Raw genomic sequence first — 69,157 nt, forward strand, 5'->3', positions numbered from 1 at the left:
CTGCCTTTCCCCCTGCCTATTCTCACCCCTGCCCCACCCCTTCCCCCAAGACCCCGCCCTTGCCCCGCCTCATCCCACCCCTGCTCCGCCCCCTCCCCTAACCACCTCCCACTGGCTGCCAAACAGTTGATCAGCAGCAGGGTGGCCAAACAACTGATGGATGGGTGGCTGGTGGGTACTTAGCACCCACTGTTTTTTCCCCATGGATGCTTCAGCCCCAGAGCACCCACAGAGTCGGCACCTGTAGTAGTGAATGTATTTCTTTGGTCAGTGCTTTCCAGTGCCAGGAATGGGCCAGCACCTTGGCTGGTGCACAGCAGCTGTCATCCGTGTGATCCCGCTTGACATCAGCTGGGGATCCAGCCCAAAGATCCTGCAACAGGAACTTGGGTGACAATTCTGCTGAGGCTTGAACCAGACCAGGCCCTGGCTGGCTCTGCTGGGCGTATGAGAGAGAAAAGCAGGAATGGCTTAGGTTAGTCCCTGCACCTCTGATACCCACAGGGATGAGGGAGGTCGTCTGGGAGCAGGTTTTTTGCAGTCACTTTCAAAGTGTAACGGCCCTTTGGAAAGGGGAACTCGGACGGTGCATTCGTAACGCTCACCCTTATCTCCTGCTGCACCTGGTCTTAATAACTGGCCTGACAAATTTACCCTCACTGTGAATGCAGCTGTAAAAGTTTGTGAGTGTTCCTGAGATGGTACAATGACCGAGAGTAACCAGGGTTGATGGGAAAAGGTACCAAACGAGAGACAGATGGAGTTAGTCCAAACGAAAGAGCCTCCTGCTGTAACTCAGTGACTGGGTTCAGATCACGCCTGGCAAACAAGAAACGTGTGGAACCAGAAAGGAGTGAATCCAGTGCTGCAGATTAAACCTCCTTGGTGGTCAAAGGAATGAGGGGATGGGCTGTTCCACCCATTGCTCCCTTTTGGGGACCTGAAAGAGACTTTGGGGAGAAAATTAGGCTACTAGAACGAGCTTCACCATCATGGTTCTCCCCTCCCCCACATCTTCTGGGACCCGAGACCTTTGTCATCCTGAGCCTGAGACATCCTGACCAGATGGGACCGGAGAGGGGACCCAGTTGACGTCGCCTCTACCGGCTCCAGCTAATCCCAACCACCAGCTGAGATGAAACAGGTCGGACTGTAACAACAGCCACTCCAGCCTGTCTCAGCAGCAGGATGGTTGTTACCAGCTCTGATACCATCTAAGAGACCGTGCCTGGTTTACACTGGTGCCGGGCCCACACTTAGAAGGGGCCGTGGCACCCGGACTGTGGCCCTGCTGTCACGGACTCACAGGTTGTGCCCTCTCTTGGCCCCGTGGAGTCCCTGGGGGGAACCCCCTTCAGTGTGACAGCCCTTCTCGGGGGTCCAGTCTCTCTCAGGGATTAAGCCTCTGCACCTCCTGCCTGCCGCTGACTCCGCTCCCTCCCAATCGTGCGAGCGGTGGGTGGGGCCTTGGAGGGGAAGAGGCTGAGCAGGGGCGGGGCCTTGCTGCAAAGTGTGGGCGGAGCAGGGGGCGGGGCCACAGTCCAGGTGCCAGGGCTCACAAATGATTAATCTGGCCCTGCTAAGAGCCTGTCTCACAAGTGGGGCAGGTTCCTTCTAAAAACTCTGCAGCTCAAAGGGGACGGGCCCAAGGGAGGCTGGCGGACACTGCTATATTATTATTTGAGCATGGAATTACTATCCATAGAGATTCCATCAGACAGTTTGGTTCATTTAAGATTTTTACTTCATTTGACTTAACGCTTTCTATTGCCACTCCCTCACCAGCATTTCCTGTTCTGTGCTTCCGATATATTTTGTACACTGGTATTACTGTGTCGCATTGATTATCCTCATTCCACCAAGTTACTGTGATGCCTATTATATCCATACCCTCATGTAATACGACCTACTCTAGTTCACCTATCTTATTGTTTAGACTTCTAGCATTGGTATATGAGCGCTTTAAAAACTTGTCACTTTTTAGCTGTCTGCCATTACATGATGTAATTGAATGGGACTCTTTTTTTATTTGACTGTTTCTCATCAGAGCCTACCTGTATTTTATCATCTTCCATCCTCTCCTTAGCCACCTCCTTACTAGGACATAGAGAATCTCCATTAATAGATCCGCCCCTAAGGGATGTCTCTGTCCAAACCACATGCTCCTCCACACATGTTGGCTTTTCCTCCAGGGCCGCCCAGAGGATTTCGGGGGCCCGGGGTCTTCGGCGGCGGGGGGGAATGGAAGGGGCCCCCCGCCGCCGAAGACCGGGCTGCGCTTCGGCGGCGGGTCCCGCTTCCCCCCCCCCCCGGCCCCAGCCTCTTACCCCCGGCTCCCTCCTCACCCGGAGTCTCAGCGCCTCGCCGGAACAGCCGCAGCGTGTGGCCGGCGGGACCTGAGCTCTGTCCCACTCAGAGCCGCGTGGTGAGGGGGCGGGGTTGGAGCTCCCCGCCGAGCGGAGGGAGCTGAGCTCAGCCTGGAGCTCCCAGCCCCGCCCCCTCACCACGCGGCTCTGAGCAGGGCGGGGCTCAGGGGCCCCGGCGGAGACTCGGCGCTTGATGCACTGAGGCTCCAGGAGAGGGGCGGAGGCGGGAGCCTCCGCTGTTCTCTTGGGGGCCCCTGCGGAGCCCGGGGCAAATTGCCCCCTTTGCTCCCCCCCTCTGGGCGGCCCTGTTTTCCTCAGCCCTTAGTTTAAAAACTGCTCTATGACCTCTTTAATTTTAAGTGCCAGCAATGTGGTTCCATTTTGGTTTAGGTGGAGCCCATCCTGCCTGAATAGACTCCCCCTTTCCCAAAAGGTTCCTCAGTTCCAAATAAATCTAACCCCTTTGTCCCTAAGCCATCGTCTCATCCATGCATTGAGACCCTGCATTTCTGCCTGTCTAACTGGCCATATGTGTGGCCTGGAAGCGTTTCATGAAATGTTACCATGGAGCCTAAATTTGGCCTCTGGGATCTCTCTCCCATCCTTCCCTATGTTCTTACCCAGGGGGATTCTATGATTCTATGATAGACTCCACTAGGCAATGGCAAACAGAAGAGGAAAAAAATTCTTTAGCCACAGGGAATGTGTTGTTCTAAAGCAGACAGAGGAGGAAATAAGGCAGGTGAACCACACCACACTGCTCACCACAATCCAGACAGGACAGGGGTAACCACCAGGAAACACCTGAGAAAGGGGAAGTCACTGAGCAGAAATTGACTTTATATGGGCAAAACCCACTTGTGTGTGCAGTGTTTTTCCTCAATGGAAGGTTGATCTATTTGGAAGAAGCACATCTGTGACACTTATTGGACCAGAGCTGTTCCTCTAGGAGGGGCCACAAGAAAAGGGGACCTGGTAAGACCCACACATGAGAGTGATCCTAGGAAGAGGAGCTTGCGTGTATTTCTTTGTCTCTCTTCACCTTGAGCTCATGGACACCAGGATGGGAGGACTGGAGAGCCCCAAGTCCTGAGGAGTCCCTCCCTTGAATCACCTGCCGTATGGGACCATCAACAAGTACCATCTGTCGGGAATCAGGGCCTGCAGCAGAGCCAGTCTCCAGGCAACCTAACGAGCTCAGGTAGCCTGTACCAAGCTGCCTGATTGGTGGGAAGGGTCAGCAGAGAGGATCTTAAGCCCAGCAGTGGCAGTTCAGTAGCTGCTCAAAGCTTTTGCCCACAGCTATGGTAGCTCCGGCCTTGGTCCAGCCCTGCTCCTGCCTTGTCCCTCCCCAGGTAACCTGGTTCTGACCCTCAGCTCCGATTCCTCATCTCCAGCTTCGACTCCTACCCCGATTCTGACCCTGGGTTCCGACTCCTGGCTCTGACCCTTGGCGCTGGCATTTGGCCCCTGGCTCTGACCCACAGCTCTGGTTCTTGGCTGCAGGTCCTGCTCTGACCACTAAACCTGACCACCCACATCCCGCTCTCTGACACCGTCAAGCACGGATAGTCATTAGCCGCCTCTTCTATCTTCTTCCTGTGTTAACCCTGTTACTACAGCACCACCTGGAACGGGACTGATGTTCTGTCTGCGTCTCCAAGACGACAGCTGCAGACAAGAGCTACAATCACAGCTGAGACTTGGACATCACCAACTCACCCATAGGGAGCCACACTGTGAACTGGATGAAGATCTGTTCTTCTGTTAAGAAGAGCTACTGCTCAGAATGTGACTTCGGCATTACAGCTGCACCACCTTAGATGACTGCTTACAGCAAGACACATTAACAACCCCAGGACACTGACATCTTTGACCATTATGTTAGCAACCAGCCACTCAGTATGAGCACCTCTTCAGTTTTACTGAATGCAGGATTTAAAAGGTTAGTTGTGAACAGATACTTCACACTGGTTAATTTTAATGAGAGGGAAGGAACACTGGCCAGAATAGGGAAATAATAGATACAGAATATTTACTAAGTTAGATCTCTGCAACTCTGCAGGGCCGGATGAAATTCACCCTAGAGTACTTAAGAAACTAGCTGAAGCAATCTCTGAACCATTAGCGATAATCTTCCAGAACTCATGGAGGGTGGGTGAGGTTCATAACAAGGATAAACTTAAAAAAAAAAGGTTCTCAGGGAAGTAAAGACGGGACAGGCTAACTTCAATACCCAGAAAGATACTGGAAAAAATGATTAATCTACCAGTTTATTAAAAGCTAGAGGATAATAGGTGATAAGTAAGAACCAAGATGGATTTGTCAAGAACAAGCAGGGGTGGCTCTAGGCACAAGCAAAACAAGCACCTGCTTGGAGCAGCCCATTTGCAGGGATCGCAGGGAAGCTGAGAACCAACAGGGGGCTCTGGGAGCTGCAGTTCCTTGGTTAGCTCCCTGCCTACAGAGCCAGCCCTGGAGCAGGGAAAGAACTACATTTCCCAGCATTCCCTTGGCCACTACCAACTGGGAAGGAAGGAGGGGGACCTCATGCGGCAGCCTGCTGTGAGTGCTGTGAATGGTAGGGAGACCAGACTTTAACATTCAAAAAAACAGGACACTCCACGGGGAGGGAAGCCCCCCGCCACCATCCACTCCCTCCGACTGCCCCCCACAGAAACCCCAACCCATCCAACCCCCCTGCTCCCTGTCCCCTGATCACCCCCTGCTGGGACCCCTGCCTCTAACTGCCCCCCAGGACCCCAGCCCCCACCTAAACCTCCCTTCTCCTTGTCCCCAACTGCCCCCCTAGGACTCCACCCCCTAGCTGTCCCCTGACAAACCCCTGGGACTCCCATGCCTATCCAACCGCTGCCTGTCCCCTGACGGCCCCCCCGAACCCCTGACCCATCTAACCCCCCTTCTCCATGCTCCTGACTGCCCCCCCCGGAACCCTCCACCCCTTCTCCAACCCCCCAGCCCCCTTACCGTGCCACTCAGACCAGCTTGTCTGGTTCCGCGCAGCGCCAGACACACTGCTGCATACATGCTGCCGTGCTCCCCCGCAGAGCCCATGGAGCCCACAGCGCCCCCCCCCCTCCACCCCTACCCCAGCAGCTGCCTTCCAGATTTGAACACCTCAAAATTCAGGAGTGCTCAAGCTCAGTTTGGGCAGCTGCTACTTCATTTCTCCCAAATCAAATATATTGATCCACTGCAACTTGCTGTAGAAAAAGTAGGATAAAATTGAGCAAGAAATGCTTCCCAGTGGTTATTAGGACTGGAATTGCTATTTTCAACAGCCATTGCCTTTTGTTTGTTTGTTTGTTTGTTTGTTTAAAAGGAAGACAGTGATATTGCATTGGCAAATTCCCCATAGAAACAAAGAGTGGAACAAAAGAATAATAAAGGCACCTCAACTTTTCCTCATTTATGGAGGACAGTCTTATAATATGCATCCAGATATCCTCCAATCACACAAGGTGAAAATTGTTCCACTTTACTGCAGTTCTGTAACCATATGGGACCCAATCCTGTTTGTGTTCTGTGCACGTCCAAAATTCCTGCTGAATGACCCACCCTGGGAGCAAGTTTCCAGTGACCCAGGGCTGCGGCGGAAGGAGGGTGCTGGTGGGGGGGGAAGATCCCAGGGCTGGGGTGACAGGAGGTGTCTGTGGGGGGGCACTGGTGGGGGAGGAAGGGGGGAGCCCAGGACTGGGGCGGCAGGGGGGTGGGGGAAGGGCACTGGTGGGGGGGAAAGGGGGAAGCCCAGTGCTGGGGTGGCAGGGGGTGTGGGGCGGGGGGAGAGCCCAGGGCTGGGGCAGCAGGAGGGTGCGGGCGGGGGCCCAGGGCTGGGATTGAGGTAGCCAAATTTTTTTTTGCATGGGGCAGCAAAAAACCTAGAGCCGGCTCTGACACATACGCATCCATCAGATATTCTGCAGCTGCTGCATAGTTACCAGTCCTGGACATAGCTTGAGTTCATGGCTTGAATTTGGAGCTTGGGTTCGTAGCTTGTGGCAGCTAACTGGCCAGGAAAGCTGGGCACAAGGATGAGCTGGATCTCTGTTGGGCATGCACCTATGTCCTTCCATGTTGGCAGCAGACTGTTACCCTCCAAAGTCTCCCATCTCACCCATCCTTTTTGTAGGCTTTAGTTTGAATCCAGAGTCTATAGGTCTTGCTGTGTCACGCTGCCTCTGGGTTTGGTGATTGATCACCCGTCAATTGCAGTCGTGACTTTCAGCCTCGGACCTGGCTTTGATCTTCCTTCTATTGTACCTTTTCTTTTTAGGGTGGACTCTTCTCACTTTATCAGAGGAGTAGCCATGTTAGTCTGGATCTGTAAAAGCAGCAAAGAGTCTTGTGGCACCTTATAGACTAACAGACGTTTTGGAGCATGGGCATTCGTGGGTGAATACCCACTTCGTCGGATGCATTCTTACTATTCTTCCTATCTTCTCACTTTGTTAGGGCTCTTGTCTGCTTCTTCAGCCGGTGAGGTTTGAACTTTATTTCATCAGGACAGGCTGGGGCTGGAGGTTGATTCCATCATCTATACATACCTCAGTCACACATCTAAACTAAACTAATAAGATTACAGCAGGGTTTGCAATAATGAAGGTTGGAGGAAGCTTTTGCAAAATGGAGTGACCGTTTTAAAATACAGTTTGAATTACAATATGGCAAACAGTGAACAGAAGTTACAATGTAGGCAAGTGTAATGAATGGTGAACAGAAGTTACATTAATAAAGTGAACAATTAAAAACTTTAATTTATCAGTTCTACAAAACACATCAACTAAATTAATTTTTATTGATGACACTCTTTGCAGTAAACCATATGGAAAAAGAATTCCAATTACCTTTGTCCCTTGTTATGTATAACTTATTTTGTGCCTTACCCTTTCTGATTTTGTCCTTGCACGTATATGCTATTCTTTTGTAATCCTCCTTAATAATTCCACATTTTGTAGGATTTCTTTTTCATTTTCAGGTCATTAAAAAACTTCTGATGGAGTCATATGGGCCTCTTGCTATTCTTCCTATCTTCTCTTTGCATTTTATCTTTACTCGGAGACTTTCAGCTGGTCTGCTTCTCACCTCCTTCTGGACCTCAGAACAAGTGTACAATGCAATACTTTCTCTCTTTTTTTCCTGCCTGTCCTTCCTGAACAAGCTATAGCCCTCTATACCAATATTCCAGTCATGAGATTTAGCTCAGCAAGTATCTGTGATGCCAGTTAAGCTCAGTTATCACTTATGTATTAAAACTCCCAGTTCTTACTGTTTATTCCCCATTAGTATTACTCCTCCTAGAATCACAGAATTTCAGGGTTGGAAGGGACCTCAGGAGGTCATCTAGTCCAACCCCCTGCTCAAAGCAGGACCAAACCCAACTAAATCATCCCAGCAAGGGCTTTGTCAAGCCTGACCTTAAAAACCTCTAAGGAAGGAGATTCCACCACCTCCCTAGGTAACCCATTCCAATGCTTCACCACTCTCTGAGTGAAAAAGATTTTCCTAATATCCAACCTATAAACATCTAAGATTTTAAGCAGATGCCCCCATGGATTTCCCTCTTGTTTCTCCTATAATTCTGCTGCAATTTTCCACATCTACTTCTCCCCAAACATCTAGTCCTCTATTAAGGTCACTTGTTTTTACCTGGTGGCTTTTTTCACCTGCCCCCTCTGAACTTAATTTTAAGCTCTTCTCATAAGGTTGGTGAGTCAACGCATGAAGATGTTCTTCTCCTTCTTGGTCAGACGGACCCCAACTCTTCCCAGCAAACCTCCTTCCTGCAATAGCAGCCCGTGGTAGAGGAAGTCAAACCCTCCCATAGACCCATCTTCATAACCCTATTATGTGGATATGCTACCGTTGAGTGTGTATTGAGCAGAAAGAACACTCAGTGCAGGAGACAAGGGGACTGAGTTTAACTACAGATGTCAAGTTCACATACTTCCATTTTCAGTGACTAATCTCTTAAGCCAGTGGGGATGGCCATGGTACAAAAGTATTTCTGTAGATCAGCATGTGATTATTTGTATTGCAGCACTGCCTCATAGTCCCAGTCACAGACCAGGATCCCATTGCGCTAGGACCTGTACAGACATAGAACAAGATGGTCCTTAACTGTAATTAATTGACACATATTAACAGCACAACAAACGGACAAGAGGATAATAAAGCAAGCAAAAAAGCCCCCTTTGACCAGGTACCAGCATATAACTAATAGAATGCTACATATTTAGGGAATGTGAGGGCAGTTGACAGTCTGTGCCTCACGCTCCCAGTCTCCTGCCCAATCCCTGGCTGTGCTGCAAGGATGCTGTGGATCGGACGCTTGCTCTGGGGGTGGCCACACGCCCTCTGGCTCTAGGTGGCAGGATCCTTCTTCCCAGGGTCAGTCCCCCCATCAGGGTTATGATCCCCCTCCAAGTCTGGCCTGCAAGGCCTCTTGGCTGGGGGCATCTCCCTGTGCTGCGCCCGCTGCCCAGGGTCCCCCCTCGCTCCCCACAGTGCTCACTGCTCCAGCTTCAGCCCCAGCACTGATGCTGCTCTGCCTCCAGCTCCCTGGGCTGCTTTTCTGGCCCCTCTGGCTCTGGTTGCTGCAACTCTGCTCCCAGCACAGGTCTGCTCCCTGGGCTGCTTCTGTGGCCCTGCTCCCAGCACAGGTCTGCTCCCTGGGCTGCTTCAATTCATAAGGTAAGTTTGAGTGTTTGCTCTGAAACTGGAAGCCCCCACGGTGAGGAGAGAAACATCACCAGGTTGGAATGCAAGTTTGCCGCAGGAGCTGTCATCTTCTGGCCAACACAAGAAGGCCCCTGGACACCAGACAAACCCTTGTGAAACATCAGAAGACAAAGGACTTTTTTGATTGCTCTCCCCCCCGCCCGCCAAAGAAGGGATGTGCACATGGACTCGTCCCATCACCTTGAACTGTGGGGGAAGGGAATAAAAATCCCCGACAAGAAGAAACGGCACCTTTGTGGCTGTTTGAACTCTGAAGGGCCAGAGACTTGAAACTGAAGCCAGAGATCCCCAGGGGCTGCCTCCTGGGGTGCTCTGAAAGATGCCTTGAATAGACAGATCAGGACAATTCTGTCACTCTCAGGAGTTAGATGGTAACTCATTGGTTGTACAAGTTCACTTGCTTTGACCTGTAAATGACGCTCTTAGTCCTTTTCCCTAATTAATAAACCTTTAGCTAGTTTCTTACAGGATTGGCTACAGGCATCACTTTGATGCAGGATCGAGGGTGTCAAGTGATCTGGGGTAGGTGACTGGTCTCTTGGGTCTGGAAGCAACCTGAATGTGGTGTCATTTTTGGTGTAAGCAGGGGGGGCTCCAGGCACCAGCATGCCAAGCGCGTGCCTGGGGCAGCAAGCAATGGGGGTCGCTCTGCCAGTTGCCGCAAGGACAGCAGGCAGGTTGCCTTCGGCAGCATGCCTAAGGAGGGTCTGTTGGGCCCACGGCTGAATCCGCAGGACCGGGGACCTCCCGCAGGCAAGCCGCAGAAGGCAGCCTGCCTGCCTGCCATGCTTGGGGCGGCAAAATACCTAGAGCCTCCCCGGGTGTAAGTGACCATTTATCACTAAGTCCAGTTGTCTGGGTGGCAGGATAGACTGGAGAGTCTAAAGGGACTGCGTGTGACTCCATGGTAAGGCTCGTATAGTGATCCAGGCGTTCACAGTTACTGGCTTGGTGAAATCTGATTGTAGAACACACCACCAGCTTGGGGTGTCTGCCCTGATATTGGCAGTCTGCTCTGAGTTAGGCACTCATGGTCGTGAGCCACTCCAGACATGCACTGCACTCTGAATTGACACAAGCGCTCCTGGTGAGGATGCGCAGAGGTGACCGGGAGCATGTGTTCAACTTCCCATAATGCAGTGTTCTGCATCCCATAATATTTCACACCTCTTTTCAAAATCCCCAAAAACCTGTGTGTCCCTTCTCACTGTCTACCATCTCTGACAGAAGCATGGAGCATGCACAGCTCTGCACTACTCTCGTGAGTATTGTGAGCACGGGGCACCTGAGCCTGCAGAATTTGCAGAGTGTGACTCATTTCAGCCACATGAGGCACTTCAAAAACGTCCCTAATCACTCTGGGCTGGAATGACAGTGAGTGGCACAGTGGGATAGCTGCTCATGGTGCACTCTGCCTTGATACACGCACTCCTGGTGAGGCCACGCACCGCTGACTCAAGGAGTGCAGTGTGCACACGCACAAGCAATGTAATAACTGCGATGGCTGTATGCGTGGGCGGCAAGATATATACCCACATTGTGCCCAGGCACCAGCAATATTCAGAGCCCAGGGGCCCAGCTCCACCAATGTTTGGGGCCGGGTCTCCCCCCAGCCCCACCTACTGCCCCCCCCCGCACCTCCTGAGTGTCCTCCGCTGCCGCCCCCCCCCCTTGCTGACCCAGGAGCAGGGCATCCCTGCTTCTTCTGTGCAGCTCCATGCTGCCCTGCTGCAGGGTCCTAGTGCCCTCCAAATCGACTGCCAGGGCAGACTCTGAGCCTGCCCTTCTACCTCAGACCCTTCCCTTTTCCGGTGGGACCTCTATCAGCACATGCTCCCTCCACCCACAGTCATCACTCCTGCCCCATGCTGGGCAAGGAGGCAGCCCCATCCCCCGCCCCCAGTGTGGCTACAGTCAGGGAAAACAGCAGGGGAGGGGCAGCACGGAGCACCCCCTGGCACCCACCATGGGGGAGGCGAGGGAGATTCCTGGACCTGAGAGGGGCTCTAGGAGCACATGCAGTGACAGTGCTGGGGGTGAGTGTACTGCTGGGGGGGTGGGAAAGGGGGGCTCGTTCCCCAGAGCTCGCTGCTGCCGGCAGGGAAAGGGCTGGGGGGAGTCCTCCTCTCTGGCCCCTGTCCTGGAGCAGCCTGCCTGCACCCCAAACTCATCCCCAGCCCTGCCCCACCCCAGAGCCCATACCCCCAGCCAGAGCTTTCATCCCCCCACCACATCCTCAACCCTAGCCCTGAGCCCCTCCAGCACCCCAAGCCCCTCATCCCCAGTCCCAGCCAGAGCCCTCATCCCCCCACACCCGAACCTTCTGCCCCAGCCCTGAGCCCCCTCCTGCATCATGAACCCCTCATCCCCAGCCCCACCCCACAGCCCTCACCCCAGACCCCTCCCCTCTGCCATAGCCCTGAGCTCCCTCCCACATCCCAAACCCAGCCCCACCCCTGCATCCCCTCCCTTCTCCAAATTCCCTCCCAGCGCCTGCACCCTGCACCCCTCCTGCACCCGAGACCTCCTCCCCCACTCAAAATCCCTCCCAGAGCCTTGGGTAGGTGGGGGGGCAGAGATTTGGGGGGGGCAGAGTTTGGGCAGGGGCGGGTTCTGGGCAACACCAAAATGTCTACAAACCTGCCGCCCATGCTCCTGTATGCACAGAATAGATATGGCAGCATAACCTCCCAGTCATTCTGGCGTCTATCCACATACATTTTCAACATAGACTTCAGGGTTCCATTGAACCGTTCTACTAGACCGTTAGTCTGGGGGTGGTAGGGAGCAGCTTTCAGGTGCTTCACCCCAAATAACTCCCACAACTGCTTGAAAACATCCGACATAAAGTTAGACCCACGGTCAGACAATATTTCCTTGGGAAAACCCACTCTGCTAAAAATAGAGAACAAGGCCACTGCCACTGTCTCTGCCTCAATATTAGCCAAGGCTACAGCCTCAGGATATCTGGTAGCAAAATCTACCAACACCAGGATGTATTTCTTCCCATTTTTGGAAGGTTTGGGGAGTGGCCCTACAATATCCACAGCCACTCTGGCAAACGCCTCCCCAGTAACGGGCAGAGGCTGGAGGGGCACCTTGCTAGGCCCCCTTTAACCCCTTACGCTTCTGGCACAGTTCACAGCTCCTGCAGTAATCTCTCACCGACCCAAAAAGGTGAGGCCAGTAGAAATTTTGCTCTAGCCTGTCACATGTTTTGCCTAGACCCAGATGTCCTGCAAATGGACCATCATGAGCCAACTTCAACAAATCATTGCGGTAACTCTCAGGTACCACAAGATGTTTGCGAACTGCTGCTTGGAAATTCTTCCTTCCCCTAGGCGGCTCCCTATACAACAGCCCATCCTGCATAAAAAACCTGCCTCTCTCTTCACTGGCTGGGACCTGACTCTCTCTAGAGATACATCACTTTGCTGAGCCACAATGAATTCACTTTGGGTTTTGTTTGAATTCAGAACCATCTCTGATATTTCAGACAAACCCTCACCTGATTCATCTTGAGAGACACTCTCTGTCTGTTTGCCGTTCCCTCACTGCCATCAGTCAGGGTATTTGCCACAGACCCAAACTCCCTCTGTGACCTGGTCACCACATTAACTTGGCCAGGCACCCCCAGTATGTTATTTCCTACCAAAACATCCGCCGGAATTAAATCCCGGACAGCAGCCTTCACATCCCGTTTAAAGCCATCCCACTCAAGGTGGATTCTAGCCATCGGCAGGTCCACAGAGTACTCAGATAGTGCTACTATCGTCACATATTCCCCAGGGAACATGTCCTCTGGCTTCACCAGATGTCCCTTGACTTTAGTTACATCCGAGCCAGTGTCTTGCCATCCCATGCATTCAACACCATTGACCTTTGCCTCCATAATAAACCTCTCACTCCCTTGCCATGCCTTAGTTCTGACATAACTGGTGAGCTCATCACCTCCTCCCATACCACTGGAGACGATGGGGTTGGCATTAGCCACTGCTTTGCTTGCACCTGAACTTAAGGTGGTGCTGTTGAGGCTTGGTTCAGCCTGAGTGCTCAGGGTAATGGAGTTGGCATTTACTGCTGGCTTTGGGCTGCCCTTCAGTGTCGGGCAATCTGGTCTCATGTGGCCGAGCATGCCACAGTGATAGCAGGTAACCTGTTCCGTCCTGGGATGCGAGTTCCTACCCTCCAGGCCCCCTAGGGCTCCTTTAGAAGAGTCAGGGCCGGTTTACTTTTAAATCCTTCCTTCCTCTTGAACTGGGGAGAATGGTGATTATTTTTCCCCAGGGGTTTACATCCTTCCCGAGCCCTGTTTTGGGTATGGGCATCCGCAATCTCTGCCGCCCGTAGGACTGACTCAGGGTCCCTATCACACACAGCTGCTCTAACATGGTCAGGCACAATGTCTAGGAACTGTTCCAAAGTTATCAAATCCAGCAGTTTTTCAAAACTCCCATGTGCCATTGCTCCCATAACCCACTTTTTAACAAAACCCATCAGCTTATGAGCACATTCTACAAAAGTCCAATCCTTAGACATTTTAAACTCTCTAAATTTAACTCTGTAAGATTCAGGAGTAACCTTGAACCACCTTAACACAGAATCTTTAAACCGCTCATAATCTAAGGCTTCTTGTTCCCCCAATTCATTAAATACCTCCCTGGTTTTTCCAGTCAGTCTGGTCAGCAGGGCAGGCATTTGCTGACCTTCTGGGATCTGGTACAGATTGCAGAGGCATTTAAAGGTAGGCAAAAACTCCTCTATATCCTCAGTATCACTGTAAATGGGACACATCCTTTCCCAGTTTTTCTCATGGTGGTGGGGAAGGGGGCGATGATTTTCTCTCTTCTTCCATTACTTGGAGCTGAAGTTTGTCCATCTCCTGTTCCATCTTGTGAGTCTCCTGTTCAGCAGCCAGCAGCTCCAGACGCCCCTTACAAGCTCTCTCTTATCAGCCTCCTTCTTTCTCTCATCAGCCTCCTTCTTTCTTTTATCAGCTTCTTTCTCTCTCTCATGGCCTCCTTTCTTTTATCAGCTTCTTTCTCTAGTTCAGCTATTTTTTGCTTCTCCAGCAATCGAAGATCTGCTAGATTCCGTTCATGCTCAAGTTGCAGTTTACTTGTCGTCTTTTGCCCTCTAATTCTTTCTGCATCTTCTGTATCCTCAGGTAAGGGCTGCGCTCTTGCCCCCTGATCACTGGCCATTAACAGATTTCTGAGTTCTTGATTTGTTGATTTCTTTCTAAAGCTTATCCCCTTTTCTGAACACAAATTTTCCAGGGCTTTTTTGTCAAGTCCCCCATATGCTCTTTGCTCAGCCATTGCAGCAGCTCTTTAACCAGTCAAACTCTCAAAACCAAAATTCAGATTTATATAGCAGGGGTTATGACCCAAAGCTTAATTGACATGATTCTGTGGATCCAAGCATGACTACGCCACTGTGACAGTGCTGGTTCTGGCAGGACCCCACTGAGAGTGCCAATTCAGGACCAAATGCTTAAACAGGGTAGTTACAGCCCAAGGCTGGGGTTCTTCTACCTCTAAGGCAAACCAAACCAGCCAAACAAAGAGGACTTTGGTTGCAACCATGTTCTATATGGTCCCAGATTATATCAATAACGTCACACCAGGATTTCACTCCAGTTGCCTGGGAGGAATTCTGCATTCTGTGTCCTATAGAGGTTACTCCCTATTCTCTCTTTGCAGCTCACTGTGGTTGTTCTGCGAATTAGCTGCTGGTTGTGTTGTTCTTGTGTGGAAGCAGGGAAAGAAAGAGAGTGTTTAAGTGCAGGCATTTAAGTGTCAGAGACAGAACAACTATTGAGCTAAGTCTTAGCCTAATATCGTGAGACCTGTAGAAGCAGGGCTCACGTCAGAAGCAAGTGGAAAACAGCAGAATAGTCAGTGTGACCTAGCCTTGAGATAACAATGTTTTGAGAAGAGCAAGTGAGAAAATACTGGAATAGATAGCAAATAATCTAAATAAAATTTAAATGTTTTTAATTAATGCACATCACAAAGTATAAATGCTTGTGAGATTTTGCTTGTACTTTGGAGAAACTGAGGCAGAGATGCTCTCTGCCAGCTGTATTCTTCCCCTCCAATTGCCTGAATAAAGCTGTCTCTGATTTGTTGCCTCCAGCCTGAGAGTGGAGTTTTGTTTCTTCCACATGGGATATATGTATTCAAAACCAGTAGAGGGAATTTACGATATTGTACTTACACACAATAAACACAAACTGAGAATATTCTTAATTTGTTAAAACTTAAGCTCTCTTTCCGTGCAGCAGGAAAGTGAACATTTACTTCTCCCTAGATGATGCCGGACAGTAGTGCAACTTGTGCATTTTACAGTTGCACCTCTTACTGTAATATAAAATTCACCTGTTATCACTATAGGTCTCCTGCACATCTACCAACGTGATATATGCCATCATGTGCCAGCAATGCCCCTCTGCCATGTACATTGGCCAAACCGGACAGTCTCTACGCAAAAGAATAAATGGACACAAATCTGACATCAGGAATCATAACATTCAAAAACCAGTGGGAGAACACTTCAACCTCTCTAACCACTCAGTGACAGACTTGAAGGTGGCAATTTTGCAACAAAAAAACTTCAAAAACAGACTCCAAAGAGAAACTACTGAACTTGAATTAATATGCAAACTAGATACTATTAACTGTGGCCTAAACAAAGACTGGGAATGGTTGGGTCATTACACCAATTGAATCTATTTCCCTATGTTAAGTTCTCCTCACACCTTCTATGGGCCATCTTAATTATCACTTCAAAAAGTTTCTTTTCCTCCTGCTGATGATAGCTCATCTCAATTGATTAGACTCTGCCTGTTGGTATGCATACTTCCACCTTTTCATGTTCTCTGTATGTATAAATATCCCCTGTCTGTGTGTTCCATTCTATGCATCCGAAGAAGTGAGCTGCAGCTCACGAAAGCTCATGCTAAAATAAATTTGTTAGTCTTTAAGGTGCCACAAGTACTCCTGTTCTTTTAACTGGTAAGCTGTGACTCTTACTGATGCATGCTGTCTCCGTGTTTAGCACTTCAACATGCAAGTTTTACACTAACAGAGCACACTTTTGCTGGAAAAAATACGAGACATGCTTTGCTGCCAACTTCCACCTAGGACATGCAACATCTGTACTGGTGCATACCTGTTTAACTGGAATATGCATGCTAATGCAAGCTGATTACTGTAGCATTTAATATTTGCACTAGTACAGATCCTGCTCAGAAATATGCAAAATTTTTCTTGGTCAAATGAGTCCTGTACTAGTTACAAGGTTTATAGGCTTCCAACTGGATTTCTTAGTTCCACAAATCTTTTAACTAATATAAAAACCTAAATTCAATATTGTCTACTCTTAATCAAAAAGGCAATATCTTCTACTTTATTTAAAAACAAACGCTTGAATGATGTTAATGTTATAAAAGTATCAGAGGGGTAGCCGTGTTAGTCTGGTTCTGTAGAAGCAGCAAAGAGTCCTGTGGCACCTTATAGACTAACAGACGTTTTGCAGCATGAGCTTTCGTGGGTAAATACCCACTTCTTCGGATGCAATGTTATAAAAGGTGTCTGTCAGGATCTGCTGCATGCTTAAAGTGTTTGAGGAGATGAATATCTAATGAATGAATTACTGACTGTGACTATTTAATCACTGTAGGTGATTGACATCATGAGGGTGAATGTGGACAAGGTTTTGGAACGAGATCCAATGCTGTCAGAGTTGGATGATGCACTGCGGGCGGAATTTGAGACCAATGCTACCAAGCTGAAAAAAAAGTATTGGTGGAAGAACTGTAAGGTAACCATGACTTGAGTATTTCCAATGCAAATTAATGTGACTAAGAACTATAAATTGTTGAATACTCCATAAAGGGGAAGAAATCCAAATAACTTTGGCCAATTTCTGCAGCGTTTACTCATGGTGAATAGTATTTAAGATTACAACATCTGGTCCTTAATGAGCATCTGGATAAGTGAAGTAGATGAACTTTCCAAAAGTTGGGTGTCCTGGCCAAGTTCCTTTACACAAAACATTCTCCAAGACACAAATGTGGCTAAGGAGAAACGAATGTACTAGTTTAAGGTGTTGGAGATCTAGAAGGAAGAAATTCAGTGATATGGATTGAATGATGACAAAACACACAACAGCACGGAGAACCTTTAGTCTCTGACAGTCACGTGTGCTAATTACAGGAAGGCCTGGAAGCCTACTCTTTCTTTGCTGAGAAGCCAAGACAGAGTGGAAAACATTAATTTGTAAGGCAGGGGAGCAGTAGTTGAGTCTAGAGAAGAAGCTTTTGCCCTCTTTTAAAAATATCTAAGTGAGCTGTTTGTACTAAATTATGTGCTTTTTTTTAACAGATATGGGCAGTGTTGATAGCATTTGTTCGCATCATCATCATCATCACCATCACTGGTATGTATTTAGCTAAAGTACTATTTTGTCAGTAGGACTAGAGTACATGAGGCATAATCTGTAAATTGAATGCAAAAAGTTGTTTATGTAACACACTCTGGTTGTGACTGCTAGTACGTAGGTCATAATATTCAAAAGTTAAGGTTCACACAGTAACGCTAACTTAGCCATATTGCATGCTTGACATATGCAGTAGTTCAAAGTAGTACTTACACTGCTTAATTGATGTTTGAACATAATCTGTGTGATGTGGTGAAGTTATGGCTTCTGTGGGAACCTTAACTGTTGAATCTCAGGCTTTTTTGCATTGAGCAGAAATGGGATCATGCAGGAGACTGGGACCCCTGAGTCCCAGTCCCAGCTCTGCTAGTGACTCTGAGCGTGACCAGGTCACGTGACCACTTCTTTGCCTCAGTTTTTCCAATCTTTAAAATGGGGATAATGACGCATACCTCACAGGGGTTTCCAAAGAGTAACATGAAATGTTTTGAGAACTTAGATAACAGAAGCTGTGGACATACACCTTTCTCAAATTCATCTTTCATGGTATTTCTACATTTATTAATCCTTTAGACTCCAGGTTCAACACCCTTATGTCACTTTTTGTTCTTGCAAAGCAGTCTGGCCCTCTTCTATCGGGTCACATCCTTTTCTTAATCCCCATATGGGTACTCCAGCCAATCAGAATCCCCTTGCTGTCTTCCAGCCCAGAAGCCAGGCAAAACAAAGAACAAAAAAAGTAGGGAAGCTTCATATGAGACTCCTTCTCCAATCCTCAATAGTGCCAAGATAGCAAGGTAGTTAGGCCAGGTCTACACTTTAAACTTACCCCTGCATGCCATTGATAGAACTATGTGTGAAAAATCCACACCTGTGAGCGACGCAGTTACACCTACTTAACCCCTGTTGTAGACAGCGCTACGTGGCCAGGAGAGCTTTTCCCCTCGACATAGCTACTGTCCCTCATGGAGGTGGATAAACTATGCCAATGGGAGAAGCTGTCCCATCAGGGTAGTATTATCTTCACTGAAGCGCTACAGCAGTCCAGCTGCACTGGTGCCACTGCAGGTCTACACTTAAAACCCTGCCCTTAGACTCAGTTCAGGCAAGAGCCTTGATCTGACAAGCCTCACTTGAGTGCAGGAAACACCACTGACTTCATGCACTAGCTTTCCTGCTGGAGCAGAAGCCTGGGAGAGGAGGAGGACAGGCAGTTCTCAAGGATTCATCACCGGTGAACAAGCTGTTTAAACAGAAGTATATTGCAGTAGAAGCTGTAAGAGAAAAGACATTTATGCTCCCTTGTTTGATATCCAGATTTCACTTGTCCCAAATTCTGAATGTTGGCGGATGTACCCATATGTATACAACAGCCACAAGCCCATCATTATAACTGGTAACAAACCTGTAAATACAAATGCAAGTGGAGATGTTTCTGGTGAGTGCAAGCAGGGCCGGCTCCAGGTTTCTGCTGACCCAAGTGGTGGGGGAAAAAAAAAAGCCAATCGGCGGCACTTCGGTGGCAGCTCAGTAGTGCCGCTCCATTCTTCGGCAGCACTTTGGGAACGGGTCCTTCACTCCCTCTCTTCCTCTTTGGCGGCACTTCGGTGGCAGCTCTAAGAAGAAGAGAGGGACTGAGGGACCCGCCGCCAAATTCCTGCCAAAGACCTGGACTTGCGGCCCCAATAGTGGATGGAGTGCCGCCCCTTTGTATTAGCCGTCCCAAGCACCTGCTTCCTTAGCTGGTGCCTGGAGCCGGCCTTGGGTGCAAGGAAGACTGTGGATTCATATTCTGGTCATAGCAGAGCCAGGGAGCTTATGACTAGTTACACTGCTTGGTGTTCAGCTGTTTGAATTTGTGATGTAGCTGTTAACAAGCTTTCCAGCAGGATTAATTTACTCTCCAACTCTGACAGCATATTCATTTCTCATCTTTGGGCCTGTTTGTAACACAATCTACAGCAACTAATTGTGATGCTACAAACAGAATTGTGACCATAGGTGAGAAATACCCAGGACATGAATTCTAAAAGCCAAGCCTGTGCATGCAGGGGCGGCTCTAGGAATTTGGCCGCCCCAAGCAGTCATGCCTGCGGGAGGTGCTGGTCCCGCGGCTCGGGGAAACCTCCCGCAGGCATGACTGCGGAGGGTGCGCTGGTCCCATGGCTCCAGTGGACCTCCCGCAGCTGCGGAGGGTTCGCTGGTCCCACGGCTCCGGTGGAGCATCCGCAGGCATGCCTGCGGGAGGTCCACCCGAGCCGCGGGACCAGCGAACCGTCCGCAGTCATGCCTGCGGGAGGTCTACCCGAGCCGCGGGACCAGCGCACCCTCTGCAGTCATGCCTGCGGGAGGTCCGCTGTCCCGCGGCTCCATTGGACCTCCTGCAGGCATGACGGCGGAAGGTCCGCCGGACCCGCCTGCCGCCCTGCCGGCAAAATGCCACCCCATGCGCGCGCTTGGCACGCTGGGGTCTGGAGCTGGCCCTGTGTGCATGAATGAAACTATGGTAAAACAAACACAGGAAATTATTTAGAATTTCCTTTTGTTGAATATTTTGAGTGTTCCGTTGCTCAAGTCTTTAAGTTGCAGAATTGTTTTATGCCTCTTTGATGTGGGGCAAGAGGACTGTCGCTTTTCCAATCCTTATTTTTCTGTTATAGTCTGGAGTGTATCCTCATGAGTTACAAGAAGAAATGCAAACCAGTGGAAGCCATCTCTCTCCTTCAAACCTGCTGTATTCTCAAGCTCTCACCTACTGATATATAAAGCAAAATTATTTCGATTAGTCATGTGATAACTTTCTCTCATTTATAGGAAATGTGCCTTTATTTAAAAGTTACACTCCTAATTTTAAAATACTAATAAGCACAGGCCACACCTTGCACAGTGCCTTGGTAATCTTGAGTATGAGCTGGTGAAGAGGATTTCATGTTTGCATTTCAGAATCTAGAAGCAATGTATTGTTGCCAGTGACGACAGCATTCTAGATCAATGTGAAGAGTATGTTTGGGTATCTGTCCTCTTCGCTGTCTCCTTCATGCCTCAATTTAAAGATGTCTCTTCTGACACACTACTAAAGGAATGGGAACCAAATCTTAAATTTGTGCCTTCTTGGAAGAAACTCTGAATACGTCTGCCATTTGAACAGACTTTGCCTGCCTTGCCTTACTCCATTAATGCCTTCTGACTAGTTGTGGAAGAACCTGCCACCCTTGTAAACACTACTTGTCATTCACTGCTGTTTTATCAATATGCAGTTAAATTCTATTATTGAAGTTCTAAATATTGGAGCACTGAACCGTTAGTGCTGCCTTGTGGTATTTCTGATTAAACACATCTCTATAAGGTGTTTACATTTTCTTCAAAAGACAGTCTGTCACTTTTTGGTGTCAGTTTAATCTGAAAGAGTATCTTTAAAAATGTTTAGTGTTTGTAATGTAGACACTTACCAAAGTTGGTTTTGTTTGGGGGTTTTGTCTTTTGCCAAAAAGTAGTTCAGTGAAAACTTTTCTCTGCAAGCCAGCAAGATGTTTCCAGTGTAGAATCAGTGCCAAATGTAGTTTAAAAATGTATATATATTTATATGTAATCTGTTTGCATTACTTCACAAATTGTCTTCCCTCTAAACTAGTCCTCTGAGTGAATGTTCCCTTAGGACTTCAGGAAAGGTTGGTAACAAACGCCGTTGCCTCTTCCCTCTTCTCGACAAACTTTTTCGGTATGGCTGACTGTTCTCCATGAGGAGGGAAAGAAATAACTTGGTGCTTCACCCAGAGTCACCACTATGTGTACCCTCTAGTCTGTCTGTTTCTAATTTCTTTCCAGTCCTTGTTTCTACTTCCTCTGTATAGTTTTTCCTTTCTCTTGTCTCTTTTTTCCTCCCTTACTTTGCTCTGTTGGCTTATAATTAACTATCTGAGGCCTTGCCTGTGTCTTTGAGGATGAAGAGGGAGAGAAAGGCAAGGATTTCTTTGCCTGCTGAAGTAATTTCTGTTCTATCTTCATCACTGCAGTGACTTCTTTGAATGTACAAAGTCTCTTAGAAAAATAACTCGACTGTATAAATGCACCATGGACCAGTAACAAAGCTAACAGTACAAAAATGTAATCTTATTTACTCACAATTAAGAAACTTTTTATTATTATGTTTATGCTGCAGCTTTTAAAGAAATATCAACTCTCTGTACTAGTTCCTACACTGTCAGAGGTTTCTAAGTGTATGTCACCAGGGAGGCGTGTGTCCCTGCACTGTGTTGGCCTTTGTAACTTTTAATAAAGCAGCTGTTGAAACTACCATGTGTTCCTCAGCGTGTGTGTGTGTGTGTGGGGGCTGTTAGGAAGAAAGGTCTCTGCTGCCTTGTGCTGCTGGGGAGGCGGCTGCACCTCCTGGGCGGGCATTGAGGGCAGAGTGGCCCATGGATGGTTGCCGTGCTGGGCCAAGCTGTAGCCCCAGATCCCCACCCTGGGTGATGGGCGGGGGGAGGGCAGAGGGAGCTGGGTGCTGAGGCGGCGGCTCGAGCCCCAGCCAGTAGGTGGTTCCGTCTCTAGATTTAGCCCCTCAGGGGGTTGGGGGTGGCTGCGTGCGTGTGTTCCCTCTGTGTGCTGTCCCAGCTCTGTGCACACAGCTGACACAGCAGATCTCGAGAGAACCCCCAATGACCACAGACTCTAGAAAGAAACAAAGGCACGTCGGCCAGGTTTATTGTCGAAGAAAAACACAGTCTCCAGCTCCCTGGCATAGAATTCCAAGGTGCTGCTGAGGTGTGGCCAGCTAGTACTTATGTGCTCCCTGACAATGGACTCAGCTCAGTCACTGGTGGGACTTTCCACTGCCCCCGAGGCTGGCCAAAGACACTGCCCCAGGGATGCATTCTTATACACCGGTACAAACACGTTACACATCACTCCTGACGTATTGAGGTGCAATCCTTCTACCTAGCAAGGTACAACCCTTCTACGTAGTAAGGTGCCGCCTCTCACCTTGTACATGTTGGTTCGAACAAAACAACTCTCCATCATATTACCCTTTTGGCCCTGTCATTGGGATGGGTCAACCTGTTCCTTGTTATCTGTGAGTATACAAGTATGCAAATGTTCTGATATCTGATGTCTCTTTTCGCAGCATCAGCCCTTTTCTTGCCAGCTTCTGAGAGCAGGGTCTGCCTCTGGCTCACAGCTTAACTTTGCTTTATGTTAGTAAAGTCTTGACCATTACTTTGGTCCAAGCCTTAGTCCTCATACTGGGCCTCTGATAAGGGTTTATCTTTCAGGGCCTCCTCTTACTACAGGGGCTCCCTGACAGCCGCTCTGCCCCACCACACTCGTATTGCCCTATGGGAATGCAGGGGTGGGGGCGGCCCAGGGCCCAATGGGAGGCAGCTGTGTGGTGAGTCGGAGGCCGAGCCTGCTCACTGTGGGGCTGTGTGAGGCTCTCAGGAAGGGGGAGAGAGACCCCGCTAGCGGCTTGACCCTGGAGAGTGATGGGGGAGCCCGAGCTCTAGGGGTTCTACCTAAAGAACCACCGGGCTGAGGGCAAGGGCTGTAACTCTCTGGCCTTCGGGGGGCTCAATAAGCCCTCCTACAAGCTGGAGTGCAGGTGAGGGGTTGCAGGGGCTCTATAACAACCACACCCGGGCAAAATGAGACATGGATTTATATTCACCCTGTACTGAATTGCAGCCACTTCTGGGGTGAAGGGCAGTAGCTGCATAACAACACACAGCAACACTGCACAGGGATTGCCTGCCCAGCACTGAAATGCAGACATCTCTGGATGGAGCACAGCTGATGTGCAACAGCACTCAACAACACTACACAGGGATCACTCACCCAGCACTGAAATGATGCCACCTCTGGGGTAGGAATGCAGCAGCTGCTGAACAGCCAAAGAGAGAACACTACTCACAGTTTACAACAGGGTGCAAAGAAGACTCTCACTTCCATTTGAAACTTCTGGGGGAGTTTAACAGCATGTTCTGTTTCTGTAACCTGAGCTGAACAGCAGCCAGGGCACAATAGTTGGGTCTGCACTGTGGGTAACCAGACAACAGCTCTGGCATGAGGGATTTGCTCTGACTGATGGAGAGAGGAATGAGGTAGGGAGCCAGTCAAGCCTGGGGAAACAAATTCCTTCTCCAGGAGGCTTTGCTCCAGGATCTTGGAGCCCAGGCTCTACAGCCATTAATTACTGCACCACCCAGCCAGAAGGGAAGGGCTGGGGCAGGTCTCTGCACTCCACATGTCACACACAGACAAGGCAGAACGAACCATGTCACAGAATGAATCAATTGCAGAGCCTGGACTAAAACCCAGGAATCCTAACTGCCAGCTCTCTGCTCTGACCATTAGACCCCACTCCGCTTGCAGTCAGGATTGAACCCAGGAGTCCTGACTCCTAGACCCCGCCCCCCTCCACCATTCCTCTAATCCAGTGGTTCTCAACCAGGGTTACATGGGCCCTGGGGGTATGCAGAGGGTCTTCCGGGGGTACATCAACAGGCTACATAAAAGCAACAAAGAATCCTGTGGCACCTTATAGACTAACAGACGTTTTGCAGCATGAGCTTTCGTGGGTGAACCCACGAAAGCTCATGCTGCAAAACGTCTGTTAGTCTATAAGGTGCCACAGGATTCTTTGTTGCTTTTACAGATCCAGACTAACACGGCTACCCCTCTGATACTAGGCTACATAAAAAGCATTAGTGAAGTCAGTGCAAACTAACATTTCCTACAGACAATGACTTGTTTATACTGCTGGGTGTGTTTTGTTATAGGATTATAGTCTGTTAAAATATGTGTCTATTAAATTCAATGTGTAGTTTGTAAAGCTAAAGCAGCAATCCAAGATGGAGTCTGAACTGCCACCTTGTGACCGCCATCTTGTTGTTTACTGTTATCATGGCCCAGTCCTAACTGGATCCAACCAGTTTTTCCCCCCATTGGCCACTCCAAGGACAATGTCACCCTTGCTGGGACTGTACCATATTTTCCCGCCACTAAAGGGGACTGAGCTCCCTGCCGAGTGGCGCAGTCCATCCCAGTGACTGTGTGCGCGGCTCAGGCCTGCCCAGCACGTTCTGCCCGAAGTGACGAGTGAGGGAAGGAGATTCCATCGAACCCGCTCCTGCTCCTGGTACAGCCCGGGGCCTGGCTGGGGGCTGGGTGGAGGTGGGGGGTGAGGGGCCTGGCTGGGGGGCTGGGTGGAGGTGGGGGGCGAGGGGCCTGGCTGGGGGGCTGGGTGGAGGTGGGGGGCGAGGGGCCTGGCTGGGGGCTGGGTGGAGGTGGGGGGCGAGGGGCCTGGCTGGGGGGCGCTGGGTGGAGGTGGGGGGCGAGGGGCCTGGCTGGGGGCTGGGTGGAGGTGGGGGGCGAGGGGCCTGGCTGGGGGGCTGGGTGGAGATGGGGGGTGAGGGGCCTGGCTGGGGGGCTGGGTGGAGGTGGGGGGCGAGGGGCCTGGCTGGGGGGGGCTGGGTGGAGGTGGGGGGCGAGGGGCCTGGCTGGGGGGGGCTGGGTGGAGATGGGGGGCGAGGGGCCTGGCTGGGGGGCTGGGTGGAGGTGGGGGGCGAGGGGCCTGGCTGGGGGGGGCTGGGTGGAGGTGGGGGGGCGAGGGGCCTGGCTGGGGGGGGGGCTGGGTGGAGATGGGGGGTGAGGGGCCTGGCTGGGGGGCTGGGTGGAGGTGGGGGGTGAGGGGCCTGGCTGGGGGGGGGGGCTGGGTGGAGATGGGGGGTGAGGGGCCTGGCTGGGGGGCTGGGTGGAGGTGGGGGGCGAGGGGCCTGGCTGGGGGGGGCTGGGTGGAGGTGAGGGGCGAGGGGCCTGGCTGGGGGGCTGGGTGGAGGTGGGGGGCGAGGGGCCTGGCTGGGGGGCTGGGTGGAGGTGGGGGGCGAGGGGCCTGGCTGGGGGGGGGGCTGGGTGGAGATGGGGGGCGAGGGGCCTGGCTGGGGGGCTGGGTGGAGGTGGGGGGCGAGGGGCCTGGCTGGGGGGGGGCTGGGTGGAGATGGGGGGTGAGGGGCCTGGCTGGGGGGCTGGGTGCAGGTGGGGGGCGAGGGGCCTGGCTGGGGGGGGCTGGGTGGAGGTGCGGGGACACAGCTGAGGGGGGCACTGGTTGGAGGGGGGACTTGCAGCTCGGGGTGGGGCTCTGACCGGAGTGGGCTGAGGCCCCACTACCCGAACCCCGTCCTCGCTCTAAGCCTGCCCGAGGCCCCTGCCTCCCTCTGCGCCCCACATGACCAGGTGGGGGTTCAGTGGGGACCTGCGTGGCCCTGTCACCAGGCGCCTGCCCATGGGTGCCCAGGCCTGGCCCCCGCAGCGCCAGAAGTGGGGGGCTGCAGTGTTCGGCCGTCATCAGCCTTGCAGACATCGACCCACCAGCACCTCAGTTGCTTTATACTGAAATCAGTCACTGGGGGGGCTGGGCCCATCCGACAGTGACACTAGGGGGGGCTGGGCCCATCCATCTGTGAGGGGTCACAGACACTCCCCAGAGCACGGCAGGGAGAGGCCAGGGCGCGCACAAGGGCAGGAACAGAGCAGGGGCGGAACCCAGGAGTCCTGACTCCAGCCCTGCCCCATGCACAGCTGAATCCCACTTCCCCCCACAGGACTCGAGTGGACGTGACAGGAGGCGAAGATGGCTCCATCCGGGTTGAAGGCAGTGGTGCGTGAGAGTAAGTGCGGAGCCGGGGGCAGGGCCCAGTTGGGGAGGATTAGGTGTCAGTCGGAGCAGAAAGCTTCCCCCATCACCTGCTTGTCACACAGCAGAAGGGGAAGGAGGGTGTCTGCCCCACCCCCAAGGGCTGCCCCCTGCCATAAGAGCTGCACCTTGGGGGAGCATCTCTTTCCATTGGGGTGACTCCCACCAGGGCCAGTGGAAGGATATTTTGTGCCCTAGGCGAAACTTCCATCTTGCGCCCCTCCCTCTCCCCATTGACCACCTCTGAAAACTAGTAATCTTAGTGTTATAAACAGCCTGTCAGAACGGGTAATGGCTGCGTGCGAGGAGAAAAATGACATCATAGCCACTTTGTACCATAGTGAAGCAGTACGCTTCAGCCCAGCCCCATCGCAGAGCTGGCCTAGGCTATAGCTGTAATGTAGGAGAGAACAAGTTAAAGCCTGACACTCGATCAGCATGGCCTCTGCTGCCTTGTGCATGCTGGACTCTGAGGTGTTTGTTAGTCCTTGTCTTCTCACAACACCCTGACCTGCTGTGAGGGCTGCGTTACTTCAGAAGCCCAGGCCACTGCTGAATCTCCAGCCCAGGCTGCAGTGGACGGGGCCTGTGGCTAAATCCAAACCACACACCTGGGGTTTAAAAGGCCGGGGCTGGGCCAGGGCACCGTGAGGCTGAAGAGCAGCAGGTCTGGGGGGCTCTCCAGGTCCTCGGCCACCAGCATGTCAGAGGTGAGGGCGGTGAGCACGAACTGATCCACCTCGGCCACCAGCAGCGCCGCGAAGCCCAGGGAGGAGGCCACGTTTTCCGCGCCACCCCACAGCTGCATCACCACCTGGAAGTACTCCCGCTCCACGCCGCCCAGAAGCTCCACCCGCATGGGGACAGAGTCGCAGCTAGGCCAGGGCTCGGCTGCCGTGTGCTGTTAGCGGATCCCACGTTTGGGGGGGAGCCCAGTGCTGGGATGGCAGGGGGTGTGGGTGGGTGAGCGGAAGAGAGAGCCCAGTGCTGGGGCTGCAGGTAGTGCGGGTGGGGGGGCACTGGTGAGCGGGGGGGAGCTCAGGGATCTGGGGGCGGGGGGGGAGCCAAAATTCTTTTGCTTGGGACGGCAAAAAACCTAGAGCCGGCCCTGTCTCTTGCTGCATGGGGTCAGATCCTTAGTTCAGCTGCGCTCGTATCTGGCCTGGCAGAAAGGAAAGGTGATCAGAGCCACGGCCCATCTAGCCTGCCAGCCCACCACGGTCGGTGACTGGGGGCTCTGCTAGGAGCACATCATTAGCTGGCCTGAAAGCAGCCTCTGAGCCACTTCCCCGAGGGGTCTTTCTACTAGCCAGTGGGTCCTGGCTCAGGGCACAGCCATCTTGTCCGAGCCCCACCACTAATCCCCGTCTCTTTCCCTCACAGAGATCTTCAGCGTTGTCTTTCGCAGCGTGAAGAAGGAAGGAGAATGGAAGGTAAGCCGGCCGGGCCTGCTGCCCTGGTGTCCCCCTGGGGATATGCTGTATCCATATATTGTGCTCCTCCCCCTCCAGCCTCTTGGGATTCATTAGGAACCTGAGGTTTTCCAGGCTGGATCAGATCCCTGCTCTGTCTAGCCCATCATCCATCCCCAGCTAGGCTTGGGTATGTCTGTCTTCCCACTGTGCTGGATCAGACCCAGCTTGTCCAGCTAGCCCCATATCCGCCCCCCCCCCACCGGATCAGACCACTGGGCCCAGTGAGCCAGCCTGGGTGGGAGGAGGAACAGGAGAGTGCCAAGCATGGGGGCAGTATGCACCATTGGGCAGGCAGGTTATTGAGCCCCTGGCATGGACTGGGCTGGGGTGTGTGGAGCAGTGGGCTAGGCCGGTGCGGCAGAGGGAGCACAGGGGACTAGCTTTCCCAGTGGCTGGATCTGGTACAGAGGGATGCTGGGCTGCACAGAGCAATGAGTTCATTCGGCACGGAAGGAAGGTGGTGGAGATGTTGGGCCGATGGCCTACAGGGCTTTCCTAGGGGAACATGGAGACTCCTCTCATTCCATTTCTCCATGCCTGATCCTGGTTCTGTCCGAGGGCTGGGGACCGGGTATGTGGTGGATCAGAGCAGGGCACTGGGAGCTAGGACTCCTGGGTTCTGTCCCTGCCTCTTGCACTCACCCTGTCACCTGGGCGAAGAGGCTGATCTCCTCCAGTCTAGGAGGGTAGAGCCATTCCGAATGGCCGGGGGTCCCAGGTTTGTCTCCGTCTCCTACATCTCATACCAGCCACTCTGCTCAGAGCCGCTTTCCTTGTCGCTCCTCACGCAGTCCTTAGCACGGTCAGCTCAGCCAAGTGCAGGCTTGGTAACGGCCCTGCTGCTCTGCTGTGGAAGGGCTGGGCCGGGAGCCATCGGCTCTGCCGTTAGCAGTCGCTCTGCTCCCTTGGCTGTGCCATGGATGATGATGGTGGGCAGCTGGGCTCAGGGCAGTGACTAGCTCCCCTCTCGCTACCTCAGGTGCTAATCATGGACCACCCGAGCACGCGCATCCTCTCGTCATGCTGCAAGATGTCCGACATCATGAACGAAGGCATCACACGTGAGTGGGCCCTCCCTCCCGTCTGATCCCCCCGCCAGGGCTCCCCTCCCCCTTGGACACACCTCACAGTTGGGGAGTTGACTTGTCTACATTCACGTTTGCATCTAGTTTCCTCCCTTTGCAGCCCCCTAGATGCCCTCCTTGCTATTGGTACCTTCCCAGCCAGCTCTAGTTCCCTTAGCCCGGCGCTTTCAGCCCCTGGAACCTCTTCAGCGCATTTCTCAGCTCCCGTTAACTCCTCGCTGCTCCTCCCCCACGCTGCAGGCAGGGTCCTGGCTGGGGAGGGGGAATGCTGGCTCCCTGCTCCAGGGTGGAGGAGCCCTGGGGTTGAGGGGCACAGAGCTGAGCCAGGGCTCTAGCGGGGTGCCCCCAGCACAGTACACAGGGATGTTCCCTCCCTGCTCCGTACTGTGGCAGCATCGCAGCCCATGGCCCCACATCAAAGCAGCTGCTGCATTGTAGCCTGCAGAAACCCCCAGCCTGCTGCCAGCGAACATCCCTGTTCCCCTTGGCTTTCCCTCCCCCCATCCCGGTGGAGAGCAGCTGGGGTGGGTGGCTAGGATGCACTGACCCACACCCAGTGTCTGCTCTCCCCAAGTTGTGGAAGATATTGACAAGTGCCGGGAGCCAATCCCCAGCCTGGAGGCCATCTACCTGCTTAGCCCTGTGGAGAAGGTAGGAGCTCGGGCCTGGGGCAGGTGGATGGGGAGCAGGGGAGACCCCGGGGCAGCTCCTCGTGCTGCCTGGAGGTGGCGCTGTCCGGGGGGATGCGCAGCACGACCTCAGGATGGGAATGGGGCTAGTAGGGGCCCCCCAAGAGGCTGCTTCCCCAGAGCTGGGCTTCGTGTTCTTTGCCACGGGAAGCACAGATTGTCCCACGGACCTCTCCGCAGTGCAGTCCCATGGGGGTTGGATGGGATGATGCAGCAGGTGGAGAGAGGCAACCTCAGCTAAGCTGACCAGATAGCAGGTGTGAAAAATCGGGACAGGTGTTGGAGGGGTAATAGGATTCTATAGAAGAAAAATCCCAGATATTAGGACTGTCCCTATACAATCAGGACATCTGGTCAGTCTAACCTCAGCTGAGACTCAAAGGGAAGGAGAATCGCTGAGGCAGAGGCTCACGTAGCAGGGGCTGTGGGGGAGGAGGCTCCTGCGTCTGCTGCAGGGAGGTGAGTGGAGGGAGACCAGGGGCAGGGGGCACTGGCGGAGCATGGTGCAGCCCAGAACCCACAGGTGCTGCCCACGGATGGAGCGCTGTAGTAGAGGCCTGCGAGCTGGGGCCTGGGGCTCGGGACTGGTGTAACGATGCTGGTTCTGGCGGGACCCAACTGAGAGTGCCAATTCAGGACAAATTGCTTAAAACAGGGCAGTTACAGCCCAAGGCTGGGGGTTTTCCACCTCTAAGGCAAACCAAACCAGCCAGCCAGAGGACTTTGGTCTTACCCCAGTAGCTAAGCACAAGTCACACAAGGAATTCCCTTAGACACTCCCGTCTCCCAGTATCACCACAAGTGCTACTCGTTATGGGGACAAATGGTTATGAAAACCAATGCCCTAATAAAAGAAAAAGGGTTCTCCTGATCCCTAAGGACCAAGCCCCAGACCCAGATCAATATATAAATCAGATCTTATCCACAAATCACGCTGTTGCCAGTCCTTTAGAATCTAAAATCTAAAGGTTTTTTCATAAAAGGAAAAAGATATAGATGAGAGCTAGAATTGGTCAAATGGAATCAGTTACATACAGTAACGGCAAAGGTCTTAGTTCAGGCTTGTAGCAGTGATAGAATAAACTGCAGGTTCAAATCAAGTCTCTGGAGTACTGTACATCCACAGCTGGGATGAGTCATTCGGTCCTTTGTGTAGAGCTTCCTTGTAACAAAGTCCCTCCAGAAGTATGAAGCAGGACTGAAGACAAGATGGAGATGAGGCATCAGCCTTTTATAGTCTTTTCCAGGTGTAAGAACACCTCTTTGTTCTTACTGTGGAAAATGACAGCAAAATGGAGTCTGGAGTCACATAGGCAAGTCCCTGCATACTTTGCTGAGTCTCAAAGCATATCTGCCTTCTCTCAATAGGTCAGTTGTTTAGCTGATGATCCTTAATGAGCCATCAAGCAGGCTAGGCAGAGCTAACACCAACTTGTGTGAGGTGGCACCCAGAAGCATGGCAGAAGTTTGAAATACACACAGTCTAGAGCCAATATTTGTAACTTCAACTACAAAAATGATACACATATACAGCTAGCATAACCATAACCAGCAAACCACAACCTTGTCTTAGATATTTGACCGCATTTATACAAGATTTGGTTCCACTAAAACCATGTTCTATATGGTCCCTGTTCACGTCAATAACGTGACAACCGGGCAGCCAGGTTCTCACCTGTCACAATGCCGGTCACGGAGTCTGAACAGCTTCCGAACACCCTGCCTGGCTAGCTGGTGTGGCAAAGCTGCAGGTGCCCAGTGTGGCACCAGGGGAGGGAGCGGGCCCTGATGGCGGCTGCCTGGGATTGCTGCTCGGCCGGCTGTTCCCTGGGCACTGCTCAGAGCCCACTTAGTTCAGCAGCAAGGCCAATGCCAGGTCCCGTCTGTGGCCGAGCACGGACACTTGTGTGCCAGCGAGAGACGGGGCTGGGCCCTGAGGCTGTCCCGGGCACATGGGCACATGTCCTGTTCCAGGTGGGGAGGGAGCCAAGAGCCAGGGGGGGTGAAAACCAGCCCACCTCCTGACGGCATCATGCTGGACCCTGAGTCCCCAGGGGCTGGGCATGGGCTGGGCCCTTCGGGAAGCAGGGAGGGGCCTCGGCTGGTGCTGACAACCCCCTTCCCCCTTTGCAGTCAGTGCAGGCTCTGATCAGTGACTTCCAGGGCACCCCCACCTTCAACTACAAGGCGGCTCACGTCTTCTTCATCAGCCGTGAGTATCAGGAGGCAGCGGATTCCCCAGCTGGGAGCCTGGCCAGCGGCACAGTGGGGGTGGGGGGGGGTCTCTCTCTGCCAGCAGGCCAGTGCCCCAGCAGACCAGACCGAACGACCCCACCTACCCCTTCCCCCCTCCTTCTCCCCCACGGGCCTGCCTCCAGCCAACACGGCTAACAGCGTGCGCCCAGAAAGGCGGCCTCTGGCTACCATTCCCATCAGTCCCAACTGGGGTGGGGGGATGGGACACCACCAGAATACCCAGTGTGTCAGGGTCACATCTGCTTCTCCCCATTACCAGGGGCGGCTCTAGGCACCAGCAAAACAAGCTGGTGCCTAGGGCGGCCAAATCTAGGGGGCGTCCCCTGCTGCCGGGGGGGGCGGCAGGCTGGGTCGGCGGAGCTGCCGCAGTCATGCCTGCGGGAGGTCCACCGGAGCCCCGGGACGAGCTCGTCCCGCGGCTCGGCTGGACCTCCCGCAGGCATGACTGCGGCAGCTCAAGCGGAGCTGCCGGACCCGCGAGCCGTCCGCAGCTGCGGGAGGTCCAGCCGAGCCACGCGGGAACGGCGGTCCCTCTGCAGTCATGTCCGCGGGAGGTCCGCTGCTCCCGCGGCTCCGGGGCGCCTCCCGCGCATGACTGCTTGGGGCGGCCAAAAAGCTAGAGCCGCCCCTGCCCATTACAGCGGCAGGGGGAGCCCAAGTCCCCGTTCCTCCTTGTGCATCATCCTGAGCTGTACACTCCAGTCACTTCCCCCTGTGGAGGGGCTGAGGGAGGGTGTGAGACGGGGCTGCACAGGAGAGATTGTGGCCCCCCCTCGCTGCTGATGCTGCAGAAGGCGAGAACCCGGCGTGACTCTGGTTTGGTGGGGCTGGATTCATCATTGACTCCTGTGTGTCCCTGCTGGCTTGCCCAGGTTCCCCACAGGTGTGCAGCACTACTGCCCCTGCTGTGCCCATCCTGGCCTTGTCTGGGGGGGCGGCACTGTGCTGGGGGTCCTGAGCCCTGTGCCTGTCACCCCCACCCACTGCCTTTGCCTTGCAGCCTGTCCTGAGCCTCTGGTCAAGGAGCTGAGGGAGTCACGGGTCACCAAGGCCATCAAAACCCTCAAGGACATCAACGTGGTCTTCCTGCCCTACGAGAGCCAGGTGAGGGGTGGCCGGGCTTTGGAGGAGCTGGGCTGCGGGGCAGACGGTGACGTACGACACCCCACCCTTAGTGTTCAACGTGGCTGGGGGGTGGGGGGGAACCTTTCCCTTCTAGGGCCCTGGGTTTATCGCCAGCACAGGGCAGCAGGGACTAGCCGGCTGCTCACACCCTGTGAGACGGGGAATCGCTGGCTTAGATGTCTGGGGGAGGAGGGCCCTGCCTCCCCGGCTTTACCAGCTCTTACTGATGGTTTATACCAGGCCTGCAAGACAGCCCGATACTCCACACGCCTGCCCTTTGCCCAACCGCCCCATCCCCTCCTTGTGTCGTCAGTGGATTTCCCCCCTCATGCCCCTGAGGGGAGGGCTGTGTTGTCAGTCCCATTGCATTGATGGGGAAACTGAGGCACAGAGCGACATGAGCCTGGTCTACACACACAAGCTTTGTTGGTCTGGGTTTGTCACGGAGACGAGAGAAAAAATCCCCCCTGTAACTGATGCAGCTGTGGTGGCAGAGCCCCTGGGTAGATGCCGATATGCTGGCCAAGCAGTCCTTTCGCCACTGTAGCTTATTTCATCTGGGGTACCGGTGCCAGCTGTGCCAAGAGAAGCTCTGGCTGGTATAAGCTGAGTGTCCGTCAGGAGGCTTTGCTGGTTCACCCGTCCCGTTGCGCCAGCAAACCCTTCATGGCCGATACTGTTTTATTGGTGTCCAAGCACGTTTGCCCCAATGGCTCGTTCTGTTTGGCCAGTGAAATAAGCGACAACAGCAGGTGCGCATTGATGCCAGGTTTGCCCGTGGCTACACTGGGGCTTTCACCAGACTAGAAGCATGGCCAAGCCCCCTCCCCCAACATTGACTTCTCCAGGGCAGAGACACACCCCGAGGGCACCTGGGAGTCTGCAGCTCAGTAAGGACCTGAAGCCGGGGAGTCTTCATCCCAGGCTGGTGCATGAATCTCTGGGCCGCTGTCCCTCTGCCACAACAGGAGTGGCTCTGGCAAAGGGCTCTCCCTCACTAGGGGCTCGCTATGGCTCTGCCAGGCTGGTCTGGTCCAACAGCGCATCTTAGGGTCGTGGTATGGGGCACAGCTGGCCTGGCTGCCAGCAGTTGGCACCAGGGTCTGATCTCTGCTCCCCTCGCCCCCTAGGTGTACTCCCTGGACAGGCCACAGACCTTCCACATCTGGTTCAGCCCCTACCGCTCCTTGGAAAAGAAGAAGGAGCAGGAGATGCTGGCAGAGCAGATTGCCGCGTTGTGTGAAACCCTGGAGGAGTATCCAGCCATCCGCTACTGGAAGTGAGTGTGCCGGGGGAAGGGGTGTGACGAAGTGGGAATGTTCTTAATGTTTTCTCTGAATACTGCGTGGGTGCCTGTGACGCAGCAGGGAGAGGGGAGTATTGACCTGGGCAGGTTGCAGGGGAGTTTTGCTGGGACTGTCTGCATTGGGGATGGGAGACTTTCCTTGAGGCCAGATACCTGAGCATGTAACCTGAGAACAAGGAGGGGGGTTGGAGCCAGGAGCTTTACCCAGGAAATGGACAAAGGCTGGAGGAGGAGTCGGGGGGAGGCTGGGTGAGACTGGCTGGAGGGAGTTTCAGTTTGGAGCTGGCTGGGAAAATGGCCTCCCTGGCGCCCCCAAGATGGACCTGACTGAGGGGGTCCTGTTGTCTGTACTGAAAGACCTGTCTTGGACTGTGTTGCTGTCAACTAAACAAACCTGTTTTACTGGCTGGCTGAGAGTCATGGTGAGTCGCAGGAAGCTGGGGGTGCAGGGCCTTGTCTCTCCCACACTGTGACAAGGGGTACCCAGCTATCTGCTTCAGGAAGTGAGTGTGCCCGGGGAAAGGGGTACCTAGCTATCCCCTATAGGAAGTGAGTGTGCCCGGGAGGTACCCGGCCATCCGCTACAGGAAGTGAGTGTGCCCAGCGGGAGAAGGGTACCTGGTCATCTCCTACAGGAAGTGTGTGTGCCCCTGCGGGAGGAGAGGTTTCTGACCCATAGGGTTTGTCTTTGCTGCAGGGACCATGAAGAGAACTTCGACCTTGCTCGTGCTGTGCTGGCCAAACTCAAGGTGTTCAAGGAATACGAGCCCAGCATGGGAGAGGTGAGTGAGCTGTGCCGGCCGTGCCCTCGCCCTGGGACAGAGCTGCGGGGGGAGCACATGAGAAGTAGAAGGAAGGAGGAGCGATTTCAAACCTGCTCGGAGATCCTGGCTGGGGGAGGGGTGGGGTCTAGACCTGCTTGGAGATCCTGAGGGGTTGGCAGAACAATAGCATTCCCTGTGTGGGGACTAATGGCCCCAGCCCTTCTCTAACACTGGCCCTGGGCAGATCTCAAAGTGCTCTACAAAGGCCAGTGTCCTTATCTCCTCTGTACAGATGGGGAAACCGAGGCACCGCCTGGGAAGTGTGTGCCCAGCACAATCTCTCTGTTTATAAACAGGGCTGTTTGATCACAGAACTAAGCTTTGCACACGGAGCCTCTTCCACACCTGGACACTCCTGTCTGTGTGTGCGCCTACACCCATCCCCACGGTATCGGAACCTCACTAGTGAATTCAGCCTCCCAGGGGAGGTGGGGTAGCCTGTGTTACAGATGGGAAACTGAGGCATGCAGGGAGTCTGCCAGAGCAGGATTAGAACCCAGCTCTCCTGAGCCTTAGCCACAAGTCAGCCCTGGCCTGTGGGCTTCCCCCAGCTTCTGCCGTCCCCGTCCCACCCCCAGCAGAGGGGAGCTGCAAACCCACCCCGCCCTGGATTCTCGCACAAGAAACTCAGAGGTTCCTGTCCCCCTAGGAGAAGCAAAGTGATGTAAAATCCAAAGCCTGCCCAGATCTCTCCCTCCTGTTGTTTCTGCTCTTGCTTCCAGCCTTTGCCGAGCTGCTGGGAGACTGTGCACCTGTGGCCAACTGGGAATGTTTGTAATATCTTTTATGAAGCCAGTGCATGCCTCAGTTTCCCCTATATGTTACATGGCTTCTCTGGCGGGGCATGGGGGGGAAGGACTCTCAGGGAAGGTAAGAATCATGGTGTGTGAGGGGCTGTCACCTCCCTGTCTTGGTGAAATGAAGAGAATCCAACCCAGATCAGCTTAGGAGCCAGAAAGACCGTGCCAGCTCCAAGGGCTCCTGGATGGACACTCCCAGCAGGGAATCGGAGCAGGGCCCCCAGCTCGAGAACACAGAGTTGGGAAGGTTTGAGCTGGGGGATAAGTGAGGGAAGCTGGGAGCTCTCGTCTGAGAACTGACCAAGGTCAGACTGAGGCCTGGTCTACACTAGGCAATTGGGTCGGTGTAACTGCGTCGCTCGGGGGCATGAGAAAGGCGGCGTCACTGAAGCGGCGCAGCTGCAGCGGTTTACATGTAGACACAGTGGTGAGCTGGAGGCGGTTCGCGGGAACCAGTTGTTAAATTTAGAAGCCCTTTTAGAACCGGTTGTCCTGTGCGGGAAAACCAGTTCTAAAAGGGCTTCTAAATTTAACAACTGGTAAGTTTAAGTGACCCAAGAGCTTAGTTTGGGGGGAGCAGCCGCTCCCCCTCAGTATATTACCTAAAAGTGGCACCTTAGGCGCCGACCCCGTGGGTGCTCCAGCTCCCCACCCCAGCCCCAGCTCACCTGTGCTCCGCCCCGTTTCTCGCCCCCCCCCTGCCCGCTTCCCGCAAATCAGCTGTTCACGCGGGAAGCCTGGGAGGGCTGAGAAGCAAGCAACGGCTTCGCGCACACCTGGCTGCCCAAACCGTCTACACAGGGAAGGGATTGACAGCATGCTTGTTAACCACCGGAGCTACTTGCTGCAGCAGAGCTGGCTCCAGCCTGCAGCCCCTGTCTGATCTGTGCTATTCTCAGGAGCTGGGCGGTGCTGGGGAGGACAAAGTCCTGCTCCGTGCACACCCTGCTGTTCTTACTCCTGTGAATCCCCCCAGGGATATTCCTGAGGCTCTTGCCAAGCCTCCCTGTCACAGGTGTAAGCACTATCCCCATGTTACCCGGGGGAAACTGAGGCATGGACCAGCGTGCCAGGAGTAGGTGGCAGAGGCAGGAATAGGAGCCAGGAGTCCTGACTGCCCAGCCCCCATCAATAGAATCCAGACAGCTCGCCCACCGCAGGGCCGGGAGTGCTGACTCAAACCCTTCTGCTCTGGGCAAGGTGGGGTGACCCGATGGTTAAGCCAGGCCCCATCTGCAGTCGGGTATCCCTCCAGCAGAGCCTAACTGGCAAAGGTGTGAGCAGAGTCCAGAGGTGGGGGGCATAGCAACCCACCCAGGCTGGGTAGGTCTGGAGAGCAATGATGGCTTCAGCTCTGGGGTCATGTCCCTGCTCTGCCACAGACTCCCTGTGTGACCTTGGGTGAGTCACCCAGCCTCTCTGGGCCTCCATCCCCCTCTGCAATGGGGTGACAGCCCTGCCCAGCCCCACGTGCATGGTTTGGGGGGAGGCAGGATGAAGCAATGATAGTGCTACAGTGGTGGGGGCCAGATACTCCTCCAAGAGAGGCGCTTCCCCATCAGCCTCAACTAGGGTGACCAGAGAGCAAGTGTGAAAAATCAGGGCGGGGATGGGGGGTAGTAATAGGAGCCTACATATGAAAAAGACCCCAAAATCAGGACTGTCCCTATAAAATCGGGACATCTGGTCACCCTAACCTCAACCCATTTACCCAGAGACTGTGGAGACCTGCCAGCGAGTGGGTGGTGACTGGTCCAAGGTTCTGCTTCCAAGTGTGGCTGAAAATCGGGCCATGTACTGAGGTGGGACAGTTGGGGAAGCGTCAGGGGCTGTACGTCTCCGCTCCCCGCTCCCCAGACTGTCTGTGCTACCCAGCGAAGAGCAGACGCAGCCCCTTGCTGAGGTGCTCCTGGGTGGGCTTGGGTTCCACTGGGGCTGCTGGAGCTGGTTTCAGAGCCGTCCGCCGTGGGAGCGCAGGGCTGGTCTCCTATCGCCACCTGCTGCGCCAAGAGGGCAGTGCATGCTGATCAGGCAGGGAGCAGGGGCTGGGCCAGCCCGCCCATGATGTGGGTCTGAGATGCTGACCATTTGAGTGGTCTCTGTCCAACTGGATGCTGGGGGCCACCCAGGCTGGGAGCGGGGAGCTAGAGGCTCACATGGGGTCCCAGCTCAGATGCAAGGTGGGGCATCGGGATAACATCCCATTGTCCCCCTCTGGGACCTTGTATCAAAGAGTCTCTGGGCCTGATGTTGGTTAACGATAGACTAGCCAGGGCCTTCTGGTGTAGTTCCCCCCGCCCCACACAGCATATGGGGCAGGGGGTAGTTGGGGGGCTGCCTTGAAAGGGGCATGCTCCCGTTGGTGGAGAGGCACGAGCAGAGAGCATGCTTGGGGGAGGGGGGCATTGCTATTTGCACGAGGGGCAGGTGGCCCATCCCTGCAGGGGGCGTTGCAGCACAGCTGGGTGGGGAGCTCTCCCTGCCGGTCAGGTCAGGACCCCAGGGTATGTCCCAGCTAGCTTGGGGGGTGTCTCTTGGCTTTCCCCTGGGGTTGGGAGCTGGGCCGCAGAGAGGGCGAGTGGTGAAGTTTCAGGCCACCAGGGCCCATTGGATTGTGCCATGTAAGCCAAGCCAGGACCCCTCCGCCAGAGCAGGGGGTGACGGGTCTCTCTCCTTTGCCCCAGGGCCCCGACAAAGCCCGCTCTCAGCTGCTCATTGTGGACCGGAGCTTCGACCTGGTGTCCCCACTGCTGCACGAGCTCACCTACCAGGCCATGGCCTACGACCTGCTCAGCATCGAGAACGACACCTACAAGTAGGGCCTGGCTGCCAGCAGGGGGCACCCCGCACTCCTCCTCAGGCGGGCTGGGGGGGATGTGTCCCAGGCACCTGCACTGCTCTGCAGCCCCCAGGCTTGGGGGAGGGGTGCCGCAGCCTGACCCCGTCTCCCCTCCCCCGCAGGTACGAGACAACGGGGACCAGCGACTCACGGGAGAAGGAGGCGCTGCTGGACGAAGACGACGAATTCTGGGTGCAGCTACGCCACATGCACATCGCTGACGTCTCCAAGTGAGCGCGCTCAGCCCTGCCCCTGACACGCCCCTCAGTGCCCGACCCATCCCTTGGACACTCCCCACCGTGCCCCACCCAGGGCCAGAACCCATCTCCCCCTCCCCCCAGGATACACCGCTCTGTGCCCCAACCAATGCCTAGTGCTGGGATCTGCTACCCACCCCCATGCTTCAGCACACCCCTCCCCTCCACACCCACTGCAAGAACCTCTCCCCTCGAACACACCTCTCCCACCCAGTGCCAGGACAGCCCACCCCCTTGACACACTCCTCCCCCTATTTTCCAGTGCTGGGACTTCCCCCATCTGCCCCTTCAGACACACACCTCCCCACCCTGGGGCCCCCTCAGACACACCCCTCCCCTTCCCTTCCCACCCAGTGTTGGAACCCCGCTCCCCGTTGGATACACTCCTCTCCCATCCAGTGCAGGGACACCCCCCCGCAACACACCCCTCTCCTGCTCACTGCCAGGACTCCCCCTCCCCCTCCCACCCAGTGCTGGGGCCCGTCCCTCAGACATGCTCCTTTTTGAGTGCTGAGACCCCCTGGCCCCAGCCCCTCTCCCCAAAGGACCCCTGAGCGCTCCCTTCCAGAGCCACTGTCTGCAGCTCCTCTCGGGGATCCCCCTGGACACTGTCTTCCCCCGATCCTAGGATCTCCCCATGCGCCTCACAGCCCCCTTGAGGGAGTCCTTCACCGACCTCCTACTGGGCCTGCTGCTGCCCCCAGACCCACCCAGCAAGGCGCCAGGAGCCCCCAGAGGTGCACTGAACTCTCTGCCTTGGAGTAACTTGGGAAGAGCCCCCCACACTCCCCCGGCCCCATATGAGGCTCTCGAGGCAAAAAACCCTGGTGCCCGTGGGATGGGGACTCTATCCCCTGTAGCATAGGACAGGGCGCCCCTACCTTGAAGGCAGTGCCTGGCTCCGGCCTGACCCCTCTCCCTGCTGCAGGAAGGTGACGGAGCTGCTGCACACCTTCTCTGAGAGCAAGAGGCTGACCATGGACAAGGTGCGGTGGGGGAGTCCGGGACTGGGGGACCCATCCCACTGCCACTGATGGGGAGGAGGGGCTGCTCTGCTGCCCCAGGAGGCCTTGGCGGGGGGGGGGGCTGTCCCATTGCTCCCAGGGTTTACCTGTAACGGGCTAAGAAGTATATGTGGAGCCCCCTGCCCCCCAGCCAGAGCTCTGGAGCTCCCCACAGTGGGGGAGGGCAGGGGCCCATGGGGCGGGGTCAGACAGCAGGATCGGGGCCGCGCAGGGAGAGCTGCAGGGAGCCAGACCTGGCATCTCCGCGGCCTGCTGCCGCTTTACACCTCAGGGGCGCTCGGGTTGTGGGGCTCCCATCTCATTCCAGCTCGCCTGGGAAAAGCAGGTCTAACCCAAGCCGCAGCCATGTGTGGCCTGAGTGACCCGCCCTGGCCCAGGCGAGGCCTCTGCCCTGCAGGGGTAGGGGGTTCCATGTGCTGGGAGGGGCCGGGATCTCACCACTGCTTCCCTCCAGGCCAACATCGAGGACCTGTCCCAGATGGTGAAAAATTTGCCCCAGTACCAGAAAGAGCTGAACAAGGTAACGGCGCTGGAGCTGTTAGTGGGCAGGGGGCAGGGCATTCAGTGGGGTAATGGGGGGCAGGGTGCTCTGTGGGGCTGGTGAGGCACAGTAGGGACTCTCTGGGGAGCAGGGCACTCGGGGGCACTCTACTTTACTGCCTGATGAGAGCTGCTGACCTGTCCCATCAGGCAGAGCCATTTCCCCCCCAGGTGCTGTGTGGCACCATGGGCAGCAGCAATGCCCCAGCAATGGCAGCCCTTGGGTAATGCCCACGCCTTGCTGCTGCAGCTCTCGGGAGAGGGCCTTGGTGGGCTTCCAAACTAGCCCGTTGGAGCCACTCCTGGTGCCACTGGGCCATGTGCCAACGGAAAGCTCCTGGCCACTGGCACAGGTACCCCGACACCTGCTGGTCTCCAAGCCCCCAGCCTCGTGGTGACTAACAGAGAAACCGTGGGCTGCTTTGGAAGCTGCTTCCTCCTCCTGATCCTCCCCTCCAGCTGCCCCGCTCCACCCCAGAGGTGGCTGCACATCAGTGCTGGGCAAAACAATCCCTATATACTGGCCTTATACAGCCGGTTGGGGCTGCCCCTCTGGCTGAGGGGCCCTCCTTGGGGGTTGGGGGGTGCAGGTGCTCTGGACCAGCCGGTGATGCGGTAAACTCCCCCGTGCCCCGGTCTCTCCCCGCAGTACTCCACACACCTGAACCTGGCTGAGCACTGCATGCGGCACTTCAAAGGATCGGTGGAGAAGCTGTGCGGCGTGGAGCAGGTGGGTCTGTGGTCAGAGCCTGGCTGGGAGGCAGAGTCTGGCTCATGACTCAGCCCGGAGAAAGGGGTCTCAGACCCACAGGCTCGCTGGAGCCAGGGCCAGCCCCACCATGCAGCACCGGGGGTGCAGAAAGGGGACATGGGGCTCAGGTTACTCTCTGGAGGCACATTGCGCACCCCAGGGGGAGCCGACCCCAGGGAGGAGGGGGCCCTGGCACAGGGGGTAGACGAGCTGTGGGTCATGGGGCCATCGCGTCTCCCATCCTGTTGCGGGGGTGGGAGGAAGCGGAGCGGCCTGACCTGGGCCTTGTGTGTGCACCTCCCTCGCCCCCCAGGACCTGGCCATGGGGATGGATGTGGATGGGGAGAAGATCAAGAACCCCGTGAAGATCATCGTGCCCGTCCTGCTGGACCCCAGCGTGCCGGCCTACGACAAGCTCCGTATCATCCTGCTCTACATCTTGAACAACGGTAACGCCACAGGCCTGCAGGGGGCAGCACTGGGGGGATGTCGACACACACCCTGAGCGGCCCCCGGCCCGTTCTCTGCAGGGAGGGGGAACATCCCTCCCTTCCTGCCAGGGCTCCCGCCTCCGCCCCTCTCCTGGAGCCTCGGCGCATCAAGCGCCGAGACTCCGGCCGAGCCCCTGAGCCCCGCCCCGATCCGCGTGGTGAGGGGGCGGGGCTGGGAGCTCCAACGGGGCCTGAGCCCCGCCCCGCTCAGAACGCCGTGGGGAGGGGGCGGGGCAGCTGCCTCCGGTCGGCGTGGAGCTCACATCCCCGCTCCCTCACCACGCGGCTCTGAGCGGGACGGAGCTCAGGCCCTGCCGGCGACGTGCTCGGTAAGAGGCCGAGGCCGGGGGGAGAAGCGGAGGCCGGGGCCGGGGCCGGGGGGGGGGGGGAAGAAGCGACGGCCGGGGCCAAGCGGGGGGGGCGGAGAAGCGGGACCCGGGGCCGGGCGGGGGGGGAGAAGCGGGACCCGCCGCTGTCGAAGTGCAGCCCGGTCTTCGGCGGCGGGGGGCCCCTTCTGTTCCGCGACCCGCCGCCGAAGTGCCCAGAAGGCCCGCGGCGGGAACCCCCCCCCGCCACCGAATTACCGCCGAAGGCCGGGCGGCGGGTCCCGCTTCGGCGGTAATTCGGCGGCGGGGGGGCTCCCGCCGCAGGTCTTCGGGGCACTTTGGCGGCGGGTCCCGGAACGGAAGGGCCCCCCGCTGCCGAAGACCCCGGGCCCCCGGAATCCTCTGGGCGGCCCTACTTCCTGCAGGCTGTTCAGACACCATGTTCTGCCTCTGAGCCCCCTGCGACCAGTTCCCTGCCCACCCCTTGTGTCCTCCCTGGACCAGCTCCCTGCTTCTTGCTGCATCCAGCCCCTTCCCCCAGCTCACCAGGGCCTGGGGAACCTCCCTGACCCTGACATTGGCACAGTCCCTCGTCCCCCATCGGTTCCTGCCCCATGCTGGCTCGGTGGGGCAGGGCCCTGCTCCGGGGCCCTTCCTGTAACCCTGCTCAGGCACTGCCCCTGCGCCCATTGCCCAGGCCAGGTGCCCTCATGTGGCTCCTCTGGCTGCCCAGTTTCCTGGCCAGGGGGTGCTGTGGAGTTGCCAGGCCTCCCCCTCTGCACTAAGCAGCAGTAAATGGTTTGGGGGGGTTGCCCTCCCTCCAGCTCAAGGCCTCACAGCCTTAAAGAGCCAGACCATGGCTCTGACACTGCACCTGACTGGCCGCAGAAGGGGGAGCCCAGATCAGGGGGAGGGGGGCTCCCACTGCACTGCCGGGGGGAGCTAGAGAGACCCCTGCCCCCAGCGCTGAGAGAACCTGTGGAGGCAGGAGCAGCAAGAACCTGAATTCAATCATTAACTGTGTGGGATCCAGTGGGTTAGAGCGGATGGTGCTGGGAGCCAGGACTCCTGGGTTCTACCCCCAGCTCTGAGAGGGGAGTGGGGTCTAGTGGTTAGAAGGGGGCTGGGAGCCAGGACTCCTGGGTTTATCCCCAGCTCTGAGAGGGGTGGGAAGAGCAGGATCTCAGGATTTGATCAGGGAACTAGGACTCCTGGGCCACAGACTGAATGTGCCTGGGCTGTGGGTGCGTCCCAGGGGTGCTAGCGCTGACCTGTCTCTCCCCATGCAGGTGTGAGCGCGGAGGCCATCAGCAGGCTGATCCAGCATGCCAGCATCCAGCAGCAGGGTGACATCATCCGCAACATGGAGCTCCTGGGCACCTCCTTCATGCCTGGGGTAAGGGACTGGGGCCAGGGGCCGGTAGCTGTACCCATGCCAAGGGGCAGATCTGTGCTGCACAGGGGAGCCCAGGACATCCTGGGGGTGTCCCCCTATGGCAGTGACCTACTCCCACCACAGAGGTGGCCTCTGCCCCTGTACAGTGGGGTGACGCCCTCCCCATATGAGGGTGACCCCTGAGTTACTCCCCATCTGGGGTGACCCCTTCTGCCCCTGCAGAGGACCCTGGGGGTCAGGACCTCAGATCGCCAGGGAGCTGGAGCTGGTGACCACTGCATGGGGTGAAGCGGCTCTGTCCTCCCACCAGTCTCTCTCCCCTCCTCTCTCTCTCGCTCAGTGATCCATTCTGTTCTTTTCTCTGCCTCTCCCCTGCCAGCCCGGCTGGAGCGACTCAGATAGGCCGCGCTCTCCCTGTCTGCCCCCATTCCCATCCCACACCCCCTCCCTGCTGCCTCTCACCCCCTCTCCCTTCCTCCCCCAGAGTGGGCAGCTGCAACCCAAGAGGAAGGTGCGGCTGGAGTCCACCTACCACCTCTCCCGCTGGACCCCCAGGCTCAAGGACGTCATGGAGGTACCTGGCCATCTGCTTCCTGGCCTTGGGGGTGGGGGGTCACACCTGGCAGGCTGGGCCCAAGGGGGTGGGGCTGGTTTGGGGTCAGCCATGTGTAGAGCCCTGCATATCCGCGCACCATTTCTGCAGATAGTGGATCGGCTGCAGAGACAACCAGGTCAGTCTCTACTCCCCAGCAGCGCCTGGCCCACAGCATCCGGCTCATGCAGCCCGGGGGGCGCAGCGCGCTCGGGGCCGCCAGCCAGCAGCCAGTGGCTGTCCGGCACCCATTTGCCCCACTGCGCTGCTTCCTGTCCTGCAGGTCGAGCAGCACCAGCCTCCCCACCAGCTCCTGGGCAGCAGGATTTGGGATTGGAGCGGGTGGGGCCCCTGCACCAAGGGTGACCAGATGTCCCAATTTTATAGGGACAGTCCCGATATTCAGGACTTTTTCTTATATGGGAACCTATTACTCCCCACACTCTGTCCCGATTTTTCATACTTGCTGTCTGGTCACCATACCAGCGCCCCACCCCTCCACCCCCTGTGATGCAATATGCTCTGCTGCTGTCATGTACCATCGCTCGTGACCCCCCAGAAACATCACTTGATAAGACACCCCTTCCCCCCAGCCCCCACCCCCTCCATGCTGCCCCCACCCCCTCCACGCTGCCCATTCTCGAGAGCCCGCCCCCGCGCTGCCCCTTCTTGAGACCCCACCCCCACACTGCCCCTTCTCCTCGAGACCCCGCCCCCACATTGCCCCTTCTTGACACCCACCCCCATGCTACCCCTTCTCCTCAAGACCCTGCCTCCTCCACGCTGCCCCTTAACCTCAGTCCCCACCCTCGCGCTGCGTCTTCCCTGCAAGACCTCCTTCCCCTCCCCCCACCCCCCCGCTATCCCTTGTGAGCGCATCCTGCTGCTGGTGAGGATGTGGATACAGGTAAAAGACGGCTAGTGCAGTGGTCTCCAAAGTGGGGTGCGCAAGAGGATCCTTGGGGGTGCGCGGCAGGAGAGGCGCTTCGGCTGGGAGTCCACATGGCTTTTTTTTTTTTTTTTTTTGCTTTGGCACAAATGGTGGAGCCAGCGCGGCAGGGGGTGTGCGATCAGAAAAGTTTGGAGACCACTGGGCTCGTGGATCGCGGGCTGATGCAAATCCACATTTTTGTATCTGTGCAAGGCTCTAGCCATGTGAGGGGCTCACCAGAGAGCCCTCTCCTGCTGCCATCCTTCGGGGTCTTAAATCATAGAGACGAGTGTTGGGGAGTTGTCTTACCCGGTGCTGAGATGCTGCCACCTCTGGTGGGGGGCACGGGCGTTTTATACAGGGGTCCCTCACCGGGGCTGAATTCTTCCTGAGGAGTGGCAGGCAGCTGTTAACAGCCGCACAGCAGCACTGCCTGAGTCTAGGGCAGCAGGTGATCAGTGTGTAGGGCTGGAAGTGCAGGGGATCCAGGCAGCACACTGTCATGGCTGGCACTGGAATCTGAATGGCCGGCAGGGTCCTTGGCCTAACCTCCAGTGAGGAGCAGCTGTTTGTCGTTCATCTGAAAAACGAACTCCTGCAGCACAGTACTGGTCACTGACTGACCGGGGAGCGCGCCTCCTGCAGAGCCTCCCCACTCCCTGCAGTACAGAGCCCCCTAGCGCCGCACTGGGACCAGCACTGACTGCCAGGGAGAGCGCCCCCTGCTGAGCCCTCCCCCCCACTCCCTGAAGTACAGCGCCCCCTAGTGCCGCACTGGGGTCACAGAGCACCCTCTGCTGACTCACTAGCACCCCCCAGCACCCAGTGGCTTTTCCTTAGAGGTCTCCTATCCAAGCGCTGCCTGAGTCCAAACCTGCTTAGTTTGTGAGAGGTGACATGGTCGCTCCTTCCCCCCACGCTTGCTGGGGCCTGAGCCCCTCGTCGCCCTGCCCTGTGGGGCACTCCTCAAGAGGGTGAGGGGAGCACATTTAGTTGCCTTCAGCCTACTGGCTTGGGGATCCTCCAGGCCAAGGATTAACCCCCTAGCCCGAGCTCCTGTCCCTGGTAGATCACAGGCGGGAGGCTCCCAGGCCCCTGTTCCAGCGCTGTGATGGTTCCTCCTGTGGGATTTTGGAGCAGGCAGTTGCGGTAGCCTCAATCCCATGGCTAATCCAATCAGGGGCGCTGCCCCCACCCAAGCGCCAGCTGCAGCTCGTCAGGCCTTAAGCTTCCCTGTCCAAGTCAACGCAGCGGATTCATGTAAAAGCCCCTATTATGTGGCATTCGGATGTATCACAGCCTGGGCCCCCGCGTGGCTGGGACACACCTCATGGGGCAAGAGGCAGGGCCTGGATCTGCCTGCAGCAGGGAAAGGGCACTGAGGGCAGCCTCCCCCCCCAAGTGAGGGGCCCTGGATCCAGCTGCAGGAGGTCTCTGCCCTCCCCATAATGATGGAGGGGTGGGGAGTTCACAGCAGGGCACTGAGCAGCTGAGGGGGATGTGGGGAGATGGGGGGGCATCACTGGAGGAGTCTGTGTGCTCTTTGCTGGCTCCCCATGCGCCACCCCAGAAAGGGGGCCCCAGGCTGCTCCCCCCAGGGACTGTCAATCATTCAGTGAGGAGCTGTCCCAGCCCTTCCCCCCAGTGGGGCCTGGCTTGGCCACCAGGTCCAAGGTTCCTGCTGCTTGGCCCCTGCTGACCTGCCCTCCCCCTGCCCTCCCCACCAGGACATCACTGAGGACAGACTGGACAGGGAGCTGTGGCCCTTCCTCTCAGACCCGGTCCCTTCCACCAGCTCCCAGGCTGCTGTCAGGTAAGGCTGAGCCTGGCTGGGCTGTGGGGGGCAGAGCCCTGACATCCTCCCCCCTCCCCCCCAGGGTGTAGGAGCCTCTGTGCCTGGGAGTGCGTGGCCAGGACCCGGCCCTCTACAGGGGAGGGGGTGCCCAAGAGCCTGGAGCCCTGGACCCCTCTCAGCATGTCTCCCGCCCCCCAGCAGTCCCTCAGCACACCAGGGCCCAGGATGGAGGAAAGGGACTGGCCCAGCTTTAGACAGCACCCCCAGCCCAGGGCAGGTGCCACCCTCCCCTACTCCCTCTTGCCTGCTTTGGGTCTCCTGTCCCACGGCCTTGGGCAGGGCCTGCCCCCCAGCCTCCTCGGGGCCCTGCCCTTCCATCTGGCATCCCTCAGCGAGCCCCTGGTATCCACACTGCCCCTCTCTCCCTCCAGCCCCCACTCCAGGCACTGGCACAAGAACAAGCCAGCGGCCGAGAACCCGACGGGCCAGCGCCTCATCATCTACGTGCTGGGTGGGGTGTCCATGTCTGAGATGCGCTGCGCCTACGAAGTGACCCAGGCCAGCGAGGGCAAGTGGGACGTGGTGATCGGTGAGTGGGGCAAGTCCTGGGGGGAGGGTGGCTGGAATGCCCAGGTCAGGGACAGTCAGGACCCTCTGGGAGGCGGACACCCTAGAACCACCTGCCCAGCACCCACAGGGCCCCCGTGCCACCCTCTGTCCTCCTGCATCCGGTGGGCCTGGGAACAGATGTGCTGGCCCCACCTGCCCGCAGCCCCACATGGCCTGTATCTAGCCACCTGATCTCCTGGCCTCTGGCTCCCCAGGGCTCTCCTTGCCCAGGGACCATGTGTGGGGGCCCAGTCAGACACCCCCAGGAACACCCATGGGGATATGGCTCACCCCCTGCACACACCCCTCTAAGACCCAAGGGTGAGGAACACTGTCAGCGGGTGGATTCTTGCCTGGCCATGCAGGGTACAGCGGCACGAGGGGTGCGGTGCCAGGCCGCGGTGGGTAGGAGGGGCTGTCTCCTCCCCCGCTGCACTAGAGCAGGATCCAACTGCAAGGATGGGGAAGATGGTGATGCCAGCCTCATGCCTCCCCCACTGTGCCCACCGCTGCCAACCACCTGTCTCCCCCGCAGGTTCCAGTCACATCCTGACCCCCAGGCGCTTCCTGGATGACGTCCAAACCCTCGACCAGCTGGCCCCCGAGGAGGCCTAGAAGCAGCCCCTTCCTCCCAGAGACTCTGCCCCCCACAGCTCGCTGCCCCCAGCTCCACCTGCTTTTCTCAACAAGGCACCTTCCCCCCTACTCCTGGCTGTGGTGTCGGTTCTTGGGGGTGGGATGGGAGAGGGGCTGGGGGGACCCCCGGGCTGCTTGGCTGTTAGGGCAGGGGGCAGGCCAGCCCATTTGGATAATTGCTGTGCGGCTGCCAGGTGGGTGGGCGGCGGATTGGGGACACACAATTAAAACGCTCCAGAAGAGACATCTGCCCCACTGGCTGGTTAATGGGGGTGGGGAAAGGGACACAGCCCCAATCTGGCCAGGGCAGGGCCACCAGTCTAGATGGAAGTGGGGTGGGAGGTGGGCAGAGCCTGCCCACAGGAGGAGGAGGGGAAGGGGGACACCAGTCCGACTTGGAGATCTTGAGGAAGGTGCAGTCACGGTTGGCCTTGATGGTGAAGATGAGGGGCTCCCCGGTCAGCCCAGTCAGCTGGCCCACCATCCCGCCGGGTGCGTCAGGACGCGGCACACGTCCTCCGCCTTGTCGGGCAGGCGCTGGTAGACGTGCAGGCAGCCCCACAGCATGAAGTAAAGGCTGACGTCCTGTTGGGGGGTGGGGTGGAGGATAGAGAGGAACGTCAGCCCCAGCACCAGGGTGAGGGGCAGGCCTGCCCCCAAGGTGCGCACCCACAGACAGGCTGCCAGGAGACCTGGGGGACAGCCTACAGCTCCGGCCGAGCCTGAACTCTCTGGAGCACCCCACTAACCTCAGCAGAGCCACAGCCCAGCATGAATACCCCCAGCTCCATGGCAACCAACCCCTTCCCCATTCCAGCTGTGCAGGGTTTAATGTTTCCTAGGCCTGAGTCCCAGCACCCGGGGGGAGGAAAGGGGGGGCTGCCATCCCACCTGCCCAATAGGCCTGCAGCCCCCGGGGGGGGGGCACGCACAGGGAACCCCTGGCGAGGGCGCTGTAATGGGCTAACAAGGTGCAGAGGGAAGGGATGGGGTGCTCGGGGCAGGGCACTTGGCGGCAGCAGCCTCTGGATCCATTTGGTAGGAGCTGCAGGGAAGGCCCTCACGCCGCATGGGGAGAGGACAAAGGGGGACTGGAGGAATGGGACTCCAGTCCACCACAGTCATAGGCGCTGACTCTGTGGGTGCTCCGGGGCTGGAGCACCCAGGGGAAAAATTAGTGGGTGCTCTGCACCCACTGGCAGCCAAGCTTCCCCCCGACCTACCTCACCTCCACCTCTGCCTCTTCCCCGAGCGGGCCGCGTCCCCACTCCTCTGCCTGCCTCCCAGTGCTTGCCAGCGTAACAAGCTCCAGCAGGGAAGGGGAGGAGCGGGAACGCAGCGCGCTCAGGGGAGGAGGTGGAGGTTGGCAGGGATTTGGGGAAGGGGTTGGAATAGGGGCAGGGAGGGGGCAGAGTTAAGGTGGGGACTTTGGGGAAGGGGTTCGAATGGGGGCAGGGCATGAGTGGGAGGGGGTAGGGCTGGGGTGTAGTGAGGGCAGGGCCAGGCGCGGGGGGGTCAGCACCCACCGGCACCAGCAGACGTCAGCACCTATGGCCTCAGTGCCATTGACCTCCGCAAAGAGGGACTCGGCGTGAGAGGCTGAGGAAGCAGCAAGGCCCTGTGCTGCTGGCAGACCAGGAGCCAGCTCATGCCAAGGCCCCCAGGCCTCACTGAACACTGACAAATGCAGAGCCAGGAACCAGGCTGGCTCACCAGTGTGTTCCCACTGTTAGAACAGATGTGAAGTTGATGCGAATGTGTTTGGTGTTTAGAAATGCTGGTCAGATGCTGATCTCACTTATCACATCACCGGAGCCCCATGGTGTAGTTACATCAAGTATTTGCATTGTAAACCGTTATGGAGTCCCCGGGCGATGCTCTGGAACTGCTCCCCACAAAACCAGTCAGGACTTTGGGGAGCCTCCTCTCCCTTGGAGCAGACTGTCTCCAGGGCAAGAAGCTCACACGGCTTCACCTCCTGGGTCTCTCCTTGGAGCATTCAGCGTATGCCCCTCCGTGCACTTCCCACAGCGAGTCCCCCCCAGGCGGGGTCCTGGGGAAGCCACAGGGTCCTGCACCCCCACTTCTCTTTGCAGTTAGACGGGACTCTTAGCCAGCCAGTAAAACAGGTTTATTTAGATGACAGGAACACAGGTCAAAACAGGTCTTGCCGCTATAGACAACAGGACCCCCTTTAGTTAGGTCCATCTGGGGCCCCCAGAGAGGCCACAGCCCTGTTGGGAAGCCCAAGCCCCGTCGGGGAGCCCCTCTCCATTTCCCAGCCAGCTTCAAACTGAAACTCCCTCCAGCCTCTCACTCAGTCTCCCCCCAGCTCCTCCTCCAGCCTTTGTCCAGTTTTCCAGGGCAGAGGTGTCACCTGGCCTCCAACCCCCCTCCTGGTTCTCAGGTTACGTGCTCAGATATGCTCCCTTCCCCAAGGCACGTCCCAGCCCCACTCCCCTGCAACCTTCCCAGGTCAATACTCCCCCACTCAGCATTCACATAACACAGCAAGAACATTCCCACTTCATCACATCTCTCCCCCCTTCGAGACCAAATTGAGCAGGGTCACTTCAGCCAGTGACCTGGGGAAGTTCAAACCTACCTACATTCCCATGGATGCCCCATCATCCCTCCCCCTTCCTGGGGGAGAATTACACCAGGCCCTTCCAGTTTCACGCCCCCCTTTAAGTTGGGTGTGCTCAAGGGCACTCGTAGTCTGCAGGTGGGAAGGCTTATGCAGCCTGTGTCATTTCCCCCCTCCCCCCAATACTTCTGGGGGTTCAAACTGGGATGGGATCTTTTCCCAGTGGTCCAGTCTGGAGGGCTGAGATTCAGGTTCTCTTGGTTAAGAGCCCCCCTTTTGACTTGGCCACTCTCTGGAAAGGTTCCTCTGTGCTGGGCAAGGGTCCTAAAGCCATTTTCCCCTTGTCTCAGGCCTTCCTCACCCTCTGGCAGGGGTCACAGGATCGGCAGTACTGTCGGACAGTAGTAAAGACCCCAGGCCAGTAAAAGTTCCGTAGCAGCCTCTGCTGGGTACGTCAGACTCCCTGGTGCCCTGAGAGGGGAATGTCATGGGCCCAGCACAGCAGCTGGCAGCGATACTGCCGGGGTACCACCAGCTGCCTCCTGATTCCCCATGACTCCATTTCCCCTGGGGAAACCCATTCTCGGTACAGGAACCCCTGCTCCCACAGGAACCTTTTCCAGCAACCTCCCCACATGGTCTGTACCACACTGAGGTCAGCCAGGTCCCTTATCTTCCACAAGGAGGGATTTTTCTGCAACTCGGCCTGGAACTCAGCCACTGGGACAGGGATGGAGACCTGCTCTCTCTCACCGTCTGGCTCTGAAGTCACAGCCTCCTTGAGCTGTGTCTCTGGGCATTCCCTCCCCATCAGAGTAGGGTCCTGCTCCCCGAGGTCAGGGCACAGTGTCCCTTGCAGGCTCGGGCTATGGCTCACGACCGGGGCACCCTGGGGTTGCTTGGCCAGTTCTCCATGTTCCCCCCATTAACACCTCAGTGGGTAAATGGTGGTGCACCCCCACTTCTTTGGGGCCCTCCTTGTCCCCCCATTTCAAGTGTACCTTTGCCACGGGCACCTTGAATGGGGTCCCACCCACCCCTGTCAGGGTCAGATAGGTGTTGGGCATCATCTGATCTGGAGCTACCACCTCGGACTGGGCCAGCGTCACCTCAGCGCCCGTGTCCCGGTATCCATAGACTTTCCTCCCATCCAGGGTCACCCAGATGATTCAGAGGGCCTGGGGCAAAGCAATTTCAGGGGCCTGTTCCATAAAAAAAAGTTGCAATACTGTAGAATACTATATTCTCATGGGGCCTCCTTCAGGGCCCGGGGCAAATTGCCCCACTTGCCCCCCCCCCACCCCCCCGGGCGGCCCTGGAAATGGGTGACATGGGATAGATCACTTGACGATTACCTGCTCTGTTCATTCCCTCTGAAGCACCTGGTATTGGCCCCTGTCAGAAGACAGGATACTGGGCTAGATGGACCATTGTTCTGACCCAGTATGGCCATTCTTATGTTCCGATTGCTCATAATCATAATCAGTTACTACTGTGGCGTCTCAGAGAGATGATGGACATGGGCCCCCGTGATCGAATTTAGATAGAGTCTCTTTTCAGAGTCAAAAGCACTTTGAATACAATAGTTCTGGCAGTTTGGTTCATTTGATGCAAATTAGTTGCTTTCTGCTGGCTCTGCTCCTGTAGCTTTGTTTAAAGTTGCTATGGAAAATGTAAAGTTCCCAGACTGCTGTTTGCTGGCTTATTACAACCCCTTCCATGCAGGCTGTGCATGGAGCATCTTCCCCATGTCTCCCTCAGATGAATTGTGACAAAATTCCTCCTCTACCTTGCGCTTATTGGCGGATTTGCTCGCCTTACAGATTTACCCTGTGGATCAGGAAACAGCCCAGCCCAGTCCAGGTCAATTCCTCCTCTGTTTGATCAGGAGTTGGGAGGTTTGGGGGGAACCCGGGCCCGCCCTCTACTCCGGGTTCCAACCCAGGGCCCTGTGGACTGCAGCTGTCTAGAGTGTCTCGTGGGACAGTTGTACAACAGCTACAACTCCCTGGGCTACTTCCCCATGGCCTCCTCCCAACACCTTCTTTAACCTCACCACAGGACCTTCCTCCTGATGTCTGATAACGCTTGTACTTCTCAGTCCTCCCGCAGTGTGCCTGCTCCCTCTCGGCTTCCTGTACACCTCTTGCTCCCAGTTCCTCGCACACACTTCCTCTCCTCTGGTTCCCTAGCTCCCCTGGCCTGACTGGAGTGAGCCCTTTTATAGCACCAGAGGGGCCTTAATTAAAGTCAAGTGCTTAACAGCCTCACCTGACTCTTAGCAGGTTAATTGGAGCCAGGTGTTCTCATAAGCCTGGAGCAGCCCCTGCTCTGGTCACTCAGGGAACAGAAAACTGCTTATCCAGGGGCCAGTATATCTCCCTTCGACTACTCTGCTGTTCCCAACTGGCCTGGGTCTATCACAGCATCTAAATACCGACATTCCATCTTCAGTCTTGTCAAGGTTCCTTCCCCACTCTGGACTTTAGAGTACAGATATGAGACCTGCATGTGAACCCCTAAACTGAATTACCAGCTTAGATCTGGTTTTTGCTGCCACCACTCCCAAGTACTAACTCCCTTCCCTGGATAGTCTTGAGAGACTTCTTCACCAAGTTCCTGGTGAACACCGATCCAACCCCTTGGATCTTAACACAAGGAGAATTTAAAGTTTTTCATTGTTTCGTTTTTGAGTGCAGTTATGCAAGAAAAAAAAACCCCACTACATTTGTAAGTTGCACTTTCATGATAAAGAGATTGCAGTACAGTACCTGGAAGAGGTGAATTGAAAAATACTATTTTTTCCAATCGTTTTTACAGTGCAAATATTTGTAATAAAAAATAGAGCGCTGTTTGCTTTGTATTATGTTGTAATTGATATATTTGAAAGTGTAGGAAAACATCCAAAATATTTAATACATTTCAATTGGCATTCTATTGTTTAACAGTGCACTTAATTGCAATTAATTGTTTTGAGTTAATTGTGGGAGTTAACTGCAATTAACCAAGAGCCCTAATTTAAAGAAGTGTTGAAAAATTAAGGAGGGTGCAGAAAAGGGCTACAGAAATGGTTCGAGGGGTGGAGGATGCCTCCAGTGAGACCCAGGGGGCTCAGGCTGTTCAGCTTCTAAACACGACTGAGAGGTCTCGGAGAACCTCCCTTGGGAGAAACAGTGGGATCTAAAAGGCTCTTCAGTCTAGATGAGAAAGTTAGAGCAAGAAGCTGTAGCTGAAGGTGAAAGCGGACAGAAACATTCAAATTAGAAACCGGGCACATTTTTCCATGGTGGTGATGGTAAACCCTTGGAATAAACTCCTAGGGGAAGGGGATGGATTCTCCTTCCCTTGGGCTGGCTCTTCAAATCCAGGCTGGAGGCCTTTTGGAAGATGCTTTAGTCAAACAGGTTACTAGGCTTGATATGGGGGTAACGGTGAAATTCCTGACCTGTGATAACTAGGTCAGGCTATAAGGGGCCACTAGATCTTAAGAGGCGTAAGAACGACCATACTGGGTCAGACCAATGTTCCATCTGTCCCAGTATCCTGTCTTCTGTCAGTGGCCAATGTCAAGTGTCCCAGAGGGAATGAATAGAACCGGTAATCATCAAGCAATCAATCCCTTGTCGCTCATTCCCAGCTTCTGGCAATGAAAGGCTAGGGATGCCATCCCTGCCCATCCTGGCTAATAGTTGTTGGAGGATCTATCCTCCATGAACTTATCTAGTTCTTTTGAACCCCATTATAGTCTTGGTCTTCACAACATCCTCTGGCAAGGAGTTCCACAGGTTGACTGTTGTGTGAAGAAAGACTTCCTTTTGTTTGTTTTAAAACTGCTACCTAGTAATTTCACTTGGTGACCCTTAGTTCTTGTGTTATGAAAACGAGTAAATAACACTTCCTTATTCCCTGTCTCCTCACCAGTCATGATTTGATAGAGGTCTAGCATATCCCCCCTGCGTTGTCTCTTTTCCAAGCTGAAGCGTCCCAGTCTTATTAAAATCACTCCTCAAAGGCAATGAAGGGTTCATTCCATCCAAGCCATCTCTGCTGGGAAGGAAGAGTAGATGGGAAATGCACTTTTCAGAAGTGCACTGGGGCACTTGTCAGGCCATCGACATGGTCTCTTCCGGAAGCAGAGAACACAACACCACACTGTTTACACAAAGGGAGATTTTATTTCTCAATCTGGACAGTAAGAACATGTCTAAAACAGCCACTGGGGAATCTACAAGTTTAAAAATATTGACAAAGTTTAAAAGCTTTGACTCTTTTCCAGGCTGCTCCTTCCCATAGCAAGAGCCTCACAGAGAGCCTGGAGAGAGAGAGAGAGAGTGAGTCAGGAATGATGACAATGCAGGCGGGGGAAGGTACTACATTTATAAACAGCAGGTCCTGCGGTAATGTCACATGCCATCATTGAGGCCTGGTCTACACTGAGGGGAGGGAATAGCGTAGCTGAAGTCGACGTATCTTATTTTGACTTCCCTCCCGTCCTCATGGCACAGGATCAACAGCTGTTGAACCTGGAGTCTAAAGGGTTAATAAATGTAGAAATACCATGAAAGATGAATTTGAGAAAGGTGTATGTCCACAGGTATGTTTATGTCGTTCCAGCGCCCGTCAATCGCCATGGTGCCACAGTCCTCGTTGCTGGAGTCATTGGGCTCCCTGGTGCTCCAGAAGCTGTGAAGAAGAGCAAAACCCCATGGAGACCACAACGGGGAGCAAGGGGTGGGTCAGGGGGGCATGGAGCCTTTCACCCCACACACCTGAGTTTCAGAGGGGAGCCATCCACCCAGAGCCATTGATTTTCCACTTTCTGGTCACTCAGCCCCAGCCAGTATACCCGGGACATTGTGCAGTTCTTCACCAAGAACGCCTGCAATAGACAAGAACAGACTAAGGGGGTGAATGGGTGGGGGACAGGCCACGCACTCTGCCAGTGCCAGGAAGGATGGCCTGGTGGGCAGGGCACTGGCTTGGGACTCAGAAGACTCAGGTTTAAGTCCCAGCTCTGCTACTGACTCCCTGTGTGGCCCTGGCCAAGTCCCTGCATCTTTCTCTATGCAGTTCCCCCAACTGAACAATAACCCTAGCCCTGAGGGTGCTAGCAGAATAACAACACTGAAGAGTGTGAAATGCTGGGGGAGGAGTTTAAATGCCATAGATGTGTCACCATCTCAAATCCAGCAGGAACTGAAGGCTGTTCCTGGCTGATGAGTGGGGGTGGTCTCAGTCCAGCTCTCACCCCTGAGCAATGAGAGGTCTGAAGGGGGTGTGTGGGGCCTGAGCCCCTGTGAGGGATTAAGGGGGATTGTTGCCTGGAGGAAACATGACCTAGTGGTGGGGGAAGATACAGGGGCTGAGGGTGGAGCCACGCTAGGTTTGTCCGGCTGATCGCTTGAAAACATCCCAGCAATTCCCCTCCCAACAGAAATGGCAAAAACTCCACAGGGAGTCCTAGAAATATGGGGCTGGAAGGGACCCCGACAGGTCACCTAGCCCCTCCTCCAGTGCCAGGACCAAAGAAACTGAACCCTGCCCTGATGGGTGTTTGTCCAGCCTGTTCTTACAAACCCTCCCAGGTCTCATGTAGACATATGGAGAGCGATCCACAGGGGATGGTTGTAGCCAACAGCCTTGGTGGGCCTGAGGTTGGCTTAAAGAATCCCCTGCCCTGTAGCTCCCACTGAGAACAACAGAGAATCCCGCAATGGGAGTTGCCGTGTGCTGAGCTCCCTTGAGCATCTGGCCCTGTGGGCCCGTGTCTGCTGCCACCTCCCTCTAATTGCAGCCCTCGCATGGGCACGGCAGCTGGCACTGTGCTCCTCACCTACTCTTTTCTGTAACGCCGTGATCTCCTCTTGCATTTTACTGTGAGACTCCTTCATAGCGGCCAGCTCCCCAGACACCGAAAGATGGACAGCGTCTGGATTGGTGGAGGAAAGCAGGTTAGCAGCCAAAGTGCAGCATTGTCGTCTCAGAGCTTCCTGCACAGCCCCCAACTTTGGGCTGCTTACAGGCGCCACGGGCCCTGCTCGAAGTCTCCTCTGGGATGCCTGGAACCTGGGCTCCTGGCAACAGTCAGAGCAGCCTTCGGGCTGCTCTAACTTCCTCTGTGCCGACTCTGGAAAGCAGGGAATAACCATGGTGCAGCATGCTCCAGCCAAGCCCCTGATCCATCCCTTACACCAGGGGCTGGAAGTCAGGCGGGTGCAGGGCTCTGACGCCAGCTCCACACCAATCTGTGATTCCCCCTACCCAGGGCAGGGGCAATTTCCATCCCCTGCACACCACCAGTGTGGCCCAGTGTGACACAGGATTGGTCCCTTTAGGGGACTGCAGGGGGTTACGTCCTACTTAGAGACCCCAAATAGGCCTTTGACAGCCTGGGCAGACAAACCAGCTACCTGAGAATTGGTAACAAAACGGTTTTCTGTTCGTGTTTCTTTAAAAATGGATCACTAGGAAGGATTTTTAATTGCTTCAGCGCTAATTAAACCATCGAAGCTCGCCCCTAAGAGTTCATCTGAAATGCTTCAGGGCAACCACTGCTCAGCAGAACCCCCCAGAGGGGAGTGGGCACCAAACCTACAGAACTGAGCAATGTGTGAAGGAGGCAGGGTCGGCCAGTGGACCAAGTACTGGCTTGAGGCTCGGGACATCTGAGTTTGATCCCCAGCTCTGTTACTAACCTGCTGCGGGACCTGGGGCAAGTCATTTCCACTTCCCAGTGCCTCAGTTTCCCCATCTGTCAAATGGGGATGATGATACTGCCCTCCTTGCAAAGTGTTTTGAGATCGACGGATGAACAGCACTATAGAAGCGCTAGGGATTCTTATATCTTCCTTGCCCTCTACTGTTTAGCTTTGTGTTGTTGTGACGTTGCACTCCAGCCTGAGGGATGCTGTTAGGGTTGCCACCTTTCTAATTGCTGATAACTGAACCCCTATGGCACCGCCCCCTGCCCTGCCTCTTCCCCAAGGCCCCATCCCTGTCACTTGCTCCTCTCCCTCCCTTCCCCCGCCCCCCATCGCGCGCTGGATCCTCTCAAGGAGCCCGTCTGCAGATAGGAGGCTGCCCAGCTGAGCAGGAGCTGGTGCTGGCTGAGCAGGGCCTGGTCACAGTTAATGACCTGGAGCCTCCCCCCGCCCTGCGGAAACCAGGCATTTGGTTTGGGTGCCATTTAGGGTTGCCAGGTCCCAAAAACCAGTCACCTGACAACCCTTAATAGCCCCCTGACAGAGAAGCCAAAAACCAGATTGTCCAGGTAAAAACCAGACAGGTGGTAACCCTAAACTAGATGCCATGGGATTCAGCATAAGGACTGATTTCGCAGCTCCCAGCTACAAATGACCAGCAAATCTACTGCAAATGGGAGCAGCTCAAGGTTGGTGGGTGGCCCTTTAAGAGAGGCTTCAGGTCCAGCTCTGCCCCATTCCTGCTTGCTGCCTGGAGTAGAGGGATTCTGGGAGTTCTAGTCTAGAGAGATTCATGGGAGTTAGAGGCTGACAAGGCATGCTGGGTAAAGTGCCGTGGGGATTGTGATACACGCCAAGAAAGGGTTAAACATCCTGCAAAATAAATAACCCTCCAAAGACATGTGGGGAGATAATGTTTGTGTTTTGATGTATTTACAGATGTAAGCAGAGTCTGAATGAGCTCTCCCCTGACATCTAGTGGTGAGCTATGGAAAAAGACTTCAGAAGCTGATCTTGTTTGCATGGACATACCCACCCTGCCTAGGTGCTCGGTTTGATGGGATTGCTTGCCCAAATGATCACTTCTAGCTGGTGTTGGATCCCCAGTCTCCTTGTTATTGGGGCAGGAGTAATAAAGGGCTGTTACCCTTGTTGTGTGAACCAAGGGCAGCAGAACTGTACCTGGAATCTCCCAATGGAGGGACTCACCCTCAAATGAATGACACTCACTAGGCAGGGGACATGGGTTCCAAAGACCAATGGGAGTAGGGTGAATGGGCTTATTGTGCTTATGGGTTCTAGATGTCATTTGATCCATGTGCTAATTTAGACTCAATTGTGGGTTTTGTTATATGCTACAGAGCTGAAGTCATTGATACATTGGTCAAAGCATTAGACATACTTTAGAACAGCATCTCTATTGTAAGAGACTGCCTAGTGTGTACTAGCAGTGAGGCTCTCACACTAACAGCTGAAGTCACTGAGAGCTGTGGGAGAGGGGCTTGAAGACCTCTTGGTGAGTGGGCAGCTGGCGGAGAAGCATGGCAAGGAGCTACCAGGGCAGCTGGCGGAGAGGTGTGGCAAGAGGCCAGGATAATTGGTGGTGGAGAGGGTCAGGGCAGAGCCCTGCCGATACATGGCAATCAATCATTGGGGCAATGAGCAAGTGCTGGAGCAGTGTGGCATTTCAGGTGCCTCCTTACCCACCCCTGCCTTCCACACAGGGTGGGAGGTTAACTCTGCAGATGAACCTCTGAACTGTGGGGCTACACTGGCCAAGGACAGCAACTATGAATGGGGTATGGAGAAGGGATGGGCACATTAAAGGGACTTTTGGGTTGCTGGACTTAAGACCCTGAGGGGAAAAGGCCACTGCCCAACTTACTTGAGGGTGGGTCTTTTGCTCATGGCTTGTGTTTATGAACCCTAGTTGTGGTGTTTTCCCAAATTAATGCTGAGTTAATTCCCTTCTTTTATTAAAAGCTTTTTGTTACCCTCAGACTCTGTGCTTGTGAGAGGGGAAGTATTGCCTCTTAGAGGCACCCAGGGGGTGGTGTGTAATTGCCCCAGGTCACTGGGTGGGGGCTCGAGCCGGTTTTGTGCTGTATTGTTGAAAAGGAACTCCTAGATACCGACCTGGCCCTTGTTGCTGCTGGGTCCACCTGGCAAAACTACTTGCAGTGAGAAACCAGCAGCTAGAACTTGAACAAAAGCAAAAAAAAAAAAAGCTGATATGGAAGGAGAAGCTTCTGAAATACAACACCTGTGTTTTGAACATGAACAAAGAATGGCAGATATTCGATTGCAGGAACTAGAAGCTAAGGCAAAAGTGGACAGACTGAAGCTCCAACTCATGAGAATAAAGGAACAACAGGAACTGTATCATCCTGGACAGCCAGCTCCTCTCAACAGCAAAGATGGGGATAAAATCTATCCAGTTTGTAACAATGTTGGTATTTTGTTTGACTCTAAGCAGTTCTCTGTGTGTATCCAAATTTACCCCAACATTTCCGCCCTTTATGTAAATACTTTTACTGTGAGCTCAGGTGAAGGTAAACCCATAACTTGTGCAGAGAGTGTAAAAGTCAATGGTAAAAGCTATTTAGGGTAAATTACAGCTTCTAACATCACTCTTGTTAAAGCAGGTCAAAGAGGAAGATTACTTACAAAATAAGAGTGTGAATATTGTGATCCTCTATGTGTTTACTGTATGTATGTCTTTAGCCAGAATCATTCTTGAATGGAATGGTGTTAAACATGAAGTTATAGCTGATGTAAGGAAGTTATTGCCTAAGGATCTTTTGATTGGGGATGATATTAAAACGTTGTTCAGTCAAGTTGATGACATAAACCAGTCAAAGGAAAGACATAATCCTGAACCTGTGTCTACTAGGGGCAAGGATTTGCCTATGGAGAGTTTCTCCAAATGTTTGTCTGAGGAAGATGGCTGCTTGTCTGTGCAAAGAAGCAGTGCATATGTGGAAAAAATTTCGGAGTGTCTGTCTGGTATCTCAGAAGTGGATCTAATTTACTTTGATTTCAGTAAGGCATTTGATACGGTTCCACATGGGGAATTATTAATTAAATTGGAAAAGATGGGGATCAATATGAAAATTGAAAGATGGATAAGGAACTGGTTAAAGGGGAGACTACAACGGGTCTACTGAAGGGTGAACTGTCAGGCTGGAAGGAGGTTACTAGTGGAGTTCCTCAGGGATCAGTTTTGGGACCAGTCTTATTTAATCTCTTTATTACTGACCTTGGCACAAAAAGTGGGAATGTGCTAATAAAGTTTGCGGATGACACAAAGCTGGGAGGTATTGCTAACACAGAAAAGGACCGGGCTATCATACAGGAAGAAGTGGATGACCTTGTAAACTGGAGTAATAGTAATAGGATGAAATTTAATAGTGAAAAGTGCAAGGCTATGCATTTAGGGACTAACAACAAGAATTTTAGTTATAAATTGGGGGCACATCAGTTGGAAGTAACAGAGGAGGAGAAGGACCTCGGAGTATTGGTTGATCATAGGATGACTATGAGCCGCCAATGTGATATGGCCATTAAAAATGCTAATGCAGTTTTAGGATGCATCAGGCGAGGTATTTCCAGCAAGATAAGGAGGTGTTAGTACCATTATACAAGGCACTGTGAGGCCTTATCTGGAATATTGTGTCCAGTTCTGGTCTCCCATGTTAAAGAAGGATGAATTCAAACTGGAACAGGTACAGAGAAGGACTCCTAGGATGATCCGAGGAATGGAAAACCTGACTTATGGAAGGAGACTCAAAGAGCTTGGCTTGTTTAGCCTAACCAAAAGGAGGCTGAGGGGGGATATGATTGCTCTTTATAAATATATCAGAGGGATAAATATTAGGGAGGGAGAGGAATTATTTAAGCTTAGTAACAATGTGAACACAAGAAGAAATGGATATAAACTGAACACTAGGAAGTTTAGACTTGAAATTAGACAAAGGTTTCTAACCATTAGAGGAGTGAAGTTCTGGAACAGCCTTCCAAGGGGAGTAGTGGGGGCAAAAGACATATCTGGCTTTAAGACTAAGCTTGATAAGTTTATGGAGGGGATGGTATGATGGGATAGCCTAATTTTGATAATTCATTTGGTGACTGATCTTTGATTATCAGCAGGTAAATATGCCCAGTGGTCTGTGATGGGATGTTAGATGGGGTGAGATCTGAGTTACTACAGAGAATTCTTTCCTGGATGCTGGCTGGTGAGTCTTGCCCACATGCTCAGGGTTTAGCTGATCGCCAGATTTGGGGTTGGGAAGGAATTTTCCTCCAGGGCAGATTGGCAGATGCCCTGGAGGTTTTTCGCCTTCCTCTGCAGCATGGGGCACGGGTCACTTGCTGGAGGATTCTCTGCAGCTTGAGGTCTTCAAACTATAATTTGAGGACTTCAGTAACTCAGACATAGGTTAGGGGTTTGCTACAGGAGTGGATGAGTGAGACTGCGTGGCCTGCATTGTGCAGGCGGTCAGACTAGATGATCATAATGGTCCCTTCTGATCTTAAAGTCTATGAGAAGTGAATCTGGCATTAGATAAGGCTCAGGAAGATGTTTCTCTAGGGTAAATTCAAATTGGTGGTCAGGTAAAAGCCCTAACTGAGGAAGGAAGGGGACATTCTTGGTGAGTGATAAATTGTTGGCTAGTAAAGCTTGGGGAAGTAAGTGTGACCCAGGTAAAAGTGATGTGCTTAAAGTAACTCAGTGTAGTAAGACACTATTTGTGGAAAACAGCAGTTTATCTGTTAAGGGAAGGAAAGGCTAAGTTAGATGAGCCTAGGCTGCCTTCTGAGCTGATGGCTTTGTCTAATCAGCAGTTTGGGAAGGTAAGGTTAGTGGAACATGAGTATCCCTACACCTTACCTGTTATCAGAGTGGAAAACTGTGATAGTGAAGGAAATGTGCCTGTGTCTGTTAAGGGTAATGACTTGCCTATGGAGGGAGCTACTCCAATCTCCAAGCAATTGTCCTTGAACAGCCATGTGTGCTGGGACAAGAGATATGATATCCCAAGCTGTGGTGTCTGGTAAAGGGGTATGTTTCTCTGGCACTTTTCAGACAGAAGAAGCCTATCAGCCTATGATGGTTAAAAATGTATCAGTTGACCCAGACTCTGGATACAACTAAAGCCCAAGAAGGAAGTGGTCCTGAATTTGTGTCTGCTAGGGATGATGACATTGTAACTATGTTGTATCCAGTTAATGTCATAAATAACTCCCAGAGACCAAGCGATTCTGGTGCTTCTATTTTGCCTGTTGCTAGTGCGTTGCTGGGTAAACAACAACCTTGACTGATCAGGGCACAAGGAAAGCATGAAGGTAATTTAACTATGAATCCTGTGGCACCTTATAGACTAACAGACGTTAGTCTACAGAACCAGACTAACACGGCTACCCCTCTGATAATTTAACTATGTTACCTACTGAGAGTGTGAAAACTTGTAACAAGGAAAAGAATGCTTCTAATCTTGTGACTAGGAAGTCTAGCAGTTTACCTGAAAGGAAGGGGTTGTGAAAATCCTCCTAATGGGACAGAGGTGATTCTGGATTTAAATGACAGGTTTCAGAGTAGTAGCTGTGTTAGTCTGTATCCGCAAAAAGAACAGTAGTACTTGTGGCACCTTAGAGACTAACAAATTTATTTCAGCATGAGCTTTCGTGGGCTACAGCCCACTTCTTCGGATGCATAGAATGGAACACACAGACAGGAGATATTTATACATGCAGAGAACATGAAAAGGTGGAAATATGCACACCAACTGGAAGAGTCCAATCAATTGAGATGAGCTATCATCAGCTGACGATAGCTCATCTCAATTGATTGGATTTAAATGAAACCCAGAAAGAGTCTGTTGTTGCTCAGGAAAGTGTTCCTTTAGAGCAAGTCCTAGGTGAAAAGGGTAAGGGCAGAAATTCTGTGAAAAATGGGTTGTTGCTTAGAAAGATTCCTGAAGAGAAAAATCTTCAGGGTAGTTTTTGCAAGGAGTTTGCTGCAACTGATGGGTGCGGAAGTGATTTGATTGAGTTAACTCAGGGTGAATCACTGTGTAGAGACAGCAACAGTTTGTTTGGGAGACTTGTTCCAGTTCCTAACTGCCAGGGTCATTCTGAGGTGTATAGAGCCACTGACTTTGCTTTAGAAAGACCCCAGAGTCCGCATCCTCAGCCTGAACCTTCACCCCTTCCTGCACCCTTGCCCCAGTCCTGATCCTCTGAACCCCTCTGTCCCAGCCCAGAGCATCCTCCTACACCCCGAACTCTTCATCACCAGCCCCACCCGAGAGCCTGCAGCCCCAACCAGAGCCCTCACCCCCTCCCACACCCCAACCCCAATTTTCTGAGCAGTCATGGCCCGCCATACAATTTCTATTCCCTGATGTGGCCCAGGCCAAAAAGTTTGCCCACCCCTGCTTTAGTTTAGGAGCCTCGAATGGCGCTCACCATGTTCTGTGTGTCCGAAGCTGCCAGAAGCTAGCCAGAGCTGCAGATGTGTGCAGCTCAGCCTGGCGTGTCTGTGTACGGACCGTAAACACCAGGATTTGGGTGACACTGAAACGGGGACCCTTTCTCAGCAGCGGGAGGCACCGAGCTTGTTACAGTCAGTCCGATACAGTCGTTAGGGACTGGAGCCTGGCTGAACACTCCAGCAGGAACCCAACCTTTCACCAGGGTCAAATTTATTCAGCTCAACACAGCCCAGCCCAGCCTCACTGGAACAAAGTACACTGGCCTAGGCAACCTCAAAGAATCTGTTGGACTCTTGAGTGGGTCACCCCCCTTCCTTTGATCAGTTTGGGACTGTGATGAGGTAATGCTCACCTGACTCGGAGGGTGGGTGGGAGGGAGGCAAAGCCAAGAGGAAAGAAAGAACATGATACAAGGGAGATACTTTGTCATGCTCTTCCCCTCTCTTCCACCTCCACCTACAGACATTGCCACCGAGTGACTGAAGCGCTGATCGAAGGGGAGAGCCTGGCCGAAGGGCAACCAGCCAGCCTGTGGTGAGAAGCATCTGAGTTTGTAAGGGCACCGGAAGTGTTAAGAGCAGCTTAGAATGTGTTTTGCTTTTGTTTCAGTTGACCAAATCTGACTTGTTCTGCTTTGACTTATAATCAGTTAAAAATCTATCGGTGTAGTTAATAAATTTGTTCGTTTATTCTACCTGAAGCAGTGTGTTTGGTTTGAAGCCTGTCAGAGACTCCACTTGGGATAACAAGCCTGGTACATATCAATTTCTTTATTAAATTGACACACTCGTATAAGCTTGCAGCATTCAGCGGGCATAACTGGACGCTGCAAGAGGGAGGATCCTAGGGCTGTGTCTGGGACTGGAGATATTGGCTAGTGTCATTTGGTTGCGAAATCCAAACAGCTTACATGCCAGAGGCAGTGCGTGAACAGCCCAGGAGTGGGGGTTCTCACAGCAGAGCAAGGTAAGGCTGGCTCCCAGAGTCAAGGATTGGAGTGACCTACCAGATCACCAGTCCAGATAACACCAGGGGAACGTCAGAGGGGGCCCGACCCAGGCACCGGGAAATGCGGGGGGAAGGTGTTTTCACTGGGAGCAGCAAATGGGGAGAGGAGCCAGGATACCTCAGGCAGAACTAGGATGTGTGTGAGATTCAGCCCTGGGCAACGGGTCAGCACAAGAGCACAACGGGCTGATGCACAGGCCATGAGCTGTGCCCAGGCCTCCTGGTGGAGGGATGAATTTCAGCCTGTGTTCAGAGCCGGGGGGAGAGGGGGCTGTTTACACAGTTGCGGCCCTTTCACAGATCCACCTGTCAGCGAAACTACAGGGTCCATCATTCCACAGGCCGTTGTCCAACAGGTGGGCGCAGTTCTCATCACCATTTTTGCTCGTGAACAGGTTATTGGGCTCCCCTTCATTCCACTTCCTGAATGAGAAGAGAGAGATGAGCTCTTAACCCAGATACTGGGGGTGTATCTCCTCTGACTCCCAGTCCCAGAGGAGATACACCCCCAGTAAGCTGGGCCCCACCTTCAGTGTAACCTACAGCAGCCTTGGGGTTCATTTAACTTATGCTCAGGCCCTGGTGGGGTCCTGGAAAGCTTAGAACAGCCAGAGCCCAGCAGGGCTCCAGCCCCTGCCCCAGGGGCTGTTGTGCCAGCTCTTCTCCAGCCTCTTTATGCTGTTTATATCCTGGGTGAGGGTCGGGGAGGAGATTAAGGCTCCTTCAAAATCCCTTGATGCTGCCAGAGCAGCGTAAAGGGCCCTAAAGCAACGGAATATTGGGCCCATTGTGATGTTGAACCCATATGATTAAATGTATAAATGGATCATTCTTGTACCTGAAACTAGAAATATGAAATATAACTCTGAGGTCCTATTGTAATTATGCAAAGTGTGGGCCATTAATGGTGGTTTGGAATCTTGATGGCTCCCATCACTTAGGACAATTGGTTGTAAATGGCCCTGTTTACTTGCAAGCCTTCCTGTGAGTCAGGCCAGGCAGAATGAAGGCTTGGGGGATCTCACAGGACATGCGACCATGTCACCTGGTACTGGCATCCATCTTAACCCTGGGGCTTTTCCATTTGGAAGGAGGGGTGGGGTCCCAGAGAGACAAAAGATTCCTGCCAGGTGCCAAAGCTATCTAAGGGAGTGGAACAGAACAAAGGAGTTTCCAGTCATGAGAAATCGCCTAGTTACCACCTGAGCTGGAACTAACAAGAACTGTACCAGGGGAAAGGATTAGCCAGACAAGGAAGGAGTCCAGTCTGTGAAAGAAGCTTATTGGAACATCTCTGAGGGTGAGATTTTATCTGTACTCAGTTTCTTATTGTCTTAGGCTTAGACTTGCGGGTTTTGTTTTATTTTGCTTGGTAACTTACTTTGTTCTGTCAGTTATTACTTGGAACCACTTAAATCCTACTTTTTATACTTAAGAAAATCACTTTTGCTTATTAATTCATACCTGGGGGAGCAAACAGCTGTGCATATCTCTCTATCAGAGTTATAAAGGTGGACAATTTATGAATTTAACCTGTATAAGCTTTATACAGAGTAAAATGGATTCATCTCGGGTTTGGATCCCATTGGGAGCTGGATGTCTGGGTGCTGGAGACAGGGGCTCTTCTTAAACTGTTTTCAGTTAAGTCTGCATCTTTGTGGCATGTGGATCAGACCCTGGCCCTGTGCTGGAGCAGACTGGCATGTCTGGCTGAACAATGCAGGGTCCTGGAGGCCCAACCTTACAGAGAAAATGGGCTCAGAGATAGTCTCAGCACATCAGGTGACAGTCCCAAGGGGGTTTCTGTGACCAAACCCGTCACACCCATTCCATTACTTTAATCCAGTGCTAGCGGGGATTAAAGCAAGTAGAGGGACCAATATGGCTGCCCATGATGCCAGGCTGAATACTCTGCATGGGGAGTGGGGGGGTTGAAAAATTTGCACCCCAATCTCAAGAGTTTGTGACATTCCCCCTAGAAGAGACAGATCTTTTATACTGAAGTATCCAAACGAATGTGGGGCCAGAGACAGCATTACCTGCTCACAGGGAAGGCATCGTGATTGGACCACTAGAGGATAACAGCCTACTACTAGTTAATGGCATAAGTGGGGGAGGGCTGCGCTGTTGAAGGCCCTGCTGCAAGGGTAGAGGCTGCTACTCACACACGCCGTGGCAGCACAAGCTTCCCCTCACCACAATGTCTCAGACCAGACCAGCCTTGGAGAGACCCCTCTGGAGGCTGAAAGGGGCGCTCTGTCCCTGTGACCCATTCCATCCTGCAAACAGCCTGCAGTTTGAACATGAGCAAAAACTGGCAAAAACTCGAATGGAAGAGGAGCAAGTCTTGGCCCAGCTGGAGAAAGAGGCTGATAAAAGAAAGAAAGAAGCTGCTAAGAGAGAAGAGAAAGCTTGTAGGGGGTGTCTGGAGCTGCTGGCTGCTGAGGAGAAAACTCGACAGATGCAACAGGAGACGGCTAGACTCCAGCTCCAAGTCAAAAAAGCAAGGGGAGAACAGCAGAAACTGTATCTTCTTGAAAGTCCAGTTTATAACAACGTTGGTATGTTGTATAACTCTGAGCAGTTGTCTAGGTGTAACCAAATGTACAGGGGTGAGCTTGAGCCAGTTCGCACCAGTTCACAGGAACCGGTTGTTAAATTTAGAAGCGGTTTTAGAACCCCTTGTTAACCGGCTTCCCTGCGAGGGAAGCTTTGATGGGCTCTGGCTGGGAAGCCTGTAATTCCTCCTCCCGGCCGCCAGGTGGCGCTGTGCTGCGGGAGACATGTGAGCTGCCTCCTGGCCTTGTTGCTGCTGCTTCTCCTCGGCCCTCTGACCCTGGGGCTCTGGCTGCTGCTGCCTGGTGGGTCCCCGGCTGCGTCCTGCTGCTCGGGCTGCTCCCAGCCCCTCCCCCCGGGTGAGTGTCTGCTCCCCTCCCCCGCTCCCCCTGCCCCAGCCACCCCCAGCCAGCCCCTGTCACCCTCCCCCAGCCCCCTGCCTGCCCCCCTCCCCCACTCCCCCTGCCCCAGCCACCCCCAGCCAGCCCCTGTCACTCTCCCCCAGCCCCCCACCCCAGCCACCCCCAGCCAGCCCCTGTCACCCTCCCCCAGCCCCCTGCCTGCCCCCTCCCCCGCTCCCCCCCCCCAGCCACCCCCAGCCAGCCCCTGTCACCCTCCCCCAGCCCCCTGCCTGCCCCCCTCCCCCACTCCCCCTGCCCCAGACACCCCCAGCCAGCCCCTGACACCCTCCCCCAGCCCCCCGCCTGCCCCCTCCCCCGCTCCCCCTGCCCCAGACACCCCCAGCCAGCCCCTGACACCCTCCCCCAGCCCCCCGCCTGCACCCCTCCCCCGCTCCCCCTGCCCCAGCCACCTCCAGCCCCCCGCCTGCACCCCTCCCCCGCTCCCCCTGCCCCAGCCCCCCCAGCCAGCCCCTGTGACCCTCCCCCAGCCCCCCGCCCGCCCCCCTCCCCCGCGCCCCCCCCCCAGCCAGCCCCTGTCACCCTCCCCAGCCCCCTGCCTGCCCCCCTCCCCCACCACCCCCAGCCAGACCCTGTCACCCTCCTCCAGCCCCCTGCCTGCACCCCTCCCCCGCTCCCCCTGCCCCAGCCACCCCCAGCCAGCCCCTGTCACCCTCCCCCAGCGCCCTGCCTGCACCCCTCCCCCGCTCCCCCTGCCCCAGCCAGCCCCAGCCAGCCCCTGTCACCCTCCCCCAGCCCCCTGTCTGCACCCCTCCCCCGCTCCCCCTGCCCCAGGCAGCCCCTGGTCACCCCCCCAGCCCCCTGCCTGCACCCCCCCCCGGCACCCCCCCCCCACCCCAGCCACCCCCAGTCACCCTGCCCCTGTCACCCTCCCCCAGCCCCCAGTCTGCACCCCTCCCCCGCTCCCCCTGCCCCAGCCACCCCAGCCAGCCCCTGTCACCCTCCCCCAGCCCCCAGTCTGCACCCCTCCCCCGCTCCCCCTGCCCCAGCCACCCGCCGCAGCCAGACCCTGTCACCCGCCCCCGCTCCTCCTGCCTGCACCCCCCCCGCTCCCCCTGCCCAGCCACCCCCATCCTGCCCCTGTCACCCTCCCCCAGCCCCCTGTCTGCACCCCTCCCCCGCTCCCCCTGCCCCAGCCACCCCCAGCCAGCCCAACACCCTGCCCCCAGACCCCTGTCTGCACCCCTCCCCCGCTCCCCCTGCCACCCGCCCCAGCCAGCCCCTGTCACCCAGCCCCCTGTCTGCACCCCCTGCCTGCAGCCGCCCCCTGCTAGCCCCTGTCTGCATCACCTGCCCACAGCCAGCTCCTGTTGCAGCCAGCCTGTGTCACACTCCCTGCCTCCAGCTAGCCCTGCCCCACGCCCCTGCCTGCAGCCAGCCCCATGTCC

The 69,157-nt window shown here is 54.8% G+C and overlaps 2 protein-coding genes and 1 long non-coding RNA gene across 6 annotated transcripts; 2 read left to right on the forward strand and 1 right to left on the reverse strand.

Annotated features, from left to right (window-relative positions):
- The first annotated feature begins 4,887 nt into the window (after positions 1 to 4,887).
- On the forward strand, positions 4,888 to 21,855 carry LOC123351406 (vesicle-associated membrane protein 3-like). Of its 4 annotated transcripts, none has more exons than XM_044990727.1 (4): positions 4,888 to 4,947; positions 16,812 to 16,952; positions 17,516 to 17,570; positions 20,514 to 21,855. In XM_044990727.1, the coding sequence occupies exons 1-4, from the start codon at positions 4,945 to 4,947 to the stop codon at positions 20,555 to 20,557; spliced, it is 243 nt and encodes an 80-aa protein (XP_044846662.1). In that variant the 5' UTR covers positions 4,888 to 4,944; the 3' UTR covers positions 20,558 to 21,855. The 4 variants fall into 4 exon arrangements, with proteins under 4 accessions (XP_044846662.1, XP_044846659.1, XP_044846661.1 ...); XM_044990724.1 differs by having other exon boundaries at positions 4,892 to 4,931; XM_044990726.1 differs by lacking the exon at positions 4,888 to 4,947 and adding an exon at positions 5,788 to 5,848 and having other exon boundaries at positions 20,231 to 21,855.
- A 2,714-nt stretch (positions 21,856 to 24,569) lies between these two features.
- On the forward strand, positions 24,570 to 48,065 carry LOC123351352 (syntaxin-binding protein 2-like). Its single transcript, XM_044990643.1, has 20 exons — positions 24,570 to 24,702; positions 26,165 to 26,230; positions 27,640 to 27,689; positions 28,711 to 28,792; positions 29,391 to 29,467; positions 31,639 to 31,717; positions 32,762 to 32,865; positions 34,017 to 34,165; positions 34,890 to 34,974; positions 38,501 to 38,631; positions 38,778 to 38,885; positions 39,841 to 39,898; positions 40,392 to 40,457; positions 41,127 to 41,207; positions 41,542 to 41,677; positions 43,335 to 43,441; positions 43,926 to 44,015; positions 46,692 to 46,777; positions 47,191 to 47,348; positions 47,904 to 48,065. Exons 2-20 carry the CDS (start codon positions 26,194 to 26,196, stop codon positions 47,981 to 47,983), a joined length of 1,764 nt encoding a protein of 587 aa, XP_044846578.1. The 5' UTR covers positions 24,570 to 24,702; positions 26,165 to 26,193; the 3' UTR covers positions 47,984 to 48,065.
- Positions 48,066 to 55,148: 7,083 nt separating this feature from the next.
- LOC123351569 lies at positions 55,149 to 56,481 on the reverse strand. The gene is made up of 3 exons (XR_006574037.1): positions 56,425 to 56,481; positions 55,361 to 55,470; positions 55,149 to 55,274 (listed from the first exon to the last, which is right to left on the reverse strand). It is a non-coding gene; the product is annotated as an uncharacterized LOC123351569 (long non-coding RNA).
- Between the last annotated feature and the right edge of the window lie 12,676 nt (positions 56,482 to 69,157).

The sequence above is a fragment of the Mauremys mutica genome, chromosome 17 (genome assembly GCF_020497125.1).
Source record: "Mauremys mutica isolate MM-2020 ecotype Southern chromosome 17, ASM2049712v1, whole genome shotgun sequence".
Taxonomy (NCBI): Eukaryota; Metazoa; Chordata; order Testudines; family Geoemydidae; genus Mauremys; species Mauremys mutica.

Coding starts and splice junctions, on each gene's coding strand:
- LOC123351406 (XM_044990723.1), top strand. CDS start 5,819: ATGCATCCAGATATCCTCCAATCACACAAG. Junction 5,849..16,811: donor ATATCCTCCAATCACACAAG/GTGAAAATTGTT, acceptor TAATCACTGTAG/GTGATTGACATCATGAGGGT. Junction 16,953..17,515: donor ATTGGTGGAAGAACTGTAAG/GTAACCATGACT, acceptor TTTTTTTAACAG/ATATGGGCAGTGTTGATAGC.
- LOC123351352 (XM_044990643.1), top strand. CDS start 26,194: ATGGCTCCATCCGGGTTGAAGGCAGTGGTGCGTGAGA. Junction 28,793..29,390: donor CATGAACGAAGGCATCACAC/GTGAGTGGGCCC, acceptor GCTCTCCCCAAG/TTGTGGAAGATATTGACAAG. Junction 38,886..39,840: donor CACATCGCTGACGTCTCCAA/GTGAGCGCGCTC, acceptor TCCCTGCTGCAG/GAAGGTGACGGAGCTGCTGC.